General features: G+C 34.0%; 7 protein-coding genes, 3 non-coding genes and 1 pseudogene across 10 annotated transcripts; 3 read left to right on the forward strand and 8 right to left on the reverse strand.

Moving 5' to 3' along the window:
- The first annotated feature begins 839 nt into the window (after window positions 1–839).
- On the forward strand, window positions 840–2,733 carry LOC108468089 (zinc transporter 6, chloroplastic). The gene is made up of 2 exons (XM_017768949.2): window positions 840–1,710; window positions 2,178–2,733. Exons 1-2 carry the CDS (start codon window positions 1,048–1,050, stop codon window positions 2,490–2,492), a joined length of 978 nt encoding a protein of 325 aa, XP_017624438.1. The 5' UTR covers window positions 840–1,047; the 3' UTR covers window positions 2,493–2,733.
- A 520-nt stretch (window positions 2,734–3,253) lies between these two features.
- Window positions 3,254–3,327, forward strand: TRNAI-UAU (transfer RNA isoleucine (anticodon UAU)). Its single transcript has one exon. It is a non-coding gene; the product is annotated as a tRNA-Ile (tRNA).
- Window positions 3,328–3,873: 546 nt separating this feature from the next.
- On the reverse strand, window positions 3,874–8,181 carry LOC108467713 (potassium transporter 1). The gene is made up of 9 exons (XM_017768455.2): window positions 7,859–8,181; window positions 6,885–7,128; window positions 6,435–6,680; window positions 6,182–6,232; window positions 5,829–6,089; window positions 5,701–5,753; window positions 5,464–5,578; window positions 5,126–5,380; window positions 3,874–5,036 (listed from the first exon to the last, which is right to left on the reverse strand). The coding sequence occupies exons 1-9, from the start codon at window positions 7,901–7,903 to the stop codon at window positions 4,039–4,041; spliced, it is 2,268 nt and encodes a 755-aa protein (XP_017623944.1). The 5' UTR covers window positions 7,904–8,181; the 3' UTR covers window positions 3,874–4,038.
- A 4,140-nt stretch (window positions 8,182–12,321) lies between these two features.
- LOC108470220 (ran-binding protein 1 homolog a-like) lies at window positions 12,322–15,042 on the reverse strand. Its single transcript, XM_017771494.2, has 4 exons — window positions 14,747–15,042; window positions 14,490–14,641; window positions 14,272–14,397; window positions 12,322–12,925 (listed from the first exon to the last, which is right to left on the reverse strand). The coding sequence occupies exons 1-4, from the start codon at window positions 14,899–14,901 to the stop codon at window positions 12,687–12,689; spliced, it is 672 nt and encodes a 223-aa protein (XP_017626983.1). The 5' UTR covers window positions 14,902–15,042; the 3' UTR covers window positions 12,322–12,686.
- Window positions 15,043–18,154: 3,112 nt separating this feature from the next.
- Window positions 18,155–19,738, reverse strand: LOC108468734 (mitogen-activated protein kinase kinase kinase 18-like). The gene has a single exon (XM_017769599.2). The coding sequence runs from the start codon at window positions 19,655–19,657 to the stop codon at window positions 18,170–18,172; it is 1,488 nt and encodes a 495-aa protein (XP_017625088.2). The 5' UTR covers window positions 19,658–19,738; the 3' UTR covers window positions 18,155–18,169.
- Window positions 19,739–24,040: 4,302 nt separating this feature from the next.
- Window positions 24,041–26,317, reverse strand: LOC108467809 (probable protein phosphatase 2C 25). Its single transcript, XM_017768592.2, has 4 exons — window positions 25,648–26,317; window positions 24,947–25,288; window positions 24,652–24,831; window positions 24,041–24,544 (listed from the first exon to the last, which is right to left on the reverse strand). Exons 1-4 carry the CDS (start codon window positions 26,107–26,109, stop codon window positions 24,383–24,385), a joined length of 1,146 nt encoding a protein of 381 aa, XP_017624081.1. The 5' UTR covers window positions 26,110–26,317; the 3' UTR covers window positions 24,041–24,382.
- A 5,435-nt stretch (window positions 26,318–31,752) lies between these two features.
- On the reverse strand, window positions 31,753–31,896 carry LOC128279898 (small nucleolar RNA snoR136). The gene has a single exon (XR_008270089.1). It is a non-coding gene; the product is annotated as a small nucleolar RNA snoR136 (small nucleolar RNA).
- Window positions 31,897–31,948: 52 nt separating this feature from the next.
- On the reverse strand, window positions 31,949–32,035 carry LOC128280026 (small nucleolar RNA SNORD25). The gene has a single exon (XR_008270208.1). It is a non-coding gene; the product is annotated as a small nucleolar RNA SNORD25 (small nucleolar RNA).
- A 12,903-nt stretch (window positions 32,036–44,938) lies between these two features.
- Window positions 44,939–48,467, reverse strand: LOC108469174 (protein SOSEKI 3-like). Its single transcript, XM_017770067.2, has 5 exons — window positions 47,910–48,467; window positions 47,755–47,824; window positions 47,513–47,628; window positions 46,551–47,409; window positions 44,939–45,907 (listed from the first exon to the last, which is right to left on the reverse strand). The coding sequence occupies exons 1-5, from the start codon at window positions 48,100–48,102 to the stop codon at window positions 45,604–45,606; spliced, it is 1,542 nt and encodes a 513-aa protein (XP_017625556.1). The 5' UTR covers window positions 48,103–48,467; the 3' UTR covers window positions 44,939–45,603.
- Window positions 48,468–49,623: 1,156 nt separating this feature from the next.
- Window positions 49,624–56,063, forward strand: LOC108468735 (DNA ligase 1-like; annotated as a pseudogene).
- A 760-nt stretch (window positions 56,064–56,823) lies between these two features.
- Window positions 56,824–58,195, reverse strand: LOC108469133 (uncharacterized). The gene is made up of 2 exons (XM_017770021.2): window positions 57,946–58,195; window positions 56,824–57,855 (listed from the first exon to the last, which is right to left on the reverse strand). The coding sequence occupies exons 1-2, from the start codon at window positions 57,997–57,999 to the stop codon at window positions 57,145–57,147; spliced, it is 765 nt and encodes a 254-aa protein (XP_017625510.1). The 5' UTR covers window positions 58,000–58,195; the 3' UTR covers window positions 56,824–57,144.
- Window positions 58,196–71,062: the final 12,867 nt, after the last annotated feature.

Below are 71,062 nucleotides of genomic sequence, written 5' to 3' on the forward strand. Positions count from 1 at the left end.
TGATGTGGAAGTTGGGCCTACTGTTTTAGTCTTGTAATTGGGTTTTGTAATTGTTTTATTTGGTTGTTATATTTTATCTGTTTATTGGCCCGGGCAATATTGGGCTTGTACAATATGCTTATTTAATTTGAAAATTAAAATATAAATATAATCTAAATCTCAAATGTTGATATAAGTGTATAACAATCACATTTTTGTAACATCCAAAATTTTGATAGATAAATGTGTTGTTATAAAGGGAGTTGCCTGTAATAGATACATACATGTTTATCACTTGATTTGCACACTTTGAACATACTCTACATCATATTTGAGGGGCATTTAAAACCAAAACTAGTAGCTAAACTGATGGAATGATTTGATTAATACGATGTTGATATTTTAATAACTTAATAAATACAATTTTTAAGTTTAGAGATGAATTTAAAATCTAAGCTATAATTAATAGATATAGGTGAAATTCCTACAAGAAAATTAAAAGATAAAAAGCCGTAATGCATCATTTATTTATTCTTTAAAGTTTTCTCCACTTTGATTTTTAAAGGGTTTTTTTCGTTGATTAAGACCTCAAGCTTTTTGTCATTCACGAGTTTAGTCCATTAGAAATGACGGTTAAGGCTTTCAGCCCACTTGTTATCTGCAAAATTTTTAAAAATAGGAAAAATTATATGAGATATATTTATTACCCTAGTCATCTTTTATATAATTATATTATAAAAATTATAATAAAAATAGTATATTCAAACTTTTTTTTATTTCCACTGTTTAATTAGATAAAAAACTATTAACTTTATTTTGCTAAATATAATAATATGAAATAATTTCCTTTCTTAAACCTCTTTCTCTTTTCCATAACCATTATTAGTCCAAAGTGTAAGTCTTCATAGTTGACAAGAAACAAGAAGAAAACGTCCGTCGTTAAATTCCACCCTCTAATTAAGTTATCAAATTTTTATTATTGAATTCCCCGCCAGACACTATCAGTCCCCCTTCCCTTCCTTTCCTCGTTGCTCTCTCTTTCTTCTTAATTTCCTCGAGGGTGCAACCATGGCATCGTGCGTGAGCGACACGGCTCGAGCCCTCGGCTGTAGGGACGGTGCAGCCGCCACGCACCTCAAGTTCATCTCTCTTTTCGTAATCTTCTTCACCAGCGTCATCGGCATAACTACCCCGGTCCTCCTGGCCCGTTTTTTCCAAGGAAAACCCGTGTACGACAAGGCAATTCTAATAATCAAGTGCTTCGCTGCCGGAGTCATCCTTTCAACCTCCTTGGTCCACGTCCTCCCCGACGCCTTCGCCGCCCTATCCGACTGCCAGGTCGCTTCTCGCCATCCCTGGAAAGATTTCCCCTTCGCCGGCCTTGTCACTCTAATCGGGGCTCTGCTCGCTCTTTTTGTGGACTTAACGGCTAGCTCACATGTGGAGCATGGTCATAAACCCAGTGGAGACTATTTACCGGTGGGAACGCATGATGTAACGGTGGGAAAAAAAGTGGGCAACACCCATAGTGATTTGTCGAACGAGGAATTAGTGAAGCTTAAGCAGAGACTGGTTTCCCAGGTTTTGGAGATTGGGATAATTTTCCATTCGGTGATAATCGGGGTGACGATGGGGATGTCCCAAAATCAGTGTACCATCCGACCTCTGGTCGCTGCTCTCGCCTTTCATCAGATCTTCGAAGGCATGGGCCTCGGTGGCTGCATTGCACAGGTATCAGTTTAACTAATTTAATGTTTGATTTTAATTTTTGATGCAGTGGACCAGAAATATAGCTGTTTTGATTTAGACCCATCCCTTTCTCCTGTTTTATAAAATTCAATTTAATTCTTAATTTTTTTTCAATACCAAGTCTTCAACTTAAATTTACTTCAAACTTATGTTTAAGACAAATATTTTCAGTAGATTGCTGGCCTTAGAGCTAACTGTTAAGTGTTAGTTTCATACTGATCTTTTGTGCCTAACAACTGTTATGAGTACAATAACTACTCCTATAAATGACATTGTTATGAGTTAAAACTTTAAAGCATTAATTAACAAAACCCTTTATCATGCAGCTTCTGATACTTGTACTTAATGTGTTTCTCTGTCCTACCTTTCTTTTAAGATTACAAAGTATATGAATATTAATTCGAATTGGATGAAGTGATGACGAATGTGGTTTGTGAATGATTTTTCAGGCAGGTTTCAGAATGGGGACAGTGGCGTACATGTGCTTAATGTTTTCGGCGACGACCCCGATGGGAATATTGTTGGGAATGATGGTGTTTTCGGTGACGGGATACGATGACAGTAGCCCTAATGCATTAATAATGGAAGGTATATTGGGTTCATTGTCGTCGGGTATTCTCATCTATATGGCTTTGGTCGATCTCATTGCTGCCGATTTCTTCCATAACAAGTTGATGGGTTCACATACGTGGTTGAAAAAGGGTTCATTCATTGCCCTTGCTCTTGGCTCCACCTCTATGTCTATCCTTGCAATTTGGGCTTGAAAATTAAAACGATTACAAATTTCATTTCATCAAATATGGCAATGGCATGGAGTAGATTAATCAGTAGTTGAAATATCATATATATATATATATATATTGTTACTTAATAATCAAGTTACAAGTTTTCGGCAACCATAAATATATATCATAGAGAGAGAGAGAGAGACAGTGCGATTTGTAATCGTGTAAATACCTCAGTGTGCGTGTGTATATATATATATCAATCAATTCAAAGTTAAAACTCCATATGAAATGGATGGTGAGAATGGGTATTAAAAGGTGGGGGGAGAGACGTGTAAATGTAATCCAAAATGCACATTTGTCTAACTTTGTTTGATATGCGAGCCTAGCCATGATTCCATTAAGTAAAGTGAAGATGTCATAGGTGAGAAAATGGATGAGGGTGCAACTCAATTCATGCATGAACAGAGATTTCTTCAACTTTCTAACCATTTAACAAATTTTAATGATTTGTCTTTTTTCCTAGGTAATGCAAATATAAAATTCCATTTCAATCCTACAAGTTTAGAATATGATGTCATACATTTCATAATTTTTAAATCAATTCACTTGTTTTCTTTTTTCATATTTTAGGATATATATGTTTTTTATATAAATATTGGAATTTTTTATTAAAATCTATCATTTCATTAGAAGTTTCAGCGAAACCACTCTCATTTTCTTAAACGTCATCATTCTACGCATTTTATAAAAACTTATTTAACTTTACATATAGGATTAAATGCATGACTACATCGTGTGGTCCCGTAGCTCAGTTGGTTAGAGCGTTGGTCTTATGAGCCGAAGGTCGCGAGTTCGAGCCTCGCCGGGACCAACTTATATTTTTGTCTTTCCGGTCCCTGTCCTACATTCTGGATAGTTTCTAATGGAAAATGCCGGAAACTCGAAAAATAAATTATTTCCTGATTTGATCCCCTTGAATTAGATTTTTGGTTCCACAACTTGTTAAATAAGATTCTCTTTTTCTCTCCAATGCAGCAGCTTGAATCCCTTGCTCTTAATTTCCTTATTCAAACCACAATATTCTGATGTATTCCACTCTTTCACCATCCCAAGTCTAAGATTACATCAAATGTCTTTTTTAATTATTTTATTATATCACTTAGTTTTTTTTATTCCACTTATAGGGTATGGGACAATAATCCATTTATTTTTTATTAGTATTTTGTTGTTTATTGTCTTTTAGTATTTATTAATATTAATATTATATTAAAATCCAACAAGAAACACTTCACACCGAAACTAGTAGACATGTATATATATATATATATATATATATTCACCTTGTGATTTTGATTTGGAATATGATGATATCAGATCATTGCTAACATAGCAAGAAAATAAAAAACCATTGAAGGGATTTTCATGTCAAGTGGTTCTTAACGTGTAGGACAGCCTCCTGTTAGAATTAGAATTTATTTTGTGCCCCGTCTCTTTGTATACACATCATATGTAAATTTAAGGGACCCTATTTCCCTTTGTATAATTTACATTTCTCTTATGATTGAGATAAATGGAGTTAGAGTTAGACATGATAGATCATACCTACTTCTAGCAAAGAAGTATGAGGCACATTCAATACCACATCAGGTTCCCTGCAATTCTTGCTCAGAAAAGAGTATACCACATTTATGGCAAATTTCTTCACTATGGAAGATGATTTCTTTGCCTTTGCATATGAATGGCCTAGTATAAATGCAACCCCTGATTCTTTGGCTCTCAGTATCTGCAGTGACTCATCTTTAAGGGGAGCCCCTCCTCCATGCCCCTTCCTGATTTTTGTCTCCAAAATATCACTTGACTTTGAATTTGTGAAACTATGATCCTGGTTTTGTGCATCAAATTTTTCAATATCCATGTTCCCTACCTCTCTTCCACATGATGATATAAAAGTTGTTTTCAAAGTAGTATCTTCTTCTGCTTCCACAAACTGTACTATTCCCGACACCAATCGGTTCTCAAAATCGTAGTTTTCTTGCTGCAGATCTTTGTAACCGTACCTGACGATGCACCGGAACATGCAGTACTCCTTTGGACCTACCCTACCAATCATCAACCGGTCTTTTTCGCTAATGTATGGAACTTGTACAGATTTGACACAAACAAAAACCAGCACCTGATGGAATGCAGGTAAGTTTGTGACAAAGTGTCCAAAAACTGCAGGGACCCCGGATACCAGATTAGTGTAAATAAGACCGATCCCAGGGACCCTTACCATGCCAAGGCTAGGGCCTAAACACACGATCCTATTCATCGATACCTTGTTCTCCACATCAAATTCGTGCTTCTTAGTTGTTCCATAGTTCCATATATACATTATAGCCATAAAAATGAAAGAAAGTGCTAGAGGAATCCAACCCCCTTCCGGGATCTTGTAAACAGATGCCGAGATGTAAAGCAGTTCCATCGATCCAAAAATCACTAAGAATGCAACTGCAATAGCTATCCTTTGCTTCCAAACGATTATCATCACCAATGCCATTAAGCAGGTTGTCACAAACATAACTGTAGTGACTGCCAGACCTACACACCGATCAAAACAATCCAAGTTCATTTGTGCACAATGATCTAAGATGAATGAACAATATTGTATGCATATAATCTGTGAATACCATATGCATGACCCATCATGTTGGTGTCTCTCAATCCTATTGTCACAGCTAAACAAAGACACATTAATATCCAATTGACCTCTGGGATATAAATCTGCCCATATATTTTACTCGAAGTATGAATGATTTTCACAAAGGGGAAGCAATTCAATGCACAACACTGGCTTATAATGGAGAACGTAGCTGATATTACAGCTTGACTTCCAACAACAGCAGCAAAAGTTGCCACAATGAACACTGGCCAAAAAACAGCTTCTGCATGGAAAATAGAATTAAAAGACATTATTATGGCAAGCAAAGCATGATGGTCTCAATTGCATACTTGTCTTAGCTCTTGCCTGGTATGGCTTTATAAAAGCTTCTCTGGATATCTTCATGGTGTTTAGAGAGGAAAGCAGCCTCTCCCATATATGCAAGAACCAGGCAGGGATATACCAAAAAAGAGAAAGCTACCTGGGATGTTAATTATATCGGTGCTAGATCTCATTAGATTAATTTTGAAGGAAGCTAGAACAAGGCATGCTGATTAACTAACAGTTAGAGCCTGGTTTATCAACTAAAAGTTTAGAGTTTACCCTTATTGACAGTGAAGAGAAATGGCCCAAATCAGCAAACATTGTCTCCACACCTGAGCCAATTCGAATAGATGTTTGTTACAGCTTTCAAGGATTCGGTTTTGAAGTAAGTAAACCATAGTAATTACCTGTGATTGAGAGAACCACTCCTCCTAATGAGATCCATCCTTCTATGCCTGTCCTCTTAAGGAACTTCAACATGTAAACTGGAGAAAGTGCATGAAATATGTGTGGATTCCATCTAAATATGTTATATATACCAATACTGCTAATGCACAGAAGCCATGCTGCGACAATCGGAGCAAACATGAAAGCAACTCTGTTCGTTCCGTGATGCTGAAGTGAGAACAGCCCCACAATGATGACGCATGAGATCAAAACAACATAATCTGGAAGAAAAGCGAATAACATGAACATTAAGAGATTGTAATCGTTTTTACAAAATAAAAAACTTTTAAACAAAGTAAGAGGCAGGACGTACTCTCATGCAGTGCTGTGATCTTAAGTCTGACTCCTGAAACTGCTGAAAGAACTGAAAGAAGGAATGCAAACAAATCCATGTAAGAGTATCCATATAAGAAGTCAGAAATGATAAGAGTGAAATTTCAAATAATTTGGTAGAATACAGTATGCTGCTGCAGAAGTTGGAATCACAGATTCAGGTTTTAGAAGGTGCAAGACTGATGAAGTAGATTTATAGTTGAGATAAAGTGGCTAAACAACACCTCGGCTACCTGATATTGTAGGTGTAAGTACTCCATCGCCTATTGCCATACAGGTCCCAAGAAGAACCAAAATGAACAAGCCAGTACGAAATCTAGGGTGTTTCTCAAAGAACGACTTGAGAGCAGAGCTCTGCCATGTCTCCACGGATCCATGTGTTGCATATGCAGACAACTTTTCATCTGTGGCTTGTTGATTAGGTAGAATGCTTAGCCTCGCATGTCGGCACAGCAGAGAATACAACGCAAATGTACCACCTAAGTAGCAAATGAAACCTTGAAAATATGATAGCAGCCTTACTTTTGTTGTTTCTAATGGAGTAAAATTTATCTGTAGCATTCTATAGGTAGCATTAAAATCTACATGGAATCTATATTATCACTTGCGAAACTTGAGGGACAAAACTCAATCATTTCCATTGGTAATCAATTATTCAAATTGTAAGAAAGAAGAAAGCTGACCTTCACCATTATCATCAGCAGACATGACAATCAAAGTATATTTAAAGAGAGCAATGAGAGTAAAAGTCCAGAAGATGAAGGAAAAGACGCCATAAATCTCTTCATCATTCTCATGAAGGCTCAGCTTCCCTGAGAAGGTGGTCTTGTAAACATAGAGAGGAGAGGTGCTGAGGTCACCATATACAACCCCAAGACTTTGATAAGCTAAAGTTGCCACCGTCATGCAAGATGCCTTCCTCAAGTTCTGACCCACAAAACCAAAACTATATATCAATGTTTCAACATATTCAATGGTGTGATAATAACGCACCAAAATGAGTAGGAAAGATAAAGTGAGATAAGCAGGGTTATTGAAACTGGGGGACTCTATAAAGTTCAAAACTTTATTCTACCTACGCAGCTTAGTTTAATAATCAATAGCAGTCTTTTTTGAGGTTAAGTTTCTCTACCTTGTATCCGCCATATTCAATCTATGAAGCTGAATGCTAAATGCATAAATTTCAGGACAAGGTTCACTCTTCCCTGTTCTCATTTGATTGGAAGGCTGACATAAAACATCCCAGAGAGCTACTCAAGTCTCTGCTTGAAAACCAAAATTTCACTCAAAGCTTAGGGACAAATTTTAACCAGAAACCATTAAAGAGCCTGTTAATGGATAAATAACTGTTGTTCTTCCATTACATGTCCTAATTTCAAAGAGCCTGTTAATGGATAAATAACTGTTGTTCTTCCATTACATGTCCTAATTTCAAAACCCACACTTATCTTATAATAAACATTTTACTCATCAATAAAAGGAAATTTTAAAAAATCTCATCCATTAGAAATTAACAGCAGAACACAGGGAGAGAGGCACAAGAAACTGAATAGAAAATGACTGCATCACATTTTCTTATCCAATTTTGGATAAGAAAAAGACTTATGGGTGAACTATGAATGGCAGTAAGCCATGGTGTACAGAAAGAAGGTTCTACCTGTTGAGATATTCCTTGTTCTAAAAACTCTTCTGAAGGATTCATGACTATGGTAAGATTAAGTGAATGAAGAGGAGAAGAAAATGGGAATTGGAAGACAAGCAAATCCTTTGAGAAAGAGAGAATTTAAAGGGGAAGAGAATTAGAGAGAATGTAGGAAGTAAGCAGTAAGTAATGAAAGAGGCAAGTGCTGTGTGCGTCCAAAGAAGTTGCAAAATGCATTCAATGCTCTTTTATCTCACTTACTATTTTATAGGACTACTAGTTGCAGTCTAAGCTTTGAAATTTGTACTAATAATAATCACAAAAAATAATAGATAATATATACAATTATATACCAGAATCTTAAGATATAATATCACACTCCCTATATCTTTTACAGGGAATCATTGACAGTTTCCTGCAATTGTTTTTTCCTTACTATCTCATCAATTTACTGTTTGGCTAAATTCTTTTTGGCATAGTTTTAACTTTTTAAACAATCAAGAAATGACCCCCCAACATGAAATTTATAGAATAAACAACTAATATTTTTTTTAGTACAAGATTCTTTGTTCATGCTGATAACTGGCTTCATTTATTTCAAAGCTGTCTCCAACACCAACCAATCATAATTAAAAGTAAACATTAGAGAGAAAAAAGTGAAAATTTACTGCTCTCAAATTTGGTTTTAAATTTTGTGGTCCACCAATAAATGATAGAATATAATTAGACCTTAAATAGCATGTTTAACACCATCTCTTTGCTCATGAGGATATAATATATTGCTTAAACTAAGTAATCAAATTCCCAGATTCGGAAAAAAAATCATGATATTCTTTTTTTATCTGTTTTTTTTTTCACATGTTTAGTTTCAGCATCTTTTTGGAATAGCATTACCCTTAGATAAGCATAAATCTTAGGGCCAGTTCTTTATTGCTTTTAAAAAGTGCTGTGGAAAAGTATTTTTGAGAAGTACTGTTGAGAAGTGCTTTAGAAAAATTTAAGTGTTTGATATTGCTGTCAAAAAGTATTTTTGAAAAGTAAAATGTCCATTTTAGACATGATATTATAAAGTAATAAATATGTATTTAAATAATGTTCAAATTAGTTAATATTATAATATTTTAGTAAAAATATAAAAAATAATTTATTATAACTTATTGTTAATATTTTAATATATAATATTAATTTTAAATATTTCTAAGTAATTAATATTAATTATTTATTAAATTTAATTAGAATATATAAACTATATTTAAATATTTAAATATAATAATTAAATATTTGTAATTAGATATTGACACAATTATATTATTTTAAAAATATTTTTATTTTTAATTAATGCTTTTAACACATTTGTAAAAATTATATTAAATAACTAAGAAAGAGAACACAAAATAATAGCATCAAACACATTTTAAGTCAAAAAGTAAGGTTAAAAAGGTAAAATAACAGCAAAAAGTGCTTTTTGGCTGAAAAAGCTAAAATTTACTGTTTTTTCATCTCTAAAAAAGTTCATCCCAAAAGTTAAAAAAGTTGCCCCAATGATATATGTTATTCATTGCTTTTAAGAGAAAAGTACTTTTTTTTTTTAAAAAATTCATCCCAAAAGCAACGGAGAATACACCCTAAAAAAGTACCTAGTCAAGTTGTCATGAAATTTTCATGTATCAAATATTAGCCTCCAGTTAAACTAAAACGATGGACACAAACATATTGCTTGCTACTGGATTTAATTTTGGTTAAGAATAGGTTAAAAATGTTAAAACTAAAAGGTCACTCAAGTCAAACCTTAAGAAACTTGTGAATATTTTAACAAATATTATTTTAAGTTCAAAAATCTGAAAACTGCACAACAGTGGAAAAGTTGGCTAAGGAAAGAACTTGATTGTGTCATGATCAGAAAAAAAATGCTGATTCCAATTATCCATAACAGTGTTTTTCAGTCTTCTCAATTTGGCCAATGAAAAAAAAAGTACATATAAATAAAATAATAGATGGACCAATGGGAAATTTTTTGTTTGTTTTACATAGTAACAGGTGCAAATGCTAATCAGATGTCAGAATCCAAAGATTATAAACATGGTGAAGTAACCATCAAAACTGTCCCCTATGGCTATGTTTATTGACAAAATAGCCAGCTGATTTGATTCAGACTAGCAGGGCAGGCGATATTTTTTTCAATAAATTCAGGGTATTCAAGAGATAATCAAATATTAGGTGAAATAGTAAGAAATTTGGTTATCCTTTTATTGAAGTTTCAAGTTCAAAATTGTAGATAAAGAAAATAATAATACTGTAACTTTATCTTTTGTTTAGAAATTTAACTTGATTTAACTCTGTATTTAATCAAGACCTAATGTAATTATCAGATACAAGATAACATTAAAAAAAAAGTAATCAAGTAGGTGAGGAAATATGAGCTGCTATCTATTAAATTGATCAAGTGTAGCGAATGTTAAAGGACTATTTGGAGTATTTGTTTGTTTGCTTTAGCTTATGGGGTCCCCTCTTCCCCTTGGGTTACTTTGAATCTTTCTAGACACAAACACGATGTTTCCTTTCCCCTTCAAAACTTAGATAATTTGTCTTTTTTTTTTTTTCTTTCCTTTAGTTTCTTCATTTAGTAATTAGAAATTGAAAAGCCATCTGAAACTGACACAAAAGCTATTTGGGCAGCCTTTGCATTTTCTGCAAGATGCCAAAACACCACTAATTTTAAACATTCTTTATCAACTAATGGGATGGGAGTGAACCCAAAGTGGAGTGTTTTTTGTATGTGAAGAGAAAATACACATGGGTTGATTGAAGAGAAAATGGTATAAAAGTTGGTGAGTTGGAGGAGGGAATTCAATGGCCGACCTCCCTGTTTTGGTGGTTCAATTATGATTTTATGAGAGAGCGAGTTTCAAACAAGTTGCAAACTGATAAGACCATAGGCTGCTGATTGAGTACAAGATGACCATGTATAGGACTTATCATAACACTTATTTTTCTCTTTCTTTCGTGCCAAAGCCAAAGGTCATAGCTTTGTTGAAGTTTCCATTTCCATGATGGGCGAAATAATTGGATAATGATTCACACTAACAGCTGCATTATTAGTTAGGAACTAAGAAATTAGATACATCCATCACAACAACCAAATGCCCCATCTGTCCATTCTCATGAAAATCATTAGCTTACACTAAAACATTAAAATGATTGGTTTTGAAAATAGTAACTGAGGCACAAAGACAAGAAAAATTAGAAAATTGGATGATTAAAGGACTAAGATAGATATTGTATGTATGGTTTATCAACCTTAACAACCAAATCATTCTACCCTTTGATTCTATTGCTACATATCCAGCACAGAATATAAAATTATATTATCCAAGACCAAGTCCAGCACCCGCCGTACACTGAATGATTGTCAAGTTCAGTTTTAGTACATTGCACGAGGGGAGGAGAAATTGGAATTTTATAAGGTAGAATAGCAGGAGATGTTGGTATGTGAGGGAGAGAGGATAGAAATAGATGTGTTAGGTCTGACATCCATATCACTCATTTAATGTGACCTAGCTCTTTCATTTTTGTCCCCCCCACCCTTCATTTCTTTAAGAGAACTCCAAAGCCATTTCCAATTTCCAATATGATTATGGGTTTGGACCCTTTTTTTTTTGCCATAAAAAAAATTGGGTTTAGGTCTGACCATTGCCAATGCCCATACCAAAAATCCTGTACAATCAAACTTCAAGTGCTAAACAAGGCAGATGGCATATATATATGGTCAAATTCTTGTATTAGACCATGTAATTTTCATAAAGTTAATGGATTTAGTATCTATATTTTGATTTTTGATTTTTTTATTTTCAATCCTGTATTTTTAGATATTGAAAATTTAATATGTCAATATATTATCACATCTGTAATGCTATGTCTATTTGTTATTCACATATTATTCACAAAAATCAACTAATGAATTTAACAACTATCATTCACATTAAGGCTAAAATTTTGAAATTAAAAAATATAACCACTAAAAATGATTCTAGACTAAACCTATAACTTTACGCATAATACATAACTAATGACATAATTTAATCAAAATGATTTAAGTTTTAGAATTAGGTCAACACTAAAATTTCAAAATATGAAAAGTACAAAGACAAGAGGATCAAATTAAAATATAATTAAATCTACAATTTACACAAAATACGTTAGATGTGGGGATAGAAAGTATTAACCGAAGGGTGAACTCAAAACTAGTGAATAATCTATTGTCACTCCGTCCATATGTAAAATATTTATGCCTTAATACTTACTACCACCCAGTAGACATGATATAGAGCCAGAAGGATCACACTCAGCTTAAAAGATCTCATCGTAGTATACGGGTCACCTAAACTTACATCCGACATTTAGCCAATTCTTTCTGGGTCAGGCAATCCAAATTTCTTGCGCACAAACAAGGTTACGAATTTCATATAAAGAAATCTAAATTTAAAAAATAAAGAAAAACTTGTCTATCAATAATAAGTAATTTAGACAATTTGGAGATAATAATAATACTGGGAAAAACCCGGTTGAATACAACCCTCCCTCACAATACTCAAAACCGCGAAAAAAAACTCTCAACATGCAATGTATGTAAACATGACTCGGTGTTTGAACAAACCTCAACACTCACAAACACTCATACCTAATGACACGCAAAGGACCTCAAACCATTCCAGCTTATAAACATACTGACCCATCTAGTTTCCTCTGCAGGAGATGAATATGCAAGACATGGGAGGTGACTAATCTCACCATATAGCCCAAAAAGCATATGGCACAGAAAACAAACACAACCCAACCCCCTTTTTTAAGTTGATTCTGGCTCCCCATCTTTCTTCTCACTATCATCTACTTTTTTTGTATCCTCCTTTGTTTCCGTTTCTTCCTTTGCTTTAACATCCTTCTCTTCCACTTTATCCTTGGCTTCCTTTTCCTCAACACTCAACTTCTCAAGTAGACCAGCTGCAGCAGATGCCTCTTTATTTTCCTCTGTTGATTTTTGTGATTCAGCAACTTCTCGGACCGTTTCCATGAAGCTTTTGCAATCTAATTTAAGAATGAAAACAAAAACATTCAGTAAGGACCAAAAGGATCTTGTTACCAAAGACACAAGAATTGTCAATAAAGGGAAATAACAAACAAATGCAGCCAACTACAACCCAAACCAATCTATAAGTTTAACTGTTCCTGTTACTCTCGTAAAACACATTTTTATTGTTGCTAAAAGGGAAGAAAAAATAAAGCCAACTACGCTTCTCTAATCATTTATCACCACATATCAAACTCTCAAGTATGGCTATTATATCCAGATCTCAAATCATACATGTAACCATTTCTATAACCTGTCTACTTAAGGATCAGCTCAAGGAAACAAATATTCATGAATAAACAAAGTATTCAGGAATAGAAATTAAAACAACAAATACTTAGAGAACATTTCTTTTACACAAGCATCAACACTTAATTTTGAAGTTCATCAACTGGAAATCCAAGGGAACCTATCTTATTTAAATGACACATTATAATCATTATAAAAGAATGCAATGTCGCACCACCTTATTAGTTTCCAAGTAAAGAAATACCATACACACACACAGATACTACTAACTCAATCCAAAAATTCCTTTTAAGGCATAATTCAAGTCAACTTCAGCCACCTCAGCAAAAGGTGAAAAACTGAAGTTCACTTAAACTTTAAGAAACAGACCTATAAGATACTCTACATATAGGTGTCAAGTTATCTTATTATTACTGATATTTCTTACTTCTCCGCACATTCTATCAACTGCACTTTTTCCACTAACCACTAAAGACGGAGAAGTGCCCATAAAGAAACAAAAGGTAAATTTCAATAAATTATTGCAGCCATTAATAAGCACAAAAAAACCATATACAATAGCTTCTTTTAAATATCATAAGTTCCTAACACAGATGCATGGTGTTATTAGATGCAAAATCAACAACAATCTGCCTCCTATGTTTTGACTGTCTTAATAAAAGGTGAAAGCAGTATGCCAATTCTTACCAGAAATTCGTAATGCAGTCTTTTTTTTACAGTAAATGCTTATTTTAAACCGATACAAGGTCAAGTAGAATGATCACAATTTTGATCCCAATAGCTTAGAATTAAACCATAAACCTTTGAACTGTGTTCAATCAAGAATTAACACAGTTAAGAACAAAACAAAAATTAGGTAAAATATTAGAAGTCACAATGAAACTGCTAGTAGAAAAGCTCAAAGCTCAACTCTATACCATTATGTTAATTGAAGTATTAAACCCTAATGTGCAGGACCAGATCTTAGTCTAAATAAAGAATTGAAACAACATTGATCCAATTTCAATTTAGCAGATACATGACAGAAAAGTTAATTAATAATTTTTTTACTTACTTTCCACTGATGCAAAACGAATGCAGAAAAGTTCATCTTTCAGTTCATCATCAGCAAAGTCAGAAGCGTGCCATAGGCACGATTTGTCGTTCCCTGCGTGCTCCTGCACCGTCATCGTTGCCAACACTGCAGAATATTGTTTACTTTCGTAAAATCACGAATCTAAAAAAAAAAAAAAAAAAGAATTGAGGGTGAGAAAAAGAAAGAAGATAACGAACCATAATGATTGGCGCAGATCTTGAGAGTCTTAGATTGCCTCATAACAAGGCGAACTTTTCCGGTCTTTTTGTGCTTCAACAGCTTCACAGTACCAGCGCCTCTCTCTTTCCATTGATTCCCGTCTTTATCAAATCGGTACAGTTTCGACTTCCTGATAAAAATATAATATACAATTCAAACCATTCGAATTCCAAGATTATTCCAAAATAGAAAAATAAAATGAATGGGGAAAATAAACAAGAAAAAGTATACATACAGATCGAGTATGGCATCTTCTTCTTCCTCGCCGGTGGTAACGGCGACTTCCTCAAGCCTGACGATAGGGGCAACTTGAGCACCGGTGTCTTCATCATCGGCGGCGGGGGCGTCATCGTCTTCTCTGTGCTCGTGATCGGGCTCTTTGCTTGCCATATTTGATTTGTGGAGAGTGAGGCGTTTGGATGGTTCGGCAGGAGAAGATGTATTGGGGTTTAGGGTTTTCTTATACAATGAGGGAGGAGGCGTGAGGTTAACGCAGAGCAGAGAGTCAAGGTTTACAGTAGTAGTAACTGTCACGTGTAGGCTAGTTTTTAGTTTCTTTTGAGAAATTGGGCTTGGGTTGAATCAGGTGGAGCCCTAATTTTAAAGTGAAAATCTCAACCCAAAGGCAAATGGCCCAAGTTTTTAGTCTTATCAATGAAGTCTTCTCTGGGTCTAAAGGCTTGCAAATAGCCCAATTTTTAGACTGATGAATTAAAATAATTGGGTCCAATTACATTTGTGAATTCCCGTAAACAGTTCCATTTACAACTTATACCAAAATTTCTCTCTTTGTTTTGGTACGCACAAGCGATTTAGTAGAACACATGCATCTTAAAATGTTTTTTTTTTTTTTTAATTAGAAGAAAGAACAAACTCTAGTAGGAACGTAATTAGCATAAATCATTTGATTGAAAAGTTTTCGAAATTTCAATTATGTCCTTACTCTATTTTACGCTTAATTGCACCTTTTTAACCTATGGAAAATACACCTCACTAATCTTTTCATTGATTTTTTGTTGGTTTTTTCTTCATGTGTTAGGTTAGAATTATGCGACGTGACATATATGATATTTTTTCTTTTAAATTTTTTTAAAAACAACAAAATTTTATAAGAATTGTAAAATAATATTACAGAGTTATAAAATTATTAATGTTTCATAATGTTTGATAATTTTTTAACATTCTAATAACTTTTTTTTAACAAGGAATTTAAAGAGAAAAATGTTATAATGCCACGTGGTGCAACCTAAACATGACACATGACAAAAACAACCTACAAAAAAAGTCAACTATTATCGTTAATAGTTAAAGGGATTTAATTGTAATTTTCCAAGTGAATGGTAGAATAGGTGAAAAAATGGTAAATTGATTTTTTTTTGAAAAAGATTGAAGAATTTTAAATCTTTAAAGCTAATATTATAGAGGGATGAATATTAAAATTACAAATGAATTTTGTTTTCAACGTGCAATTCAATATATGAACTTTGATTTAATGTAATTATACACATGAAACTTTACTTTTGGTTCAAATGTACACATTAAACTTTGATTTTGATTCAGTTGTACATATTTAAAGAAATAAATATATCTATTTATTTTCATAGTAAATTAATATAATTGTTTGTGTGTGTAATATATAAATATAAACTAGTGCTACATAGATAATGTTGCTAGAGGTTTGTAAAAATTAATTCAAAATAAAATTTTATGTATAAAATTGCATAAAATAAAATTTCAAATATAGTGTTACACAACAAATCAAAGTTCATGTGTAGTTTTGATATTTATCCATTTGATATTTGAGAAAAGCAATATAATTTTCAATATTTCCATATGGGAAAAAATACATATTATATATAAAATGTGTTAATATCTAATTGGTTGAGGGTGACAAACCAACTTTTTAGATTATATGAAATCAGGATACCAAATCAGCTCGTATCCCTTGCAAATTATTAATACCGTCTTATCTTTTTTTATTTTCATGTCATTAACACACCTTAACGATATGATAAAATTTTAGAAAAATAAATTTAGAGAATCCCAACATTGGAGTGAATTGTAGTCTTGGTGATTAGTGTTGAATAAGATACACAATTTTCAATTAGGATAGGGATGTGGCGGGAAAATTTTAGTTAATTATACAAATTTTGTATTAAAAATTTCAATAAAATGATATGTCGATGACATGAAAAAAAAAAAGATGAAATGGCATTAAATGATTGGTAAAAGATACAAGCTAACTTGGTATCTTAGTTTCATGTACTTTCTCTTCTTGTCACAATGTTAATACTTCGGCGTTTGAGCTTATATATTTAACAATTTTCTTAGTTATAGATAAAAAGTTACATTAATCTTATTTTTTTTTCTTCTAGATACGATTTTATTTTTCTTTTAAATATGAGAAATATAATACAAATACATATATTTTTACAAATACAAATTTGAAAAAGGGGTCACTAGGACTTAAAACGTTTGATCTTTTTGTGAATATATAATAATTTTGTCATTTCAGTTATGACTATGTTTGTTGGTTTAAGTTTTTATTTTAATTTTATATTATATATAAATATTATAAATATAATTAAAGAAATTAAAAATAATATACAATATAAATGATTAAGACTTAATTTCATAACTATCGTAATTAATTTGATGAATCAAATAAGTCAATTTGATTAGACTTTTGTCCACCCCAAATTGTCATCCATTAAATATAAAATATAGAACTCAACCCTAGAATAAGGTCACATTGAATGTTTGTGGAGAACATATAGTCATTGGAAGTAATGTACGTCTAAACGTGAATGTGGTAAACTTAGACAACCACATCCGTCTATTTAAGAAGGTTCCTTAGTTCATACACTAATTTGTCACAAAATGTTACCACTTTCTTCTTCACATGGAAAACAGTTGTAGCATCTTATTGCCATTTTTCTTCATCCAAATGCGTGTAAGCAAACATGTAATGTGAATGTGCCCCTTTTTTAACTTTACAACCACACTGAAGCTTCCAATACTGGACCACGCGGCCGAAGGAAAGTCACAGAGCAGCAAATTCGTGGGAAGCTTCAAAAATGGACAGCGAACCAAATCTAACATCGTACTTTACAATGGAGACAGATGAATTTGTTGGCATTTCTTGTTTGAAGTTTTCCATTACATTTGTTGACAAAAGCATGATATTCTAAGAGACCAAACATCTTGACTTCCAGAAACTGCTGCAATAACTTGGTAGCTATCCACCTGGAATTTACGAGACAATCATCACCCTCGTGTTCAATTTCCAACTACTTCTGGCTGTTTCCTCTGCTTTTTGTTAATTTCAACCATATATTATTAGAATGGTTTCCTGTGAACCAAATCTTAGCGTGTAAAATGGAAATGATATTTAAGCTGATTTTGCACTTTGATAAATAGAAAGATCATCCCGCAACGCAATTTGTGTGTTCAACTCTATTATCCAGTCCGCGCATTTTTCCACCCTATTAAACCAACTGTTTGCGCCACCCTTTAAATTGCTCAAAAAGTTGGTGCCATTATTCTCGTTAGTGGCAAACAGCTAAATCCTTATATTTTAACTTTATTTATTTTTTAACACAAATTTTTAGTTAAAAAATTGAACTTAATGATTTTTTTTAATTTCCAGAATGTTTCATTAATAACCATGTATATTCTTGTGATGACTGGGGAAATTTTGAGGCTGAGAAGAAAAGGTTAAGAATATAGTAAATAAAAAAGAGTAATTGAAAAACACCAATAAAATATATTTGAATATTCTTAAATTACAGAAAAATAGTTTTAATAATAAATTATAAAACATGTAGATTCTCAACTGTCCTTTCCCCACTGCTAACTCCATCTTTTGTGACCCATACAGACAGCTCGAACCAGTCGAGCACTCGCATCTCCACCCACCGCACCGTAACTCACCACTCGACCATTTTGACCTTTTCGATTGCTTGTAATTACTACACTGCCACTCCACTGAATGAGTGCCATCAGAGCAATCGGCAGTTTCCAAATTTGTCCCTTCAATCATTTCCTTCATTGTTCTCATAAACTCTGGATATTCCGTACTTGTCCCTTCCTCACAATTCACGCCTGATTCACGCGCGTAACTTCTTACCGCCACCCATCCATCCGATTCCCAAACTACCCCTTCTTCTGTAGCTAATTTACTTATCCTCTCCCTCGCCCAAGTTTCGAAATTCCCCGTATTTTCATCCTCTTCGAAATCCGAGCTGCTGAAATCGAGCACGCAACGTGGAGATGATTCTCCGATTTCACTCGGTGCTGAAGCCGATGCTACAAATGGATGTTGTAGCAGCTGATCGCAGCTCCATCTTTGTGTTCGATCCCTTATCAAACACTTCTCAACGAAATCCTGACCGAGTTCAGATAATTCAGCCGGTAACCGAGGCAATTCGTCCGAGTTGGCGATTCGAGTCAATGACTTGAGACCCTGATCCTCCCAAGCTGGCTTTCCGGTTACCATCTCGATGACGGTGCAGCCTAGGGACCAAACATCACTCTCCGGTCCTTGATACTCGCCGCGAATAACCTCCGGAGCCATCCAGAGAGGACTTCCACGTGGCATGATCACGGTCCCACACCTGTCACCCCTGCTTTCCTTTACAATTTCAATAGCCGAACCGAAATCCGCGAGCTTTATGGAGCTGAAATCCTGTCCAACCAAAACATTTTTCCCTTTCACATCGCAGTGTACAATGCCTTGGCCGTGCATGTACTTCAGAGCCGATAACAAGCACCGCGTGTGCCACCGCAAAATCCTCTCGTCCAAGTCAGCCAACCGTTGTTTGACTATCGCCACGTCAGAAACGGTGCCACCTTGCATGTACTCCATGTGAAGATTCCGAAAAGACGCCGCCGAGGATTCATTCTTAGTCACATCATCGCCGAGATACTCAACAACGTAAGGAGAGGTTAGGGAACGGAGGATTCTAATTTCATTCTCCAAAGACTCCAATTGGCTGGGAACACCCGTTGCTAAATCCACAGACTTAACAGCGAAAACAGCACCATCTGATTGGTGGATCGCCAAACTGACAGTACCAAAGGCACCTTTGCCTAAGCACTTCCCCCTAACCCAAGAAGGTTTCTTGGAGTTGCTCTGTTTCTCCATCTCTGAAACTTAAAACAAAAAAAAAAAAAAAACTGTTTTTCTTTTTCCTGTACGTTTTTAGGTGTGTGTTTTTCGAGGGCCCAAATGAGTATTTAAAGATGCGTAAGAAGGTATATATTTTAATAATTATATTTAATATTACGTGGAATTTAGAAATGGATAATACGGAAAACAGTTTAATAATTATGTCACGAGTTTTATTTTTATTTTTTTTATTGACGTAAAAGGGAGTGGGAAGGTGGAGGCAGGAGGGAGGGTGATTTTATATGGGAGAGGCCATGTGGAATAGATCGCAGCCGTTGATTTAGGGTATGTTACTTGCAAGGTTTGTTCTGGGCATTGATTGGTTGATGTTAGTTTGGTGTTATGAAACATGTGGTTGACATGTCATGGTAATAGCGTAGAGGGTTCGTGGAAAAGCAAAAATTTTGATGAGCTAAATAGAATATTTCCAAAACCACTCATTCACTAGAACGTGTCCCAAATAGTTCCCTCCCTCCCTCTCCTCTCTTATCTTTACTTCTAGAATATTAGGTTTAGACATCTGTTATTGAGTATCTTAAATTAAAAGGGATTTTCTTAGATTTAAAAATTTTGTACTTGATTAATCACATGATATGAAATAAGGTACGGTAAATAATGTTATGAATTATTTCATATTTATACAAAATCTGATGCATTGTTAATTCATATCTTGTTTTATTTTATTTCACGTGATTAAATTGCTGACATTATTTTGGCAAAAGAAAATTGCCAATATTGTTAATACAGAAAATTTTATAATGTAGAATATAAGAGTGTTGCCCTCGTTGGATTCACCTCTAGACATGAATTTTTTAAAAAAATTATGAAAATTTTAAACTTTTTATAATCTTATCTTTTGTATTTTTTATGAAGAACATATAAAATGTTTGTTAGATTAATGTTGATAAATTATTAAAAAACCAATTTGATTAAAATTTAAAGTAGGTAACCAAAGTAATAAAGAGTAATTGAAACCAAAGCGATAAAAAAATTAAAAAGCCAAAATGAAAATTGTCTGAAAAAAAAAAAGGTATAGTTTAGTAAGCACAAAGCTGACGATATCCCATGATCACCTTACTCCCAAAATGATTAAAGAGGATGGATGAAGCAACACGTGGTTGTGATGTAGGTGATTAAAAAATAGTGAAGAGGTGCCAAGTTGGTGGCCTAAAGGCAAAGTCCACTAAATTAAGATGGAGTCAAACAAAAGGACAAGAGGGTTGAGTTCGGTTTGGAGACTGGTGTTTCAATCCGGGGCGTAACCATTATTAGCATACCTGGCGGGAAATGGTAGGTCCACGTCTCAAACACCAAAGAACTTAAGGCTGTGTTTTGGCAAGGCAGATCCGATCCCATCTACAGCTGTCTAAATCTCTCACTCCACGTTGCTTGTGTGCTGTGTTTGTCTGGCCTTGGCAGTGAAGAGTTTTTGAGTTTGAAAGTTTGTTGACGTGCACCACCACCCTCCCTTTAAATAACAATTAATTATAAAAATAAATTTAAAAAATGATTGTAATGACAACTTTATGTATGGAGGCAACATCCATTCGAATCTTATGAAAGATACGTATTTTGGTGGACACCCTTCCATGTACTCAAAGAGTACCGATGTTTGACACTCCCTAACTTCCTTAAATTACAAATTGCAGCATTTTAATAAGAGGGGGTCCTTGAAGTCGATGAGAGCTTTTTGGACCGTAGCTACTTGGTTTTATTTCTTGGATTGATCAAGTTTCAAGTTGGATTAGGATAAGATTTTATGATTTCCCATTAAATTTCAAGTATTTGTAACAAAAACTGAAGGCTAATCATGGTTAGACACATGGTCTCTTAGGACTAAATACAGGGGTATAGCCCCTTTCACACCCTACTTGAATGGTACAATTATAACTTCTGTCCCTTCCAAATGTTAATCTTGTTTTGCTCACTTTTCCACGTTACTGAAAGGCCATGCATGAATTGATTTATATTTGAAAGACTATTACAAATCATGGATGAGGATTGTGGAAGTGAGTGGGCCTAAGGATATGCCCGAATGCAATGCTTTTGCTTATTAAAATACAAAGGGAGCAGCAAAGCAATATTCCCACTATAATCACCTTAACAAGGTCTTGGAATTGGATAAGCTACAACAATTTCCTTACTACAAGGGAAAGATGGGAAAAAGAAACGAAACATATTGTTGTCCACTAAACCTTGAATGGGCTAAAACGAAGGAATGGAAGCAAATTGTGTTTAATGCTTTTATGGAAAAAGAGAAAGGAGAGAACATTTCCACTTGGCTCGCAAAGAAAGACAGCCTTTGTGGTTGAAATATTTGGGGGAATTTGCCAAGTGTGGGTGCTGTCGTGTTTGTATTTGAAAGTTCCATCTTTAATCTTAAATGCTAATTAATGAAGGGAAAAGCAATTGTCAAAATGAATATACATAGTTGTCATCAGGTAAACAGGGTATTGTTCACTGAACCCATATCCATGTAGATTCATCTCGCAAATCTTCGTAAGCTATGACGTTTTATATTGTTCTACTGCTTATTTGTGGGCGCGCGCCTGCTACTTGTCCCACACCACAATCAACTGGGTGGTCATTGTTGTCAACCACCGTTATTATGAGCTGACCAAACGACTCGATAACTTCATTTCACATGTGTAACGGTCGTGGCAATCTCATTATGCTGTTGAACTTGATTAAGAACCTTCCATTTTATTCAACATGGATATCGATTACTCTCTGTTAAAACCAAACCATGTTCTAGATAAGTTTTCATGTTAAAGGGCTTTCCTATAATTATACTAAGTTTTACAATCTCTCACCCTTCTCTGATATTACCATGATGGTAAGCACACACATCACAATTTTAGGCTTGAAATAAATCATTATAAAGACAAAAATTATTCTTTTGAAATTTAAAATATTATAAGTATTTTAATTTTGAGACATTGAATCAAGTATTAATACTAGTTTCTAATATTAGATGTGTTGCATGTGATTTTAAGTGTTTAATATTTAATTAATATTTAATTAATGGATTTTCATTATCTTAATTTCTCAAATGTTAGAAAAATATAAAATATATTACCTTCAACTTAAACATATAAAATATCACATGCGTCATTATTAAACAATTTATTCTAATTTGTAAATTGATTTATTTGGGTTTTACTAATAATAGTAAATTTATTATTTTAAATGAGTGCATTTTTAATGGTGGGACTATTTTGATTCACATTTTTATTCTATGGAAAATGTTTTATTTTTATTTTTAATGTTTGGTTGAGGAAAATAAATTTGGTCAAATATAAAATGTTGAGTTGGTCAATAGAAAATGGTAACATTTTTATGTAAAATAACTTAAGCGTTAAAAGTTAGTAAGTCATTTTACAACTTTTCTTGTTTTCTCTACAAATTTTTCTCTCTTTCAATATTTCTCTACAACTGCTAACATTCCCATCATTATACAATTAATTCTCTCTATAATAGCTCCATTTATTTATCAAGATTTGACCTGTTATAGAGAAGTGATTATTATATGCCTATAAACAACATTTGAGCTTGCTAAAGATAATGGAGGATTAAACCTGAAATTTATGTTTACCATACATTTACTATGTACCTCTTCCTAAAGATTAGCTTCAATTGCGATGGCTCAACATCGCCATAAACAAGCAATCAATAGCTCAAATGTTGAGCACTTACGAAGGCATTCCGGCACGAGTTTGCGAAGTGTTGAGACTTCCATTGGGCTGAAGAAAAAGGATCGATGGACCGTGTCATCCATTGGGGACAATGGTTCCCTCTACTTCGCCGTACTCCCAGTGTTTACATGTGACTCTTTTAATAATAATAATAATAATAATTGAAGATGAAATCACAAGCATGAACAAGGACAAGAAGTAGAGTCCCGGCTTAGGAAGTAGGGTCTTCTTGCCTTAATGGTAGCAAGCTTGACCATCAATCTTCTTATAAGCTTGAAATTTTGATATGCCTCTTAGAAAGGAGTAAGTCTCTAGCCAGGCGGCTATCAGACTTGAATAGGCTTGTGTGTTCTCAATGCATACGGCATGGTTATTTTTTGACACCATTGTAGATAAAAATACAACATAATTACAATAAAACTTGGTCCTAATTGGTTCTTATTTGACCACTTCCAAAAAAAAAATGTACTTGTTTTAACCTCTTTCAAAGGTTTAGAACCAAAATCACTGCTCCTGAAACTCTTTGACATTGAACTGAATATCCAATTTCAATATGCATAGTATCCCCACAGCATGCATGAACAAAATACACGACTTATCAGGGAATGCATATAGAACAGAGTGCATGATTCATAAATGCTTGAATCTCTTTGAAACGCTCAGATTTCCCATAAATCTGGTTAATGCATGAACTAGTTCTTATTCATTGAAAAGACTGATCCGAAAATGGCCTCTATAAAAAGAATATATCCTGATTTACAGCTCTTAAGGTTAAAGAATGAATGTCAAATATATAAACAAGTTTACAACTGAGTCTCTGGTTCGGCCGTGGGTATAAAATTCCCCACAAAGAATGGTCAATAAATACTAAATCCTGCTGCCTACCAAAATAAACCAAACCAATTTCCACCAACTAGCTCTCTAAATGGTTTATTGTATAAGGATTCTATCTTCCCCTATGAGTTAATTGGCCGCCTACTTTTTTTTTCTTTTATAAATTAGGTAATTAAATATAGCGGCCCAGTTGAATCAGCATCACACTAACATCGTCCGACGAGCCTCGCGAAACTGAAAGCTCAACAAGCTTTTTACAGGCACCCAATGGATTCACTTTATTGATGCCTAGACATGATGGACGAGCAATGTCAACTGCTTCTTGGTTAGAAACCTGGACAACAAACAAACTAGGAGATTAATATGCAAAATCATATGCTGTAAAGATAGCAAAGATATGAAATAATTTGAAAGAAAATAAATAAATCTTCAATACCATACCTTATCCCATAAGCCATCTGAAGCTAATATCAAGAACTCGCATTCAGGTTTGATGCCAATTATCTTTGTCTCCGGCTCGGATATTACCCACTGTTTAAGATGCTGATCTCCAATCCCTCTGGAGACAGCAAGAGAACCCTGAATTCTCCAAACACCACGGCATAAGTCCACATAGCCACCCTGCAGAAAACAAATTTCACACAACACATCAGATCAAGTTTGTTCCGAGATGCACACATGAATTACTGATTGTGAACAAATGCAAAGGTTGTTGATTTATTGAGAAACCGCTTACCGAAGTCTCGATTCTGCTCTTTTCATCCTCCCTTGAAGGTCGGTGATCAGAGGTAAGAGGTTCAGCAACACCACCTCTGCTCATAACAGCACGACAATCACCCGCGTTGGATACAATAAGGTTCCCATTCTGGATCAAAGCTGTCACACAACATGTGCCGCCAGAGACGTCTTCCTTAAGAAACTCAGCATCTGTTTTCAAATAACCATCTTTAACAGCTTCCCTTACTCCACTCCTGTCTCCTCTTCTAACTACTTCATCTACGATGTTCTTCTCCAACTTTTGTGCTGCAAACTCTGCAGCTTTAGCACCTCCATGTCCATCAAAAACCCCAAAAAATGCCTGCAATCATCACGTCAAATCATGAGCCTCAACAACATAAAATTCATGATTCCAGGCCAAATCATTGCTTGATCCAAAATCAATTAAACTATCCATCTCCACTACTTGTTCAGTTCAATAACATCTAATTCTAATGGAACCTAGAAGAATTAACAAACATGACAAATCTTTTCCTTCTTCCTCTTAAAGCACTATTCCCCCCCCCCCCTTCAAAAGATGCCCTTTTTCCCTCTAATTCTAGTCGAAGACTAAGTTTTCTGCAGAATTTCAAAGTTCTACAAAAGCATACTTTTGTTCTTTCTAAAATCCTATATTAACGTGCTATCAAACAAAATCATAAGGGAAGAAAAAATAATTACCTGCTTTGAATCTCCTTGGAGTTCAACAGAAGCTGAAAACCTATCTTCCATAGCTTCTCTCCTCCCTCTTTTACAATAAACAGAATAACCATCTCCTTCTCTCTCTACCTCTCTCTCCACTTCACAGGGAGTCGCCGAAACCCCAAAACACAAGGCCGACGTGGACACCGGTATATCCAGCCTGGATGGCCTCTTCCTCTTCAATATGGTCGAACCTGAAACCGAAGAAGACGATGGCGTTGACAAAAGAGACCCAGACGTGGGCTTTTGTAGCCGAAGCCGAAAAGGCGAAGACGGCGAGGAAGGAGACGGAGAAGCAGGAGAAGAAGAGGAAGGCTTGAGGTGAGTCAAAGACAAGTTCAACGCTTCCGGCGACTGAGAGATGATCGAAGTTTTGCCACAGAAAAGAGACGACGACGGAGAAAACACAGGGGAGTTACATACAGCGACCGAACACGACATCGCGCTCTCTTTCTTCTTTCCTTTATTTTTCTGTTGAGATTTTCGCTTGATTTTTAGTTCTTCGCTTGTTTTTTTCTTTTTATCAACGTTCGAATTAGGGTTTGCTTTGTTTTCTTCCTTGGGGTAAGAGAGAGAGAGAGGAGAATATATATAAATAAAAGCGTAAGGGAAGCTGGTCTATGCTTTGCGTGTTAATGGCGGAGTGGTTATAGTTTAGAGATGTTGACCACTGACTTTTAGCTTTTGGGGCACTCCTTGTGTGGTGGAATGTCAAAGTTACCCCTCATCTTCATCTTCTACGCAAAATTGGTATTTATTTTTTTAGTTAATTTTGTGAAATTAGAATTTAAAAAAAATAATGACAAAATGTTAAAAAAGGAATTAACATACTTGAATTATTGATTGGGATACTAATAAATATGAAAATAAATTCAAAGGTTTGAATCATTCTCATCTATTAACATAACATTAATGGTAAACAGATTAGTAAAGAAGGCAAAATTAACTGAGGTAGGTTGCAACGAAAGGAAGAGAAAGTAGGAGTAGTAGGCAAAAGGAGGAAAAGGAGTGGAGAATATAGAACCGAGTAGCCGACGGAAAGAGTGCCCTATGAATGAAGTTAATGGAAAAAGGTCAAACACGTAAGTAGCTGTAACCATACGTACATTATTAGAGCACAGCTACAAGTTTATGTTTGACTCCTTTGTCTCCCACTTAATCAAAAAGTAGTTGATAAGATTGGAATTAAAAGGTGGGTCCCACTCCCCCCTCTGTGACCGTTTTGTTTTGCTTTGGAGCCATCTATCTAAGGTTACCGTTGCATTGACAGTCCACTAACGACCGTTGCTTCTCCTACTGCCAACTGCTCACCTCATCTTTCTACAACTAACATAATATATGGTGTAATTAAATTAATATTTAATATTTCTAAACAGTGTCAAATTCAGGGAAGCTCGCATGGGCCCGCCCTTAAAATGAAAATTTTTTCGTTAGAACCCTTTAAATTTAAATGTATAATTACCTTCCTTAAAAATGATAAAATTTTATTTTAATAAAATTTTATTTTAATCCTTTAAAATTATAAATATATAAATTATTAAAATAATATAATTATATTTTATTATTGTAAAAAATACAATTTAATTTTCACCTTTTAAGGCTTGGCTCCTATTTTGAAAATAAATTCTTTTATAATTTATATTTTATTAATACTTTCCCTCTTTCTATTTTTTTTCCCTTCTTCATTATTCTTTTCGAGACAAGATTGTCCACGAATCGCAAAGTCTCTTGTTCAGCCGCAGCAATTGTGGTGGATGTTTGAATAGTGGAACAGCAGGTGTATCAAGTAATATAATGCTTGCCATAAAAGCTTCAAGTTTGTTGGACTCTGGTCTCCATTGAAATGCTACAACCTAGCTTCCCATTATTTTGAGCAAACCATATGAATGTGCTGGATTCCTCTCTCATGCTGATTATGCGGTAGCTTAATGAGCATCAAGTTGTGGCTTTCAGCTTCCACTTTCTTATAATCCCAAATCCCATCATGCGTTCAAGCCCTCAAACATCGACCAAGCCTCACGTTGCATCTCTCCTCATCCTCGCCAGCAACTGCCATGCCATGCCCCCATCCCTCACTCACCCATCAGATCTAACATTGCATCGCTTTATTCCATCTACAATGCCGTAACATTCTCGATGGAGTTTGCAAATTAGTAGGAATCCAATCCTCTAGTGGAAGAGAAAAGAATTTTACCTCACTATTAAGCGGTCAACTTGATTTCACAAAATAAACATCGCGGATTTTAGAGCTTACATTCCGCAACATCCGACATCCTTCCCCATTTGTTAATAGCTGCAACAACCAAAGGAATTGCTATTGGAAAATATAGATCACATCATGATAGGTTAGCCCAAATTAAAAGTAATCTGGTTAAAATTTTATTTGACTTTAATTATTAGATAAAGTATGAGTCAAATAAGTGTAGATATTCTAATAATTGAGTTTTAATCAAATTCTAGTTAATGATGGGCTAATTAAGAATTAGAACTAATATGCCAATGTTGTAAATATTAGGCTTATGATCCCAAATTACACAACAAAATATCCTTTTCTAATATCCTATCCTTAAAACAGAGAGACTAAACATTCTTTGAAACCACCAACCAATATATATGTAGCCTTCACCTTGCAATCATGGTACCACTTAGAAAGTGATGTTTGTAGGTACTCAAAATAGGAGTTGCGCCCCATCCGTGAACCATACTCCATCCCTATCTAAACCAATACAGTCGATCAGTTGGTTTCTGCACTAATAGTAGTAGTTGTTCATGGCCCCACAATGGCGAGTGGTTCCCTATTGTTCGAGGGAATGATAAGTAAAGAATGATGCATGCTCTCCGTGATCTCCACTTGCATTCCATACATTTTACAAACGCTACAATATAATCCCAAGGCTCCTCCATTAGCCTACAAAGAATCAGAGCCACCTAGTCCTCCGTGTTAAGGGCCACAACTAGTCACAGGCTTCCATGACCCATCCTTCACGAAGCCTTGTACAAAATCATATTATGTATACTCGTTCTCGTCGTGAATAGGATTGGCACAGATCTGAAAATTGGGTTGCCTCAAACTGATTTCCTTACACAGATTTAACCTTATGTAGCATTTGATTTGACATTTAACCATTGATTGATGCTTACTGAGACCTAGCTTGATCTATTTATTGTTATTGACATTGGTCACATTTTTTTTTGTATTTTTGCTAAAAAAGTTCTTTTGTGATTATTTTTTTGTCCTAAAAAAGTTTTTTTCGACGAAAAGCTCCAATTTGTCAAAATTAGCAAACCTGGTAGAATGGTTTTAACAGAATGAACCTCAGCCTTGAAGGACATGGCAAAGAGAATATGATTTGTTTCCTTCAACACCACTATTCTCCTCTCCTGTTCGAAAGTAATGCATAGAGGATATTTTGTATGTAACAACGATGAAATCTACTTCTACTTCTTGATATTTTAGAAAATTTTAATATATTAAACATCAGAACATATATTAGGTTTAGAAATTACCTTTTTTTTATTTTTTTATTTTTATATCTAATTCTTTTGTTTGCTCTCTACCACCATGGTTATCTCAATTTATTCTTTGTAATCCACTTTTATTCATATTTTTTTTTCTTTATTCGTACAATCATACGGATTTTTGTTCACAATTACAAACATTTAAATCATTATAAGCTCAATTAATAATTACAAAACAGATCATAATCACTTGAAACCAGACATGCAAATTTAATTAATTAATACAGAATAGAAATAAAATGCAAGCAAAATCATAATTAGTGGTGGTAAACGGGCTCCTTCCAACTGATTTCAATTAGCTTGTCTTTGAAATTGAATTATTTCAGTTTGGTTTAGCTTGAATTTGAATTTAATTTTTTTCAAATTTGAATTTTCTCATATTCGGATCAATCGAATTTAGATTAATTTAAATAATTTCAATGTTTTATCAATTTTAAATGTTTTTATTTCCAATGTAATAATTAATTTTGATTTTATATAATTGTAACTATTGAGGCAAGATGAGGTTAGAGTTGTTAAGCGGCACTGTTACATATTGCCACTGAAATGAAGAAAATCTTTATAACTATTAATGCGTTGTGTTATTGAAGATACTTTGGTCTATCTATGGAAACCAGTTTTTGACATTTCAAGATTGTATTAGATTCGTATGGATCAATTAAGTCCTTAAACTGTGGAGATTATAGAGATATTGTTACTAATTTTGGAGAACATATATTTGATTGATTGTATTTTGATAATTGAGATTGTAATAACTTTTTTCAACGAGTTACTTTATATTCAATTAGATTCTATCTTAGCCACTAAAATTGATATATGTTTTAAGGCTTATCTATGTGATATATTGGAGTTTATTGGTGCATTCTAATATGTTCATTGAGTAACTGCTTTTGTGACAGAGTAAAACTAAATTGTAAACATTATTTAATGTCTACTATCCAAGTTCTCAGGGGGGATTTGGAAGACAGTGTTCTAATTTTTAAGTACAAAGGTCTCTATACTTGTTATATTGTGAATTAAAGATAATAAAATTATTCACCGAATTAAGCTCTGCAGACATAAAAAAATCAAACTACATAAACAAACTTTGTGGACACTATGATATAACAACAATAGCATAATACAAATTTTAATGTTAAAATTTGTAATACAACTCAATGATATAAGAAATTCCTCAAAATGTTCCTAAAAAATCTATTAGGGCCTTTAAATATTTTTGTATCTAATTCAGCTCTTGCAAAACTCATCAATTAATCCTTTTAGTTAACTATTAACTCCTAACAATTTTATATGTGAATGTAATATTCATATAAAATGAATATTATATCAATAATTATATTAATAATTTAAAAACATTAATTAAATAAAAATTTTATTTATAAAATTAAAATTTAAAACTCTAAATTAAGTCATTTTTTATACAGTAATCTAATGAAACTTAAACTCCAAATTTTTTCATATAAATTCTAAATCAATTAATTTTTATATGAATTTTAACCACGGCAAAGAATATTAATAAAACCCATTATGAATGTTATCAAAAAATAAATCAACCTTTCCTTTCTGAAAAATATTCAAATTGTTCATAATCGGTATGAATTACGAATTTTAAACTTATTTTATTTAAATAATATTTATCTCATTTTAATACATAATTTGATAAATTTTAATTTGTTTTATAAAGATTTTTATAAATAAAATAAATAGAATATAACTCTTAGTTAATAATAGCTTTAAAAATAAGACTTTTAAAATTAAAATTAATTATGATTACATAGATGTGTTTATGGGCTGGGGTATCTAGCCCGGCCCGAATACCCGTTCAAAATGTTGGAGAGTTTGGACAAAAATATAAACTCAAAAAATAAGCTTAGATAAAAAAAAACCCATTTAAAAAAATAAACTGAGCCTTAAATAAGGTATTTTAGCCCGAGCATAACCGAGTCAAGCCTAATTCACTAAAAAACAAAAAATTTGTATTTTTTATTTTTAAATGTTATTTTCTTATTATTTTCTTCCTATTTTACTATCATTTTAATATTATATTACTATTATTTTATTATTATTGTTTCGATATTGTATAAATCTCATTTTATTGTTCATTTTGTTTTTAAAGTATTTATTAACTTTTTATTATTTTAAAAATATTTACTTGTTAAATTACATCAATCTTAGTGTTATTTAAATCTATATATTTTTTAAAATTTATTTTAATTTATTAAAAATATTTATTTTAATATTTTTAATATATTATATATTTAAAAATAATATAAAATTAATATAGATTAACCAGGCCGGACTCAAATTTTAGTATTTTTTCCAGATAAAATATTAACAAAATTTGGAGCTCATTTTAGAATCAAACCGACCCATAAACACTAGTAATTATAAAATAAAAATAAATTCAAATTTGAAATAAGATGGAAGATGGTATTGTTAGTCAGTGTACTGACTGTTCTTATCCAGTCTACAATGTATCTAGGATTTGATTTTTCACCTACATGATTCTCTTTTATTTAGGCCTTCAAAATTGGTAAAACCAATCATTTTAAGAGGAAAAAGAAAAGATGTGGTTCCCCGACGTCCAAATGCCACATAAAATTTGAAGCACCGGATAGCGAGGAGAACAATTCTGTTTAGGCTTCTTTCCATCACGAAAATATTTTATTAAAATTTTCGGATTTTAAAAAGATAAATTAAAGAAGCCACAAGAATTACTTAAATAAGTACAAATGGAAACTAGAAATTGAGGGGATGATAGAAGAACTCAGTCCCTTAGATGTTCATAATAAACTGCGATCATATCCGCAATTCATTACAGGTCTGTTAATAACTCATCACCGTTCTTCCTCAAAAAAGAGTCAGATCTTCATAAAAAAGAAAGAAATAAAGAAATATAGTTGCCCAAGTGTTCTCCCGAAAGAATCAAAGCTAAAATGATTAGGGAGAGAGAAGACCAAAGCAACACAATGAATGTCGCTTCAAGGGAACGAGTCATGTGGGAACGGATTCTATCCGCACTGACCAGATTGCGAAGCTTCAATCTCTATCCAATAAACACACACATATTTGCTCATCAAAAACAATAAAGAGCTTTTTCCTTTTGTTTGAATGAATCTGAAACCCTAAATCTTTACAAAGACAGTACCCAAAGATTGAAAGGCTACAGGCAGGGGTGCGGTGAGTTGGATTGAGAGGAAGAAGTTATGATGGAAATATATATAGAGCAGCAGGGTTGAAACCCTAATTGCGACACTTGGAGGGGAAATTACGAAACTGACCTCAATGGAATGGATTTTTTTATTTATAGGGTTGATCGCCTAGCCCAGATTCGATTGACAAGTGTAGGGAAATGGGCCATTTGGCCATTGGGCCACTAATCGATTAAAGAATTAAAATAGAGTTGTTTATTAAGATGTAATCGAATCTAACCTCCAATAATTCATCTTGAAATTTTCATATAAGTTAAAATAAGGAGTGAAATTTATGTTGTAACATTTTCGTTTAAGTTATAAATAATTAAAAGTTGTATTAATTGATTATTAATAATGAATCATGATTATTTAATGATATATTTATTGAATAATTAAGTTTATTGCTAAAGATATGAATATCTATTTTGATAGTTATATCCCTATGAAAAGACATGAAATTTCCTATAAATAGGAGTGAAATTTTATTTGTATGATACACAAAAAAAAAAACGCCGTAGAAACAAAGTTTCTTTCTCTTCCCCTACCAGTTTTTATATTTCTAAATTGTTCTATAAAAAATTACTGAAATTGATATTCTTGCTACGCTTCGCTCAATGTTCAGTGAACTGTTTTTGTCAGTGCAAAATGTTAATAGTCATTGGGTTTCATTGTATTCTCGAGTTTTATTTGTCACTAAATCTTTTACAAACCATAATGTAGGTAACCTTAAAGAAAATGGCATTGACACACATCTTGAAGCCTTCGTTTATTTCTCATAAGTTTAAATTTATCCCTATGCACCAACAATTTTAAGGTTCTAATTTCGTAATTTATGAGAAATTAAAGAAGGTGTGTCTATTCACCGTGCATTCGCATGTCACTACAATCATGGTAATATGAGGATGACTATTAGTAATGGGATAACATCGATGTTAGTGATCTAACTATTGATTTAGAAGAAATCTTTGTAACAATAAGAGGTATGTCAAATTTTTTGTTGATTATTGTTACATGAATTGAATATAATGGTTATGTTTTGTTAAGATTTGTTATATTATGCAAAATGTATAAGTGTCCTAGATTAATTTTTGATAAAGTCGAATAATAATTGATTATATACATGATATTTACATGCATAGTTATGATTGGTATTTAATTACATAAGCAATAATAAAAAAGATGGATGAAATGCATGGTTGAAAAACGATCTATTAATGGATTGAAACAATATTTTTGTTTTGAATGGCAATGGCATGATTCAAACATAAGTTGACCATTTGGGAAAACCTTCTTAAGCTAAAAGGTTGTGTTAAGTTACTTTTAAAAGGTTGGGTTAAAATCATTTTAAAGAGTCACTTATTAGTGCATTATAAATAAATAATAAGTTTGAAGAATTAAAATTTAGTTCATTTCATCCAATTTGTGAGTGAAATTTTTAGTACAAAATATTCTTTTTTATGATATATATTTAATTTGAGATATAAAATTATTTGTTTATTTAAATCATGATTTAGTAGCTAGCATTTGGATGATATTGATAAAACTTTATTTTCATTGCTAAAATGAAAGTTTGTATATGATTATATAATATAAATAATTTTGGTTGTTGTTTTGTTAAATAATCATAAGCTAAATGGGTTTTATATATGATTGCACATTTTTTATTCTATGTTATAAGGTTTATTATGCATATTAATAGTTAATTTTCTAGTTAATCTAGAATAGTGGAAAACGTTAGCTTATATAATAAGATCACTATTCTGACATGAAATCTTCTAGTGAGAATATATAATACGATAATCATATATTTGAAATCGAGATCATACTCTACATATTTATGATTATGCATATATGGCTTAGATATAATCTATAATCTCGTGGTTTTATTATTGAAGTCATGAATCAAAGATCTCGTAAGTATGAAAATAGAAATATGAATGCTATTTGACCTATTTAGATGATGGACATGATTTTGATCATAGCCAACAAATAATTGATAATATCCAAGGTGAAGGGTGAATAAGTGTGTGATTTTATAGTCACTTGATTGGATAATTGATGGTCCTGTAATATGTTAAGATATGTTTTATGACTTGATGAGTTGAGATTGATAGAATGTTCTATTAACTGTTTGAGAAGAATCGAATATAGTTGGCATGCCATAGAATAGATTGAGAACAGGTTACTTCGACTATATGTCAATGAGTGTTGGACGCATTTTCCTTCAGATGTTCCAATGAGCGCCGGGTACAATCTATTTACTTTGAACTTTTCGGTGAAGCACTGCGTACTAACGTTTCAATGAGGCACTGGGTGCCAAATTGATTTGTTGGTTGGGATTCGTGTATCCTTTCAAATCAAAGTCATGTTAATATGTAATATAATTTGTGAATTGACTGATGATATTTGAAAATGATTAAATATAACAAAATTGTACTACATGTATTTATATACGATATTTGATTATCGAGAACATGTGAAAGATCATGCGAATCGATTAACAAGTTGAAAGGTTGATTCTGTAAGATAAGGAATGAATTGTTTGATTTGACAATGAATCAAATGTTACAAATTGAGTACATATGCAAATAATAATTGGCATTGTAATATTGGTATGAAATGTTCATATAGATAACCAGTTCAAGTAATGTATAAGTAATTCATTTAAAGTATTGGTATAATGGTGACATACGCATATATAGATGTGTTGAATGAGACTTGATATATGGTGTATTTGTATTGGTTGACATTATAAACATGGAAATTACATGCAATTGATTACTTCATATGTTATATTGATTTATATTGATTTGAATAATGGAAGTACCATTGAGTTTTTACTCGGTGCGAGATATCACATTGTTCGAGGAACGTTAGATGCTGTCGGAGTAAAGGATCATCAACAAGGGCATTCTAGTGTCATGGGTTGCGAAGGAAAACTTGCAACCATGACGGACTTGTATGATTTATCGCTTTTTAGGAAGGTCATTTGGCCCAATCAGACCGACCTACTGCTTGAAGAGATTAAAGGCCCATCTACAAGTTAGACAAATATAGAAACATGATCTTTTAAGATATTATTTTATATTCTTAAAGATTTGGTGGTAGGTGGCCTTTAATCTTAGCCATTGATATACTTGATTTTGTACCGTTGGATTTGGAGAGGCTCAACTATAAATAAGAGACCTCTTCCCTCATTGTAAATCACTGGAGTTTAGAGAAATAAGAATTCTTGAGAGCATTCACTTAAATCTCTCTCTCTCTCTTGTGTTCTTATTTTCTTTGGCTTGTTCTTGTCTCGTTCTTTTTTCATATTGTTTGGCTTTGAGTTGCCTTCGCTTGAGTTGTGTTTTGGGAAGAATTCTGTTGAATCCTTCTTTTGTGGAAGTTAGGCTGACTTAGGCGTTTTTGGAGTAAGAAACTGCCTAAGGCCGCACGGATTGTGAGGCAAGAATCCTAAGTCCGTGACAGTTGGTATCAGAGCCAGGTTCGGAGGCACCGTTGAACGATGTCAAAAGAAGCTACTGAGAATATTGATAGAATGGAGACTCGTGGGAGGGCTAGGAAAGCTAGTCGTTCGAGGGACATACTGTCGGCTTTGGAAGATCGAGTTGTCACTCTTGAAGCATCCATGGGGGATGTCAAGGAGAGGGTTGATGATATCGATGATAAAGTCCATGATGGGTTGCAGTCTATGCAAGAGCAACTCAAAGAGTATGTGTTGGACAACATTGAGAAGATGACGAGTAGGGATGATGCCATCGAGACTATGATGGTTGATAAGACCGATGCCATGGAGGCTATGTTGACTGCCTTGAAAGAGGAGATTATGGAGCTCAAGGGTGAACTCACAATCTACAAGGTGCTTTGGGCAATGGAGGGTTGGTCTTGTCCACCCAAGCCCAGCGTGGATGTTCCCAAGCCAAAGGAGTTTAAGGGAACAAGGTCCAAGAGAAGTGGACAATTTCTGGGGAGTCGAGCAATACTTTCGTGCCAAGGGCATTCTTGATGATGCTACTAAGGTAATTATCTGCTATGTATCTTCTATCGACATTGCCTTATTGTGGTGGCGTCGTAGGTCCACCGATGTGAGACGCGGTGGGGATGAAATTGGAACTTGGAAGGAGTTTCAATATGAGTTCAAAGCACGTTTACCTCGAGTATGCCGAGGATGAAGTTTCGGGTAAAGTTGCGTCGACTTTCGCAACAAGGCTTTGTGAGGGAGTATGTGCGGGAGTTTAGCGAACTCATGCTTCAAATTTCGATATGGGTGAGAAAGAGGCATTCTTTTCCTTCATGGATGGGTTGAAACCATGGGCGAAGCAAGAGTTGCAACGTCGAGAGTCCAAGAACTTACCAAGGCCATGTCAGAAGCAGTAATCGTTATTGAATTTGGTGGGAAAAAGACAGGCATGAGTCTTTAAGCCCAAGTCCCACCAAGGGGAATAGTGGGGAGATAAAGAAAGGCCCCCTAGAAATGACGATGCAAGAAGCCTTGGGACAAAAGGAAGAGTGGGCCTATAAGGTGCTTTCATTGTGATAGACCACACATGATTAAGGATTGTCCAAAGAAGGCGCGCTCTCATTGTGGAAGCAAAAGCGAGTTTGATGAGGAGGATAACAATCTTGGTTCAATACTAGGGGTGTTGAAGACAAGATGTGTCGTAATGATGTTTGCGAAAATCATTGTAGCTGGCAAAAAGTTGAATGCACTTGTCGACACAGGCGTCTGATTTATTCATGTCCGAAGGGGCTGCGCATAAACTTGGCCTCAAGATTGAAAATGAGCCAGGTCAAATTAAGACGGTAAATTCGGAAAGTGTTCCAATAAGGGGGTTGCAAAAGGAGTAAAACTTCAATTCGGCTATTGGACCGGTACGGCACCAATCAAGGTAATACCACTTGATGACTATGATTTTGTAGTTGGATTGAGTTTTCTTGATCAGGTTAATGCGATGATCTTTCCTTCTGGTAATTTCATGGTGATTTCGGATTCGAACCATCAATGTATGGTGAGATTGACAAGAAAGGGGAGCCTGGAGGAGAAAACATTGTCCGCAATCCAATTTGCTAAGGGAGTACGTATAGATGAAGTCTCCTACTTAGCCACTTTGAAGATTAAGGAAACCGGCAAGACCGTGGGTGAGATCCCTAAGGAAGTGGGCCAAGTATTACAATCCTTTCGAGACGTGATGCCTACAAAGTTGCCAAAGAATTTGCCACCCAAGAGGGAGGTGGATCATAAGATCGAATTGGTGTCCAATATGGTGCCGCCAGCTAGGGCCCCATACCGTATGTCCTCACCGGAATTGGAGGAATTACGTAATGTTAAAGGAGCTTTTAGATGCGGATTTATTAGGCCATCTAAATCTCCGTATGGCGCACCAAATGCTATTTCAAAAGAAACATGATGGGTCATTACGGATGTGTATTGATTATCGGGCCTTAAACAAGATCATTTGTGAGGAATAGGTACCTATTCCCTCATTGCGCACTTGTTCGACCAGCTTGGTAGTGCGAGATGGTTTTCCAAGTTAGACTTGAGATCGGGGTACCATCAAGTTCGGATAGCCGAAGGAGACGAGCCAAAGACAGCTTGTGTGACGCGGTATGGCTCATATGAGTTTTTAGTGATGCCATTCGGACTCACGAATGCCCCAGCTACATTCTGCACCTTGATGAATAAGGTACTTCAACCTTTCCTTGATCGTTTCGTGGTTGTTTACCTTGACGATATTGTGGTGTACAGTAAATCACTCAATGAACATGTGGAACATTTGAGGGAGGTGTTCCAAACTTTGAGGGAAAATGAGTTGTTCGTCAAAGAGGAGAAATGTACCTTTGCTCAACGAGAGGTGCCATTTTTAGGCCATATTGTGGGAGGTGGCATGATTCGGATGGATGAAAGCAAGGTTCGAGCCGTTGCCGAATGGGAGGCTCCAACCAAGGTGACAGAGTTGAGATCTTTCCTTGGGTTGACAAACTACTATAGACGCTTTATCGAAGGCTACTCTAGAATTACCGCACCCTTGACAGACATGTTGAAAAAGGGTAAGGTATGGGATTGGAACCCACAGTGTGAGAGGGCCTTCAATCAATTGAAGCAAGTAATGACAAGTGAGCCAAGACTTGCATTACCAGATTTTCGAAGCCTTATGAAATACGCATGATCGCAGATTATGCCATTGGGGAGTCTTGATGCAAGAGGTCATCCCATTGCTTTCGAAAGTCGAAAGCTTAATGAGACAGAGCGGAGATATACTGATCCAAGAGAAGGAAATGACCGCCGTGGTACATTGCTGCGCACATGGAGGCATTACTTATCGGGTTCCGTGTTCGTGGTCCTTACCGATAATGTTGCATGATTATTTTCTAACCCGAAAAAGTTGTCTCCCAAACAGCCGTTGGCGTGTTTTTCTTGGAGTTCGATTTCACAATGGAATACAAGCGGAAGTGCCAACATGGTGGCTGATGCACTTAGTCGAAAGATGGAATTCGCGGCCATCAGTCAACCCGACGGGTCCCTATTGGAACGCATTCGAGAAGGGTTGTCCCATGACCCCACAGCCAAAAACTTGATTGAGCTGGCTAATGAGGGGAAAACAAGGAGATTTTGGCTTGATGGGGAATTACTATACACCCATGGGCACCGCCTATATGTGCCTCTTTATGGGAAATTGCGCAAGGAAGTCCTGAAAGAATGCCATGACTCACGATGGGCGGGCCATCCAGGAATGCACCGTACCTTGGCCCTTTTGGAGGATCGATACTATTGGCCTCACATGGGTGAGGATGTGGAGACTTATGTGAAGACTTGTCTAGTGTGCCAACAAGACAAGGTTGAGTTAAAGAGTCCCGCCGGCTTGCTGCAACCCTTGCCCATTCCAGAAAGGCCATGGGAGAGTGTATCCATGGATTTTATTGTGGGTTTGCCTAAGTCGATTTGATTTGCAAGTATTCTTGTTGTGGTAGACGGTGTTTTCAAAGTATCGACGTTTATTCTCGCTACCAAGGAGTGCCATACCGAGGAGGCACTCGCTTATTTCTTAGACATGTGGTAAAATATTGGGAGTGCCACCGCTCATCATCGATGATCGAGATGGGAGATTTACTGCAGATTTTGGATGAGTATGTTCAAGTCAATGGGCTCGACTTGAACTTCTCCACAAGCATGCATCCACAAACCGATGGGCAAACCGAACGAGTGAATGCATTGTTGGAGACATATCTTCGACACTATGTGAGTGCCACATAAAGGATTGGCCCAAGTTGTTGGATGTTGCCCAATTTTCATACAACTTGCAACGAAGTGGGGTAACGAACCAAAGTCCGTTCGAGATAGTGACGGGCCAACAGCCACTCACACCCAACGCGGTTGCGACCCGTTATACAGGGCCAAATCCTGCTGCGTATCGATTTGCGAAGGATTGGCAAGAAAAGAATGACTTGGCTAGGGCTTGTTTACACAAAGCAAGTAAGCGCAACAAGAAGTGGGCCGATCAGAATCGAAGGGATGTGCAGTTTCAGGTGGGGGACTCAGTCCTTACCAAACTACACTTGATGTTGCGATATACGGGTTTGCACAAGGGGCTGGTGCGAAGGTATGAGGGGGTTTAAAGTCTTGAAGAGGGTAGGCAAGGTGGCCTACAAACTTGAGTTACCCCAAAGTTGAAGCTCCACCCGGTGTTCCATGTAAGTATGCTCAAGCCATACCATAGGGATCAAGAGGATCCAAATCGAGGCAAGTCAAACGAGCACCAATGGGGTAAAAGTCTCTTATGATCGAGAAGTGAAAACATTGAGGCAGATCGTGTGGTGAGACAAAGGTATCATCGGCCACGACATGAATACTTGGTACGATGGAAAGGACTACCTGACAGTGAAGCAAGTTGGGAACCTGCTGAGGCATTGTGGCAATTTCAAGAGAAGATAGCCCAGTTCCACGAGGGGGACGCGACGAGGGCGTCGCTAGAACAAGTGGGGGAGAATGTCATGGGTTGCGAAGGAAAACTTGCAACCATGACGGACTTGTATGATTTATCGCTTTTTAGGAAGGTCATTTGGCCCAATCAGACCGGCCTGCTGCTTGAAGAGATTAAAGGCCCATCTACAAGTTAGACAAATATAGAAACATGATCTTTTAAGATATTATTTTATATTCTTAAAGATTTGGTGGTAGGTGGCCTTTAATCTTAGCCATTGATATACTTGATTTTGTACCGTTGGATTTGGAGAGGCTCAACTATAAATAAGAGACCTCTTCCTCATTGTAAATCATCGGAGTTTAGAGAAATAAGAATTCTTGAGAGCATTCACTCAAATCTCTCTCTCTCTCTTGTGTTCTTATTTTCTTTGGCTTGTTCTTGTCTCGTTCTTTTTTCATATTGTTTGGCTTTGAGTTGCCTTCGCTTGAGTTGTGTTTTAGGAAGAATTCTGTTGAATCCTTCTTTTGTGGAAGTTAGGCTGACTTAGGCGTTTTTGGAGTAAGAAACTGCCTAAGGCCGCACGGATTGTGAGGCAAGAATCCTAAGTCCGTGACACTAGTACGTTGTAGATTCTTATCCAAGACTTGTATCATTTGCTGATGCCATGTGAATAGCTAGAAACATGTGAAGTATATGGCTAACCTAATAACGAAAGTTTCGTAAGGGGACTAGAGCAGGCTACCATGAGACAAAAGTTCTTCTTTCTAAAGAGATTCGATTCAAAACTATTATATGTCTAAGGTCTAATATTGAAATAATTTCAGAGGTTTTCCCTGACCTTTTCCATGTCAACAAAAAATTCGAAATGCCTTGACTCTTTTAGAACAGGTCTGAGTCAAATAGTAATGATTCGAAGCACTTCTTTTTACACTATTTCGAAAACTCAAGGACTCAATCGTATGAATATGTAAAATATAGGATTTCCAATCCTAGTAGGAAAGGGAGGAAAATGAATAGTTAATTTAAAGTGAGTAAACAGAATTCCATACTCAATCTCATAGATACATATAGAATTCTGTGGAAAACTTTATTCGATGAAAGTCATATGTACTGCTTAGAGGAAGATCTTTCATATCTTTCGAGATCCACCCTACAATATGGGGTCAAAAAACCAAAATAAATGATTTTAGCGCTTATAAAAAGAAAATGGATTCTTGAATCCTTTTCATGCTCATGTCACACCGAGGTACTGCAGAAGAAAAAACTATAAATTCCGATTCAATTTATCGTAATCGATTAGTTAACATGTTGGTTAATCGTATTCTAAAACACGAAAAAAAATCATTGGCTTATCAAATTATCTATCGAGCCTTAAAAAAGATTCAACAAAAGACAAAAAAAAAATCCACTATCTATTTTACGTCAAGCAATACGTGGAGTAACTCCCGATATAGCAGTAAAAGCAAAATGCGTAGGTGGATCAACTCATCAAGTTCCCGTTGAAATAAGATCCACACAAGGAAAGGCAGTTGCCATTCATTGGTTATTAGGGGCATCCCAAAAACGTCAGGGTGGAAATATGACTTTCAAATTAAGTTCCGAATTAGTGGATGCTGTTAAAGAGAGTGGCGATGTAATACACAAAAAGGAAGAGACTCATAGAATGGCAGAGGCAAATAGAGCTTTTGCAATTTTTTGTTAATCCATGAATAGGATCGATATAAACACATAGATTCAGGGATCCATACATCTCAATCGGAAAATAATCAATAGAAAAAGAAAGAATTGGAATTGATCAATATATTGCTCAAAATAAACAAAAAGAAAATGAAAGCTGAAACATAAATCATGGATCAATTAAGCCCTCTCGGGGACTTGCATAAGAATAAGAAAGAGGAATCTCATGTAACCATGGAATACGGTTTGATCTTATTCATGGGGATTCTGTAAATATTCCCATTCCAAAAATAGAAGGTTCGAAACAATTGGGATTTCTTTGGGAGATTGGATGCAGTTACTAATTCATGATCTGGCATGTACAGAATGAAAACTTCACTCTCGATTCGATGAGAATTTTTATGAAAGGGATGGTGAAGGGAAGGCTCCAATTAGTTAAAAAAAAACCTGCAACCCCTTGGGGTTATCCTGCACTTGGAAGAAGAAGTAGAAAAATGAATAAATATAGTGATAATTTGATTCTTCGTCAACGAAGTAAATAGGAAAGATTATTTCTTTCTTCATCTTTACAAAAAAAAATATACGATTTGCTTTTCGTGCGCAAGTTAAGTTCATATCGAGGTCTTGAAGATCAACTTCAACATCCAGACAAAGATCAAGACTCAACAATGTTTGTATAGTTTCATTTATTAGTTATACGACATGTACCTAGGTTAAGTCAATTTTGGTATATACTATGTTATTTAGAACATTGAATTGAAAATTTGCTAAATGGATTTAGTCATATGGATGCATAATGTATAGATGTTTATTATAGAATTTAGAAAGGTATAAAAGATGTAATTACCTATGGTACTAGTGGATAAGTATGTATGTTTGAGATATTGTGAATTGGACTAGTTAGTGAACTTATAAGTAATTTGACATTGGTGTATAGCTGATTAAGGTATTATGATTCATATTATTTGCATAATTTGGCTATAAGTATGGTATAAATATGTACATTAGTTTATTGGAAATTGCAGGTTGATGTTTCACTTAGAAAATTTGCACAAATAGTATGTCACATTGCGACATTGAACGTTTGTCGTCGTGACGAGACCAAGTTGCTATGCCGCGACGTGACTCCGAGTATTGAACGTTGTGAGGAGGCCTACTCAATATGTTGCATTGCGACAGAGGAACCCCCTAACATCGCGACATCAATTCGATAGTTTTGAAATTTTTACAATTTATTCCTATTTCGACCTCGGGTTAGCTTTAGAATTTTCGTAAGCTCGTATAAAATCTAAAAACAGTTGTATATTATATTATATGCATGATTGGGTTGAAATTAATCATTTAATGGTTAATCGTAATTACTCTAGCAATGAATATAACACCTTATAATTCGGACCCAATAATCGAGTCGAGTATCATGTTATTACAACCCCACTATAGATTTCATAGAAATTTTGTTTTTAAACATTCAATAATTAACTAATTAATTATCCATTTATGAAGAATCAAAGGGAATTGTTTTGTTTGTTTATATTGTTTGACCTGCCTTCTGTTTTTTGTCACTATTTTCTACTGAAACTAGTAAAAGAAAGGCACGCTAGCCTATGCCTCCTCTGCTCAACTCAACTTCCAACTCCAACCCATTAAAGTATACAAAAACAAAGGAAACAATGCAAGCAAGAAACAAACAAACAAACAAATTCTCTTCCATTATTGAACCAATACAAAACAAACTATGACCAGCTTTTGTTACAAATAATATTGACGATCAAGTGTCTCTGTCTTCGTTCTGGGTTGGAGATTTCTATTTTATTTTACATTGTTACTATTTACGTTGTCAGATAGATTTTTCCAACAAGCATTAATGATTAGAGTCATCAGGCAACTCATACCTCTGACACCTCCCTTTTCTAAGCTTCTAAAGTCTTTCCCTTGTTAATCACCCTTGTTGATGCTATTTATTTATCCGTAAACAATCTTGTCACCTCTAGTTAAGCTTGGCACAGTACCAATTTCAGTATGAAACTAAAAAAAATTGCATCCAATCAAATATAAAAAATTACTTGATTCTCGCAATGACTATAGATATAGTGTCAAAAAATTTAATTTACTATAGCACCATTTCTTTAGCAATGGGATTTGTTTGTAAATGTTGGTATTATGATTTTAAGTGCCAGCTTCCTCTAAAGTCTAAATAATTCAAAGTCCAATGCTTACTTTACAGGTGGTAGTACAATAATTGGACCATTAATAGTAGCTGTACCATACTCGATAACAATGTGATGCCCACATTATGAAGAACACTTCGTAGAAATAGTGTAGTCTAAGGTATGTATTTGTCTTTTAGGGCTTTGAGTAAAGCACAAAGAATCAGATTGTATTTCAATACATGCATGCATTATTATATCCAAACAAAAGAAGCAACAGTCTCAGTCCCCAATGCTTTTCCTTTCCCTCACTCCTATCAAAAAAAAAAAAAAGAAAAGAGAAAGAGTAAAGTAATTACAGCTACAACATCTGAAGAAGAAAGGAAAAAGCTTTTTGCTTTCGAGACAACTCATTAATGGCCACCCCCCATTTTCCTTTCTTGTCTCTCTCCCTATGATATGAGGTTAACCTTCGTGCTCATGGGGCAGGCCCCCCCCCCCCCTTCCATGCTCAGTTTGTTCTAAACAGAATCCAATCTGTCGGATTTTAAAATTTAAAGAAAAAAAAAGGTAAAAAAAGAAAAGTGTCAGCTAGTGTTTCTTTTTTCTTTGAACAATTAGTGTCATGTTACCCACATTGTCTTGCCTGTCTCCTCCCACTTACAATAGTGGCACATTTTCATCAACGAATGTTGTTATAACTGTTACATTTTGCTTAAACATAATGACTTTATAATTTTAATAGTATATGTCAGCTTTTTTTTTTGTATTTTTAATTGTTCATATAAAACTATCAATCCAAATACAATTTTTACCATATCTCTATCTCATATTCATATTATAAAAATTTTGAAACTAATACAGTAATTAAAAAAGTTAAGTTAGCCCTACTAATCCTAGCTAACATTGCCAATTGTAGATGACTTGTTTTTCAAGGAAGCATGAAACTGTTTTAGGGGTACAAAATAAAAAAGAAAGCAAAAAAGGATGATATTGCAACTGTAGTTTACATGAAAAGCAGAATGTCAATGTATAAGAAAGCTGAAACCAAAAATGCTCAACTCCAAGCATCAGGAGGAGTGAATGTGATATCTATCTTTCTCTTTTTGTTCCCCTTTTTAGCTTTCCAGATTTACATAATCATCACTTTGGACCCGCCAGTAGATCCAAACATTCATTTGAAATTCAAATCAGATTTGAAAAACACGAAGTTTTACATTGAACAAACTTTCCCAAAAGAATCCGAGAAGGTATCCATTTGCCTGAGCTTACCTTTAACATGCTTCCCTAGAACTAGGAGCAACTCACAATGGTATCACAAGGTGCCTTGGATTGGATTATAACCCGAGCTCCTGAAGCAAGCCTGAAGAGGGAAACCACATCAATTCGTCAATGAACATGAAACAATATTATATCATAAGCAACAATAATTTTTTCCATCTATCTTGAAAGTGCTAATGCAGGAGTTTACACTCAACTTTCTTCAATTTTGATCAACTTCTCGTCTTCTCTTAATGAATCCAATGTTTTTGATTGCTTTTTACTACAAATAGACTCTGTGGTTCTTCTACTATCACCATTGGATATGCTACTCAATACAAAGCCCAAGTTATTGATCCCATCAGAGGAGTTTCTTGGGTTTTCAGAAACAGGGGATCTCATAGACTCACTTCTTGGTTGTTTGCTTAGTGAAGCCTTAACAGAGCGGAGGATGCATTTTGTACGTCCTGAATTCAACTCTTCTTTCTCTTCAGTTGAAGCCAGCTCCTTACAAGTCCTGCAATACCACTTAGTTTCATAGATTTAGCATGAGATACAAAACAAATTCAGCTGAAGAAGTTACATTACTCTGATAAATATTAAAAACTAAAGATAACACGCTTCATTTTGAAAAGAAGTCTATCAATCTAAGAGGCTCGACTCTAGCCATCATTATGACCTCCACTAAGAAATGCTTTTGATGTTGGTGAATGTGCAGGTTCTTTATGCTTTCAAATATCACATAAAGGAAGCTCTTTATATATATGAGGAATCCTATATAAAACACAAAGAACTTGTTTCCATGAGAAATATCACCAAATAACTAAAAGAAAAAAACAATTATAGTAATGAATCTTTGCCAAACTCGGGCATTCTAGACTCTCCAATATAAAAAAGGATCTAACCAGAAGCAATGGCTTGAATTTGCTCATATTTACTTTTAACTAAGTTCACATTCCCCTACTCTACGCCTGGTTTGGTCACAAGTGTAACAAAATACGAGCACATTTTGGAATTCTTTGCTATGCAACTAATAATGTGTAATCTGCACTTTTGACGGTTAAATGCCTTTCTATTCAGTATCAAGACAGTTTATTTGTTTAATTCAAAGAGCATAGCAATAATCCAATAAGAAAAAAGATCCAAAAAAACAAACTTACCTATCAGCACTATAAGAAGAAGAACGTTTCAGAGTGGTATGTCCATGTCCTTCTTTGAGCATTTTTGTCTCAATCAAGCTACCACTGAAACATTCTTTGTCTTCCAATCTCAGGCTAATCAGTTTTGGATTCTCTGATAAGCAATCAAGCTCACCCAGCATGATTGAAGTAGAGAACAATGGCACTGAATTCTTTGAATGTGAAAACCTAGGCTTGTAGGATGGAACAAGGCCAAAACTATGGCCTTTCACAGATATTGATCCACACGAGATCAATTGCATCAACATGTTTGTTGCCTTGAGCCTCGGATTGGTTGGTGTTCGAATTTCTTCCTCTTCAAGAATCCTAAAACTGTTGATTTTACTTGCATCAGCGCGAATCAGAGATTCCAAGGTTTCAGTTTTCCCTCCTGAAGATGATGCACTAGACGTGGACGGAGGAGAACCTGAATTCCTGCATATCTCAGAACAATCTTTCACATTAGGGACTTGGTTTTGGAAATTAGCATTGCATTCCGGTTCTAGTGACCCATCATCTGTTGAAACGCCCCTTGTACAAGTTTCCCGTGTCTTCAGTCGGCTTCTGTTTTCTTCGGTCTGTGTCGAAGCATCTGCCAACCCTTCACCGTTATAAACCTTATACTCTGTCAAACTAAGTGACTCCGGTGACTCACCAGAGGAGCCAGGAGTCGGACGATTAGCTGGAGAAGAGAGTTCATCATCCTGAGAATGCTTTGTTCTATTTCCATTTAAACTGGAAGATTGAGAAGAATCATCTTGACTTCTAGAGGAAGATGGTGGTTCAGGTAACTGCTTCAGATTTTGAAATCTAATGCTAGTCCCAACAGGACTAAAACGATCTGAACACAAAAAATGGATACCATCATTAAACTTTAGTACTATATTTCCTTTTCTTCTCCCCCTGTGAAATGAACTATTGGTGTATTATATGGTAATATTAACCTGGAGAGGATTCTTCAAATAATTCGGAGCCTTTGAGAACGTATTCATTTGCATGGGCGGGAAGAATTAAATCATCTTCAGAAAGATCATGCCAAACAAATCCATTCCTATAGCTTCTGCAATAATTAATACTCCGAAAAGTAAGGTGCCAACAAAAGGGAAAAAAAAACGAATTTCCGTTAGTTTCTCAGCTACCAAACAGCACTTAAGAATAATATTAAACAAAGAGGAAAATGTTTTACCTCTTGCAAGACCAAGAATACGAGGAAGCCATTCCTCTGCCTCTAAGAATATTAAGCCGCTCAATTACATCTACACAACAAGAAAAATTTTAAAAAAATCAATAAAAAAATTTATCGAACAAGATTTATAAAGAGTAATTAATAATAAATAATACCTTTCAAATAGAGACCATCAGGAGAAGAGAGAGGGACTTCGATGAAATGAGGATGTTCAAGCTGGCGATTTCTACAGAGATAATAAACAACCGGAACTCTCCGGTTATGCTGATGATACTTGGGAGATTTCTCGGTCCAAACTTTAGCTCTCTCAGGACTCACCTGGCTGTATTTCTTCATTCTCATCTCCATTTCCGATCCAAAAATCAGTTAAAAGCTCTAGCCAAACAGCTGAAAAACTCGTAAATCAATGAATATCATGGAGGTTTGTTCTTTTACGAAGTAAATCAGATCTGTGAAGCTTCCAAAGGAAAAAAACAAAGGAAGAGAGAAAGACAAACGGTTGGTAACTGAAAAACGGAGAGAAAAGAGAACGTGAGTTCATGGATAATGAAGGGTGGAGTTTATTTTCTTAAAATGAACCCAGGGAAACTTTTTCTTTCTTTTTTTTTTTTTAATTACTTTTTCTGAGGTAAAAAGCGACACAAGAGAATGCTGCTAATTAATGCCTAAAGCTAATGTACTGATTGGTTCCAGAGAAAAAGAGAGCGAAAATGCACCCCGCTAATATTGAAATTACAAATTATAACATATTGACTAAAAGGGTAAATTCCATCAAAGATCACTAAACTATTAATAAGTTTACATTTTAGTCACTTAACTTCAAAAAGTTACAAAATGGTTATTGAACTATTCAAAAATTATAATTCAAATCATTAAACTATTCGAAAATTTTTATTTAAGTCATTAGGCTAATAATTTTTTTTTTAAAAAATCCGGCGAGTGATCTCTAAGCGACAATTCAATGATTAGTGTAGTGAATTAGTATCCATTAACAAGTAGAAAAATATACTTTAGATTCAAGTTGATTTAACGGTTAATATCAGATATCAAAGAAGAAAGTTATTTGTATTTTAGTTCGTAGATTCGTGATGTTTAAACCCATTTCATTAAAAATAAATAAATTATAGAAGAGAAGAACATACCTCTCCTATGTGTGTGTTTTTTGATTCATGGGAGGGGCCGTGTGAAAGAGACGAGGGTTGATGGCGATGGCATAGGATGGCTGGTGGCAGTGAGGGAGTGGCCATGGCAGAGGTAGGGGATGTGTGACACTGAAACTAATCAACATGTGAAGGGCTTTAAGGACTAAAATACAAAATTGTAAAAATTGAAGGACCTTTTTGTAAAATTCTATTTCACAAAAAAAAGTTTTGGGCATTATTTCGATTCCCTTTTTTGAAATTCATTTTATTGTTGGTATCTAATTTATTTTGGTACAATTGTGTTGGATTTCAATGCTTAGACCATCAAACAGTGGATCTTTAATGAAAAATTAGAAATCTTAGTTGATTCTGCGTTTAATTAGTAATTACTCGCAAGGCGGTTGCATTATCATGCTAATATGAAATTTGAAAAGGAAAAATAAAAGCTGGAATATATGGTTAAAGTATTTACCATTTATATTAATTACATTAAAAAAAAATTAAGATTTATATTTTATTAATTAATTTAAATATTTTAATTTCCTAATATATATTATATTTACAAAAAAAAGAAGTTAAACAAAGACTAACAGTAGAATTTAGTTAAAAAAAAAGCAGTAGAATTTAACCATATTTTTTTTCATATAAAATAAAATACCCTAGCTTTTTAAAAAGCACTTGTTCGACTGCAACCGCTAGCGATCCTTTGGCGGGAACTTTGTCCAACATGACTTCTCGGCCCTCCGCCTTCGATGCTCTCATGTCAAATGCACGCCTCTTAGCCGCCAAGAACAACCCTTCCGCTCCTTCTCCCACCAAGAAACGCAAGTCCCTCCTCTCCTCGCCGCCGCCGGCCAAATACCAAGGGAACGCTATTGATGGACTTGAAAACTCCATTGAAGATTCCCCCAAAACCCAATTCGAATGAGACGCAGAAACCCCCGGATTCGAAGAAAACAAAGGTGGTTGGTATCTCTGAGAGAACTGCTGAACTGAAGGCGAAAATTGGGTTTTTGAAAAAGAAGCCGGCGGATTTTGATCCTAAAACGGTGGCGTGTTGGGAGAAAGGAGAGAGGGTTCCGTTTTTGTTTCTTCGTTTGGCATCTGATTTAATGTCAAACGAGACAAGTCAGATTCTAATAACCGGTATCGGTTGTAATATGTTGAGGACTGTTATTTATACCAAACCGGATGACTTGCTGGCCATGGCTTACTTAGCAGCAAATAAGCTTGCTCCGACACATGAGGGGTTAGACCTGGGAATTGGAGAAGCCTCGATTATCAAGTTCCTGGCAGACGCATATGGGAGGATTGAACCACATATTAAGAGTCAGTTAGTGATATGTAGTTTTATTTTTGTTAACCTTTAATTTCTGGTTTGATTACGCATCAGAAGCTCGTTTTAAGAATCCACAAGCCATTGAAAGCATGTGCCTAGATGTGCATGGAATGACATACCATTGGTTCCTAGAGTTTGGCAGCTTGTAGTGAGCTGATATTTCATCACTGTTGTTTGGATGTGAGCTGTTGTTTGTTGAGGCTTGCTAGATCTACAGATAACATCTAATAAAGACCTTTGTAGATGGATAATGGTGAAGGAGCAAGGGAAAGTGAATGTTGAAGAGGTCAACAGCCAACATCTAGAATGGCCTTTGAATGGTTGACATTTTGAAATTTGGGTTTTCATTGCTCAGAAATTGTTCTTTTTGGTCTTTACCTTAAATTGCTGCTTGATAGCTTATATCTTGTATGATTGCATGTCGAGAAATGACCTTTTCCTCTCCCACATTGACCTTTAGCTAATATACTGATATTGATTTTTGATAACTCTCATGTAGGCTGCTAAGATTGTCAAGCAAGTTTTTTCGGTCCTTCTAGTCTATGATAAAGTGGTTCCTGCTCTTTTGACTAGTGGTAAATGGAATCTTCGAAAGACTTGTAGCTTTACAGTGGGTGTCCCTGTTGAACCTATGAAAGCAAAATCAACCAATTCTGTTGCCAAAATTGTGAATAAATTCCAGGATGCCGACTTTGTTTGTGAATATAAATACGATGGCGAGCGTGCACAGGTAATTATAGAATATATTATGCTATTTCTGGTTTCTTTTGTTCCTGTTGTTAGCAATTTATTATGCAAAACCAAAAAAAATCCATTTGCATGATATAGATACATTATTTGGAGAATGGTTCAGTCTAGATATAAAGTCGAAATGCTGAGCGGAACACTGAAAAGCTTCTGGATGTTGTTGCTGCAATTTCTAGGTAGGCTTCAATTACTATTTTGACTTGTTTTGTTGATGTGCTGTATAATTATTTATTCTATGTGTGCGTGTTGAATAAACGATTCTTCATCTCCCCCACCAAATAGAGTATGTTGGTAAAACTTTCTCTTCAGAGGGTTTTCTTACAATGCACATCAAATAAACTTGTAGTTAATCGAGATCCATTTAATATTGTAGCAATCACCATTAAGTTTGTTTCCTCATCTTATATCCGGGCTTAACTGGTCAATACATGTTGGAAGTCAAAAGTTGTAGTAATGGTTAAGTTGTAGCCATTTGTTCCCTCTGTTATTGTCAAGGTAGTGCTAGATGGCGTTTCGACATTCATGTATTAGTTTTAACTTTTAATTGATTCATGTTTTCCTTGTTATCTACTAGTCCAAGTCCCATTCCTTCTTTTTTGCAAAACATCATAGCCTGCTAGTTATCTAGAGAAAGCCTTGTGAAAACTTAAATGACTTGTGTTGAATTATATGTGAAAACTTATATATAGGGTATTTGTTTAAGGTGCTGGATCTTTGAAATGGAGATTTTAGAACACTCATACGTTTATAGTCGTTTGAAGTCTCTCTTGAGGGTATTTGTTGGTTGCTAAAATTTTTAGGGTGCATTCTCAAACGTGGTTTAAAAACACTTTTGGGGTTAAAAGTGCTTTTCCATATAAAAAATAATAAAAAACACTTGAAGCTTTGAAGTCAAAAGCGCGAAAAAGTATTTTTACACCCAAATATAAAAGTTGGAATTTAAGTGCTTTTAGCTTTTGTGTTTGAAAGTAAAACTGATCAAAATATTCTTATTTATATTAACTATTTAAAATGTACATAAAAATTAGATTGATTTATATTTTATATATTATTATATTAAATATTTAAATATTATTTATTATATTTAAAATTTTAACAATATTTTTATATTATTAATTTTACAAATAATTTATATTAATTATTTAAAAGGTATTTAAATTTATGTTTCATATATATATATTTTAAATTATTTAAATATTATATAATTTAACTAATTTTTTACTTTCTACTATTATGTCTAAAAAATATTTTAACTTCCATAAGCAGTAATAAAGAACACTAAAAACTAACAAACACACCTTTACACAACACTTTTTTACCGCACTTTCCAAATACACTTTTCAACTATAACAATTATGGACAACTAGCCCTTACAACCTTTTACAAGCTTCAGCCATTATTTCTTTAAACATGGCAGGTTGCTGCTTCTGCATTTGTTGATTTTTTTACTAAAATTTTCTTTCTTATACGGATTCAAGGAGTCCTCTGTAAAATCATTTGTTTTGGATTGTGAGCTTGTAGCTTATGATCGGGTTCAATAGAAAATTTTATCTTTTCAGGTATCGTTTTGCAGCTTTACATTACAATTTACGGTGCAATGCTAGGTTCTATTTCATGTAGAAAATTGTTCATCTTTGAAAATACCATTCTTTATGTATTAGTTGGCTGATCACTTAACAATAAAAAAATATCTTGTACAAACCAAGAGGAATTCAATACTATCAAGAATTTCAGTATTATAAAATTTCTGAAATGTTTGCATTTGTTTTATATTATGAAAATGGTCGTATATTTGTCATGGTTAATAATTGACTGATTCCTTTTTGGGTTTTAGAGAATATGCATTCTGAAGTAGTACGAGTCCAAGCTTTCTTAAGTTGCTCTTGTTGATGACATGTTCTCTTAGTTGATTTATGCAGATCCTTAGTACAAGAGCTCGAAAAAATGTTTTGCTGAGTGACATCAAAGTTGATGTGTGCATATTTGCTTTTGACGTATCTTAATGGGCAAGCACTTCTTCAGGAACAACTGGGAATTCGTAAAGAGGTATCTCTAATTCTGTGACACATTGTTCTGGAATTTTTAGTAATAAATTTTATTTTTATCAGGAATTATTAAGTGGTTTTGTCTGAGAATGTACGTCTTGGATATGCAGCTTGCTTCATTATTTTTTTAATGTAAAATGCAAAATGTAATTATTATCAGTAGTAATAGAATTAAAAAATGAAAATTTATGTTATGTTAATTATAAGGAGATGCTGTTGGTGTGCATGGTTAATTAATTGATTTGGAGAGTTATTTCTGTTGAGAGTAAGTGCTTATCTTGTGCGCGACATATGATATGCCCTATTTAATTGACTAGGGACTTGGCCTTTGCAGAGGCTTTATGACTCATTTGAAAAAGAAACTGGGTTTTTTCAGTTTGCGACAGCTTTAACGTCAAATGATCTTGAGGAAATACAATCATTCCTTAATTCTTCTGTTTCTTCAAGGTAATTCTTCTAGTAATCTTTTGCAGGTAGCTAGAATGAGCCGAAAGAGGATCAGAAATAAATTCTGGGAAATAATTAAACTTTGCACAAAGTGCTTCGGATTTCTGTGATGATAATAATACGTCTTAAATTTTCAGTTGCGGGGGCTTAATTATCAAGACATTGGATAGAAATGCTAAATATGAGCCATCAAGGCTATCACTTAACTGGCTAAAATTGAAGAAAGACTACTTGGAAAGTTAATGTCTAAGAAATGTATACTTATCTGTGCGAATTACGGTCAGTTGCTATTTTTCTCATGTGTAACTTCTTGTGTTCCTTGTTATACTCAGATTGAAGATACATTAGATCTAGTACCTGTTGCTGCTTTCCATGGGAAACGGACAGGTAAGAACCATTTCTGTTTATTTAGCGTATCAGATAACAAGAGTTCATGTAGAGTTTATTATGTGTTGTTTGTTCCAGTTCTCAACTTAGTGCTTACAGGATTCTGTCCTTAACTGATGCCTAAAATATGCCAATGTTGCAATAATGTTCATTCTTAGGAGTATGTGGTTCCTTTCTCTTGGCTTGTTATGATGACAACAACGAAGAATGCCAGGGTATCTGTAAAATAGGTTAGTTAAATCTGAGTTGCTAATGATCGACACATTGCTTGTCTTTCCTGTTTACTATTTGCTGACCTCCCGTCCCTTTTCCTTCTCTCTTTGATGCTCAATAGGTATAGGTTTTACTGAAGCAGTTTGCGAAGAATGTTCAGCCAGTCTCCGGTCTAAAGTGATTCCTGAACCAAAGGTTTGTCTCTTGATATTATCTTCTGTAGGAGGAAAGAAAATTGTGTTCAAATAGGGTCAATTCATTATAACGTACAAATTCTAATGTTCTTGTTGATAGCAGTCATACTATCACTACACAGGGGAAATGCCAGATGTATGGTTTGAGGCTGCCGAGGTAAAATTACACTGCTTTCTAAAACCTTTACTCTGCTTTCAGAAATCTATCTTTGGGTGATTGTGAATTTTTTAATTGCTTGTCTCTTGATGTCTATGTTTCCAAAGCGGACAACGTTATTTAGTTGAAAGAGTAAACTTCTGTGGTGCATGTAATCAAGTGAGGAATGGTTTGGTTGTCAGCTTGCCATGACTCTAGTTAGAAGGCTATCGAGCTTCTTCCATAATAAGGTGGGCTGGGATGTATGTGCCCCTACTCTCCGTCATGATAGGGAAAAGCACCGTTCCTTTACAGGTGATATGATACAAAAAGTGATAATGAATTCTCAGTTCTTTTGATCAGAATCACAATCTTATCTGTCTATGTCCGCTGTCTGACTCTGATGGGATTTTACACAGTGTGCCCCTTTTCCCCTACCTTATCCATTTGAGGATTAACTAAATTATAGTGATTGTCTATATGCTCTTCTCACTGTGTGCTTGCTACTGTTTGTTGAAATCTGGGTTGCCGAATTTTATATAAAGTATATCAGCTGTTTTCGTCTCACAACCAAACATTTAAATGGTTCCTAGGACTGAATGGATATACTTGTTGTTGCATCCTACAAAAAATGTAAGCCATTTGTTGGATCTTAAAAGGATTGTGAATTCCAATTTCTGTTTAGAGTTGTAATAGCTGTGGTTAGAAGGCCCTAGGGCAGCTCATCTCTTCGCATTCAATAATGCGATGAGTTTAGCTTTAGGCTATTTCTAATAATGTTTTCAGGAGTTTGTATATTTATGAATATACACATATTGTTTAATTCTTGCAGATCTGGGAGGTAAAAGGTGCATGCTTGACCATTAGCCCTAAGTACCATGCAGCAATTGGGGTTATGGATCCTGATACACTGGGACAAGTTTTTTCATGTTGAATTCTTTCTGTTTTGTTTTGTTTTCCCCTTCAATTCTCCCATTTTCAGTTCCCTTTTATTCCACGAAAGTATTGCGTGCTGACTCAGTTCTATGGGTGACTTTAGTTTGGATACTGCAACTGTTGTTTCTCTATAAATTGAAAATGACTCATCTAATTCCTCTGCATGCTTGGTACCGATTTGCACGTATAGTTCGTATTCGAGAAGGTAAGACTCCGGAGCAAGCTACATGAACTGAGCAGGTGAAGAACAATTGAGTTGTCTGATAATTCATTCATTCACATTTTTATGAAGAAACATTACCATAGTGGATGCGCGGCAAATTTGTTTAGGTTTTATTTAGAGGTCGTCCATGATTTGTCTGCAAACCGGAAAAATGAATATATGCAAATTATTCACATTATCAAAAAAGGAAGAGCAACTATCCACATATGGCTTAATTTCCTTTCTCTTAATTGGTTTTCTTGATTATTTGCAGATTGCTGAGATGTATAATGATCAGAACAACAACGAAATTGCCAAGAAAGATGATTGTGAGGACGATCCAGGAATTCGACTACGTATATCAGACTGTTTTTCAAGGGTGAAGGGGACGTATAATTTGTTATCAATTGTCTTAAAGCTAAAAGCTGTCAAAATTTTCATTGCTTTAGACTTCAATTTGTAACAATGTTCAAACCTACGTATTAGCCAGCCTTATAAATTCTTCCTTTGAGTTCCTATTAGCTTGGAACATGTTGGGCCTCAATTCTCTAACCCTATTTATACTGCAGAAAAAACAGTTTGGGGCAAACAAATTAAATGTGTATAAGTATATTTGCATGTGAGAAATATTTAAAAAACTATGAATAAATATGAAAGGATACATCATAACAAGTTGATTGCAGATTCAGTTGGGTTGAGGCTCATATCCAATCCTGAATTTAAGGCCCAGCAGAAAACACCCTTCTAACATCGTCTAGTAATAAAAAGCAAATAGAAAATGTTTTCCCAGATCCCCTTGTATTGTAAAAGGAAAGAAAATCCCAGCATTACTTTTTGCTTTAGTTTACTTTTGTAGTTGAAGTGGGAGCAGATATTAATACTAACAGTAAACTGAGAAGAGGGAAAAGCTTGATTTCCAGAAACACAAAAGATTAAACTAGACGACTTACATATATAAATTACTAATAATTATCATAGTTCCCTCCAATTCCCTTAACCAAAATATAATCATACATCACAGTCTCTCTCTCAGTAACAAATCCTGGCTGTGATTTGTGGGATCCATTAATCCGACACACCCATCTTGTTGGTTGTTGTTGGCCTTGACCCTTTCAACAACCCCCCTCCCCCATTCCTAATTTCCTACCCTTCTTTTTCTACTTTTTTTTTTTAATTGTAATTTTCTCATTTTTCAAACACTCTTAATAAACTAAAAGACTTGCATACAAAAAAACAAAGCTTAAGTGATGATACTAATTTTGCATGGCAGCCACAACAAAATTTTGGAGAAATCAAACCTCCCCTTTCACATCATGGAGCAAAGAAAGATAGCAGGAAAAAGAAAAGGGTGAAATAAGGACAAAAAATCTTCACCGAAAAACATTGGCAAAATGCCAACAAAATTAAACCTCTCTCTTTCTTACTCTCACTAGCAAACCCCTGTACAAGAATGCTTGATCAGTCTCCATATCCTGATAGGCTGATTCCCATCCTAAATTTTCACCCTAAACTACTCTATAAATTTAATACTGAAAACCGGTAAGTTTTGTAAAAATCAATACTAGTTTTTAGGCTACGCTTCTTTTGTTACAGTAGCAGCGGTCAGGGGAGAAGTAATCTTTGGTACTTGGTCTCTGTAGGAGAACCACAGCCATCATATTCATTCAGACCCCTTTTCCTGTTAACTTTCCCACAGTTGTTTAAGGTGTTAATGTTGATCAAGGAGTCCTGGTGGAGGAGTTGCGGTGGTGGTGGTGCTGCTGAAGAGATGGTTACAGGTGGGATCTCAAATGACTCCAATGGTGGTGGTGGGTGTCTCCATTGAGGCAGCGGTCCTGCTAAGAGAAGGGTTTGCAAGAGTGGACCAGCTTTCATTACTGCTTGTAAAAGCTTCCCTTTCTCAGGTAATGGCTTTTCAGGCACTACCTCCATGGTTGCTGGTGGTGGTGGTGGTGGCATTGGGTCAAGGATAGGGGATGAAACGATGCTTTCCTCACAATCAGAAGATGAGAAGCCATTGTTGGAATCGATTCCTCTCCTTGGTTCATCTTCAATGCTGGAAACTCCGGAGAGGGGAGCAGCAGCAGCAGCAGCAGCAACTTGCTGTTGCTGTTGGTGAAGAAGAAGCTTCTCAAGGAAAAGCTTCTGAAATTTCTCCAGTGCTTCATCCCTCTCCTTCATTGCCTTGCTCAGCAAGGATTTGAGTTGAATCAATTGGTCATCTCTCCTTCTCAGCTCCTCCTCAACTGCCATTCTTGTCTGCTCCAGCTCCAGAGTAGTATACAAAAGATGCTGCCTTAACTCTTCCATTGTCTGCTTCATCAGAACACTCAAAAATTCAGAAAAAAAGTTCAAACTAAAACCAAATCAAAAGACGAAACAATTAAAATGTGTGTTGTTTACCTTTCCTTGACAGAAGTATGCCAAGCTTAAAAGAGGACCTCTCTGAGTATCCATAGAATTGCAACACTCAAAAGAACTAAACTAAACTGAACTGAACTTGAAAGTGAATTTTTCTTTTTCCTGTTAAAATGTGAAAATGAGAAACAGAAAAAGAGAAGATAAACAAAGGTGGGGTTTATGAGTGGATTCTTCCGAGTCTTATAAGAAGGGGCAGCCACTGCTACAGAAGCTTACTATTTTCCCCTTTTGTTTTTTTTTCAAGCTGGGGGTTGGACAAAAGCACAAAAGGCCAAAAGCCTAGCCAATTGGGCACATCTAATAATATCCAGGGTTGGATTGAGTGAGCCCATGGCCAACACCAAGCAGTGTGAAGAATCAGATACCAGCGCAAAAAGCGGGAGTTAGAAACAACCAGTCCTTTTCTCTTATTTTTTTACTGAAACCTTATACCACTGATCTTCTAGTTCTTTGGTCCTATGGCCATTTGTAATGTTCCTTTTCGCATCTTTTAGACACCTATATACATGAATATGTTTCCTTAAAATATGTAAAGAAAGCAACCTCTGCAAAATAAAACGACACTTGTTTATTTACCTATCGTTACATTTGGACCTTGATTTTCACAAATCAGTTTCATGCCAATGGCAGATTCACTGTTTTGTCTTACTGGTGAAAGACTTCTGTTTTCCTTCCGCTATCCACTGCTGTTCAATTTTTTTTACTTGGGGTATTTATAACTGTAAATTAGAATTGTTTAGTTTTTATTTATCAAGTTAAAATAATGAACATAAATAAAATTTCGAGACTGGTTTATTAAACCAACCAAATATAAATGCGGTTTCAAACCAGCAAGCACTTCAATCAAAATTTTCTTCTTGAAATTTGTCCATAAAACATCAGTAATCAGCAATATTTTTCCATGGCTAAGCTGCCTTGCTGAATAAATTGAAACCGTGTTGTCTTTTTTTCCCCTCTCATTTTCTCTTACCATAAAGTTTGATTTTCCAACTTTGTATGCTAGCCCAAGACAACTGCATGGCTAAAGCATCAATCCAAAAAAAAAAAAAAAACCTGATGAAGAAGAATTGTAATTAAGATGCCAATGGCCCTTTGTTTAACAATATTTTGCAATCTTATAGCAAATGCAAGGGCTCTGTCTGTCTAAACAGTCAATGCTCAATAATCTCGAACAAGACAATGTTTTCAATCATATGTTGTTTTTTTATATACATATTGTAGCCCTAAGTCGTAGTAAATGTAAAGTATCCTTCAACTTTCACTTGGAAATTGGAAAGGAATTTTTGTTTTATTGGGGCTCTAACATTAGCTTTTCATCCCACTAACTCTTCTACATATGTTTATTACCTTGTCTTTTGTTTGTGGAATAATTCCTTGGCCTCCCTTTGAGGTGGAGGTACTTGTTACCAAAATAATAATAATCTACACTTACAAAAATAAAATTTATTTGAAACTATAAATTATTAGATAAAAATAAGTAGAATTGTATCCACATATTTTAATAATAAATTTATTTTATAAAAAAGATTTTTTAAAAGCAAAATTAAATTCAAATTAAAAATTAAAATAAAGAAAACAACAATTAAAAGTGTCGGAAAATTGACGAAGAAAAGTTCTAACCAAAAGTAAAATCTCCATGTGATTCATAGATTTGATAATCAACAAAAATATAATCTGGATTCCTTTAATAAATTAGTTCTAGTTATTGACTCAACACTAGACAACAAATTTCTCCTTCTTCAATAATCAATAGGTAACTTGTTTGAAATTACTTCCCTAACCAATAAATAATCTTGTAACTCAATGCTCAATATTTAACTTACTGACAGCATTAAAAACTAGAGAGACCTCAAGCTCATCTTAACAGGGTTCATTTAAGTTAGATCATACATCCACACCACACAATCGCAAACTACAACATAAATAAGTTATACAGTTCATCACTATCATTCGAATGAATTAAATAGTTATAGATTTAATTATTCTAATTGAAAAGGCAACCATTCTAAACTTTCAAATACCGGTCAAATATTTAATAAACTTGAACAATTATAATTAAAACTGAAGATGCGTGAATACCAATAAACAAAGAAGAATTAAAACATAAATAAGTCTCACACGAATTTGTTAAATCAAACTTCAATAAAAGCTTTGACTAAAAAAATGGAGTTTAGAAACTTATAAAGAAAATAAAATGCAAAACAAAATAAAACTAAGAGCGGCTATATCTTTGTCTCCTCCATTAATATTAACCTAATAATATCTATTTATAGTGCAAAAATAATATAATAGAGAAAATACAAAAGTGCCATTAATTACATATAAAGTAGAATTTTTAATATATTTTGGCAATTTTCGCATCAAACTTCTAGGCCATTTTGGGTGCCTTCTTGATGTTTTTGGACTTGATTCGTGAAATAACTTTAGTTAGATCTTTCAATTTCCTCCGAATCAATATATTATGGCCCCAAAATCGAAGTCTGTAGCTTAAGTTACCGAAATGTTGAAGTTGCACTATCTTAAAAGTCCAATACGCAAAAACTTGTCAAAAATAAACTTTAAGTTCTTTTTCTCCAATTATTCCCTAAATCAATAATAAATAAAATATGAATATAAATAATATAATTGAGAACATAAATAGTATAATTTCAATGGAAGAAATATCATAAATAATTAGAGAAGTGATATATTTTAGCACAATTTTCTTAAGAATCCCATTGATTGATATTTATAGTTACAAGTAAAAATAAAAAAATATAAGCTAAGAATTATTTTATTATAATTTTAGGAATTTATTTTACTTTTAATACATTACTCTTAATTTAAAATATAGTAATACATTACATAAATAAATACAATCAACTTTATTTGTAATTATCTCTTCAATGTCACGTCACTATAGGATTGAATATCAATATTATGTCAGCACAAATTAACGGTGTTAATGTGAAGACATTAACCTAAATGATAAAGTACAAATTCAAGTACCAATTAAATATTTTTAAATAAGTTCAACAGGCAACTAGATATTAACCCTTTTTAATACTATCTTGAAGCATTTTGTTTGGTTTTTACTTTGTCCTACAAAACTTTTTTTTTTTTGTCTTAAGATTTTCTTTTAATATTTTTTTTTTCTGAATTTAGGAAAGAAAAACCAGCATGCCATTTTTGACAAACAAAAGAAAAAAAATTGTCGGAAACAAACACAATCAAATTTACAACTGAATGGAACTCGTTGTTGACTTAAGGAATGTTTGCATGTGCAAAATTAATATTATTTCTTCATGGGAATAGATTATAATATTTTAGAACCCTACAATGTAAACAATTCCCACACCAAAACCCTCTGTTTTCTTTGTGTGTCTTTGTCTCTCAATCATGTTCATATGTTGGGGGAGGGTCAATGGTTCATTGTTTCATTGGTCTAAAAAAGGAGCTGGTAACCAAACTTTCCCACCAATATTTTTCCCAAAGAAAGCTAACGGACCCAATTTTGAAAAAACATAAAAAATAAAGTCCTCAATGTAGGAAAGTTAAAGGCTTCCATTAGACTAAATTAAGACCCTTTGCTATGAAAACAAAGCTTAATGAATTTAATTATTATTAGGGGTTTAGTACACTAATAGTTTTGACTCCACTAAAGAGGTTTAAAAATTATAAGCAAAGACAAAATTAAATTTGTTGGTAAAGAGTCGAGATATTTATATAAAATATATATTCAGGCCTACTTTTAATAATATGTTTTTAAATTTAAGATAATTTTAATCACCAAAATGTAAGAAAAATAAATTAAATTAAATACTCAATTTATATTAAAAATTATAATTATATAATTAGATTTTATCAAAACTATGGCAACCTTTGTTAAATTTAAAAAAAATCACTAATGTAGTGGATATAATAATTCAATTATGAGTTACAAAAACCACTCTTAATTTAGAACACGTATTGGGTAGAAAGTCCAAAATAATGCAAGCAGAAAATGGTTAATGTTTGAGGGTTAGAGTAGTAGTATTTTTTACCAATGCAGGCAGGAGTATAAGGGAAATGGGGGCTGAGGGAAGCTTTATGTCCCATCCAAAGGTGAGTGATTATGATGAATGGGCATTATTGAATCATTTCTTTGATTTAGCTTTTTATCAAAACTAACCCGCCTATGTATTAGTAGATTAGGAAACGGCAATCTCAAGCATCGTGTCACACTCACTCATTTCACTCATCCCCCACTGCCTCCTAATTTCCCCACCTCAATTTCTAAACTTTGAAAATTTCCCGGTAATCTTAAAATAATTATGAATTATGTTTTAAAAAAGTTTGACTACTTGAAAGATAATACGGTTGTAAGATATATATATATATATATATATATATATATATATGAGACTAATAAGAATGTATAATTCAATTAGTGTAATGTATAATGGAAGAAGAATAAAATAAAAATTTAAAAGAATCGAATAAACTTTATATAAAGCATATGTATAAGGTGAGAGGAAAATTCACATATCATAATTGTAGTTAATGGGACTCGAATTTGGGCCTTCAAAATTTGAAGCCTTAGCTTTTATTAATAGTGCCAAGGCCTTATTGACAAAAATTGTTAGATATTAAAATGGCAGTGAAAATATAATTAAAATTCATTATCTTTTAAAAGATTTAAACGGCTTGTTTTTTCTCACGCCATTTTGAAAATCTTATCAGTCATATCTTATAAGTTTAAATATGGTTAATGTCTCTGTACTCTTTTAAAATTTGAAATTTAATCTTTGTTAAATATGACTCCTATTTTCAGTCAAATTTGAGAAATAATCTTTCAGTTAAACTCTGTTTACTTGTTTCAATAAAACACTGATTAGTTTAGATTATTTTATTATTATTTCACCTATGAATTTAGCCTATAAATAGGCTCTTTTACAACATTAGAAAAATATACCCATTAGATATTAGAACTCATAACACATTTAGAGAATTTTGTGTTTACGTTTTGTGGGTTCTTTGGTTTCGGGTTTTCGGGGTTTAGTTTTTATCTCCATCTTCTGTACTCTTCGTTCTTTTGCCATTATAGTAAAATTATCTTTGCCCGTGATTTTTTATCCTCTTTGAAGGGGTTTTTCCACGTTAAATTTGTGTGTTCAATTTCTCAATTTATTCCGCTATTTTCTTGTTCGTTGCTTAATCGGGTCAAAATCCTAACAATCTTTATACTTTAATTTTGAAACATTGAACCCTATACTGTTTTGGATTTGAAAATGTTAGTCCAATCACTAACCTTGTTTATTTTTCCAGTAATATTGTTGAGTTGGAATTTAGGTGTCTTGACACCAACAACACATGTAGTTGGAGGTTCCATCTTGTCAAAATTGAGTGCCACGCCTTCTCATTTATGAACTCAATGAGACTCCTCATTCTAGCTTTCCAATAAGCATAGTTGGAGTTGTCTAGCATGAGGGATCTAGTCACTAAAAGGCCTTCCATCTCAAGAAAAAACCAATAGTAGGATCATCACTTTATGCATCAAGTGTAAAACTCTGATACCAATTAAAAAGTAGTATTGATTTTTGCTTAGAAGATATAAGTTATAATTGGACTAAGTGACTATTGCAGGAAAAATAGATATAGATACCAAAATATAGTTCATGCAGTTTGAACTTCCTATGTTTGTTGGACCTTGTCTTAGAGGGTTAATTTGCTATATTTTGACAAGTATAAGCTGTGCTTTAAGTCTCACTCATTCACCAAATAGAAACGTCAATCCTATACTCTAAACAAGATCATTCTCCCTATAAGACTTTCCCCTTTAAAGCTTAGATGTAAATTAAATGACTCGCATTAGCTTACTTACAATATGCACTCAAAATAATAATTCCTATTTGAACAAATAAAGTGCACTCTCAATGCATAAACTAACCTAAACAAGCTGAGCATATATACAATAATTGTATGACTTATTAAGTTACAATCAATTTACAATCGCTTTTCTACATAAATAGCCACATATAAAGGTCTTCAATTATCTTCATAATAACTGAGATCTCCTCGATATTAAACACTCATCATGATTCGATCTTTTAATTATGTAAAGGAAACCTGGATTATATTGAAAGTATTTTAATATGACCTTGCTTCATTCTTTTCTAATTCGTCTTTCCATAAAAAATGGGTCATAATCACTTATCGATATCCATCAAACAAAGCTTCATAGAGCTTGGGTAATTTCCAGTTATACCTCAAATTGTAACTCACATTGTAACTAAAAGACAAAACTGAAACCAACAGAAATTATACATCTACCGGTACAATAGTGATGGAATTCAAAACATTTAGTGTTGGAGTCAATTCTTATATCACTAAGCGGTTTCATTGGTATAATTTCATGCGAACCTCAACAATGTTTAGTGGGTTTCAGATGATGAATTTAGCTTTTAAGATAATATAATCAAGTAGAGTTGAAATTGGAGGTGATCTTGTGATGATTCATTATGGAAAAGAAACCTGCCTCCAAACATACTTTCATCTCCCACCATTGCAATGAATATCTTCCAAAGATCATTTGCCTAAGGCATGTGTTTTGTTATGAGATAATAATAATCATGATGGTCATAACAATTGTAATTATTGTCTTTTTAATAAACCCAACATATAATTTAAAGGCAGATTCCTTGTATATATAAACCCTAGATCCCTATGTACATGATCCTTCTAAGATATGTAGAAAAAGGCCATCCTCAACTAAACAAAGAGGAGACAGGATTTATTATTATAGGATCACCTTTACCAACAAAATACCATGCTTTAAACCAATAATTTTCATACCAAAAAAAGGTAACATATACATAATCAAATATATGGAATTTTGGAGGGACCCATCACCCATATTTTTTACACCATGCCCCCCCCCCCACATTATCGTATTTTGTTGTAGTGCATAAACCATGATCTGGTTGGCCACAGCACAATTCTAAATGAGAAAGAAGTGGTTAAGGAAATGAGTCTGGACCCTAAACAAGGCTACAAATTATATGGCATCGCCATTTGCTTGCCTAAATCCAAACTATGGAAAGAAAACAAACCTTGGTTTATCCATTCGAAATTAATAATTTAGTGTGCTTCGGCTTTACAAAATATTTGGTCGGCTAAATATTAGAGTAATACTCAATTGTATTTTTTTATGATTTATATTTGATTTATTGTTAATTATAATTTTATGCATGGTTAATTTAAAAATTTTTAGGTGATGTGTGGTTTATTGATCATGATAAAATAAGGATTAATATTTGATATACCGCCGATGTAAAGGTCTCATGCACCATTAACTATATAATAATATGATACATCATTACTGATATAAAATAATAAATATCAAAGAACTTGAAAATAAATACAATTACTTTTATTTAAATAAAATAAAATAGTAATTGTAACTATTTTGTTTCTCTTTCATTTTTGGGTTTTAAGTTTTGAATTTTGGTTTTTGGGTTTTGAATTTCGTTGGATTTTGAGTTTTGAATCTCAAATTTAATGTTATTTATTTATTTATGTTTAATAAATACAAATAATGTTTATTTTTGAATAAAATTATTTATATTTATTTTAAACCTTTAATATTTTTTATTTTATACCAATAATGATATGCCATTTTATAATTAATTTATGGTACACAAGATTTATTTACTAATAATACATCGAATATTCTTCCGACAAAATTGTATATTACTAATATTATTTATATATAATTATGTTGAAAAAGGTGAATTGTTAATGGTTAGTGAAGACATGGGCAATTATTTGTGAAGTGATTTCACCGCCATTTGTGGTGTGGTAACTAAATATTACATAAATTGGTTGGAATCAAAACGTGCATTTTACTAATTAATCAAGATGACCACAAAGTTATAATTAACACAAGGTAGATTGATTTTTAATTGAATAAAAAAAGGGGTTAACTAATTTCTTTTGAGACGGTTAACGGAATCAATCCTATGAAAAGTTGGACAGTAACTTGTTAATATACGTTATTCCTTTCACTATTAACAAAAAGTTACTTATGTTGTTTTCACGGTCACTTTTGGGTGTAAGTTTTACATGGTAATAGAATAATTGCAAAATTAAAAAAAAAATAAAAATATATAAATTTTACTTAGAAATTCTTTCGAGAAAAAAATTACAGGCAGAGGAAAATAAATTCACTAATGTTAAAAAACAAATTATATAAGTGGAGTTTCGACTATATCTGTTTAAGAGTTAAAACCCCTGTTCTAATCAAAATTAAATAGAAGAAATGTAATTCTACGGCCCTTAGCCTCTCGTCCCTATAAATCCCCTTATTTCATCGCTGTTTTTATTCCTTCAATAAGTAATGAGATTTAAATCACTACAAACTCTAAAAATTAGAAATGATAAAATTCTAAACTCAAGAGAGTGGCGTAACTGCTCAACTACACATCATCCACAACCACAATGTGGTACTTATAGTTTTACTATGCTAACCTAGATTTTTATGGTAATGGAATCAATTTTTTTCAATCGGACCAATTTTGACAACAGTACAATATATACCATATTTTACAGTTGATTGTACGAACAAAATAGATTAAGCTTCAAAATTTATTTTATAAGTAAGGTTATGAATATCGTATTAGTAAAAATATTAATATTTTAAAATATATTTCCTAATTATTAGTTTTTAATAAAGCGGTTTTAGTTTTATGAAAATGGTACTAATGAAGTGAGTAGACTAAAGTACTACTAATGTATGCCAACTGTTAGGGTTTCAACTACCAAATCCATTTTGCTGTATCTTTGTTGATACTATGCTGTCTGCATGTGACACTAGATTTTGTTCCTGCCTAAAAAATATTCACGAAAACAAAATTTTTGAAGATATGACGGCAAAGCTCCGATTTAACATATCACCTATAGAATTTTTACTATCAAATCAACTCTATATATCATTTGAAATACATAATTTTATAATATCATTACTATATAAAATTACGTAAAATATTATTTTGCACCGAAACAAAATTTCCCAAACAAATCTTTTTTCCTTTAGGGTTACATCAAAAGGATGAAATATACCTATAAATACCTAGATATTTGAGTTTTTGTAATGGAAGAACCAAGTTCAAAGTTGTACCAAAGTGGGGTCCCAATGGCTAATACCTGTCGGTTGGGAAAATCATGGTTGCCAACCCCTTTTTTTATTGGGTCCAATCACAAAAACTAAAAATAAAATAAAATAGGGATTTAACAACTTTAGTCTTTAGGTGGGTCGTCAAATCATATCATATTGTTTTTGGATCTTTGGAATCCCAAGCGGTCGTTATGCAAAAGCTAAAGCCCCCTCCAAGTCTAACCTAAGTTTGGGTTATATAATTATTATGCCTAATGTAATCAATGTGCTTTCCATTTTCTATTCTTCCTTTAACATTGCTATTTTATATTCTTAGTTTCTCATTACCTTTGAATTTAGAAATATGTTCCTTTTTTCTCTTTATGTGGTTATATATTTTATAGAATATGCTTTTAACCCTTTTGCTTAATTTCATGGTTACATATTTTTATTTGTGTGCTATATTTAAATTAGACTATCCATGGCCCGCCGTGAAAATCTGATCAAAAAGTAAGAGAATTTGAGTAAAAATATAGGCCCGAAAAATAGGCTTAAACAAATTTTAGGCCAATTTTTCAAACTGGACCGGACTCGAACCTAACAAACAGATCTCAAATTTTATATGGCCCGGCGTGAATCCGACTTTACCCATATACACTTCTAATCTAAACTTACAATTATATTACAAAGTATTTTCAAATGTGTTTTCTTTATATAACGTTAGTTTTGACTTTAGAAGTGGAAATGGATTTGGATATGAAAATATATTCATATTGTTGAGAAGAAAGTAGACAGTTAGCTGGGTAGTTAGACTCAATTAGTATAAGTTAGTTTGTTAGTCAATTAGCAGATAATCTATAAAACTAATGAGTTTATAATTAAAGATAGACTAATAGTTTTTCTTATTAAATGTACTGTTAGTTTTTTCCATACATCAATAAATTCTTGATTAGTTTTTTCAACATGATATCAAAGCTCTGGTGATCGTTGTCTTTTCAGTTGTTCACGATTGTTCAGTACTACTTTCGGTCATTCCAGTTTGCTCAGTATTGCTGGTTGGTCTTATTTTGTTTTGGGTTCTATAGGTTGGTTGATAGACAAGCCCATTTTCTGTTGGTTTCTACTGGCACAAATACGATTGTTGAGCAAAGTCTGGTTGTTAATTTAGGGTTCTTTTCATTTGTGGTGTTTATTCCTGTCCTTGCTCGTCGACGTTTTTTGTTTTCAACATTGGAGTTTTTTTGAATCATGGTGACTCCTTCTGAATCGGTTATTGATTTTAATAATCCCCTTTACCTGCATCCATTTGATACTTCAGGTACCTTGTTGGTGTCTCACCAGTTGCTTAGAGTTGAGAATTATAAAGTTTGGAGCCGGACCATGAAAATCACGTTGTTGGCCAAAAACAAATTAGGGTTTGTAGACGGTACTTGTTCTAATGATTCATTACCAAATAAGATGGGCTATCAATGGAAGTGGTGTAATGCCATTGTCTTGTCTTGGATTTTGAATATAGTTAGCAGAGAGCTCTCGGAAGGGAATGTTTTTGCATTTAGCGCAGCAGCGGTGTGGAACGATCTTGGTGAACGGTTCCACAAAGTTGATGGTTCTAGAATTTATTTTTTGCATCGTGAAATCACCTCGCATCTTCAAGATACTGCTTCTATCTCTGTGTATTTTACTAAGTTACGACTGTCCTGGGATGAATATGATGCTCTTGTGCCATTTTCTTCATGTGGATGTGTTCAGTCAAGACAGAATGTTGAGCATGTTTTACAACAACGTCTATTCCAATTTCTAATGGGATTGAATGAAACATATAATGCGGTGCATAGTCAAATTTTGTTAATGAAACCATTGCCATCTGTCAATCAAGCGTACTCTATGCTCGTGCAAGAGGAATCACAGAGGCAACATAGCTCTAGTGTTGTTGGGTTTGATCCAGTCTCTTTTCACTCAGCACATATGGTACAAAAAAAATGTTTTACTGTAACATATGATCATTGCAAGATTAAAGGGCATAAAAGGGAAAGTTGCTATAGGATAATTGGTTACACTGCAGATTTTAAGTTCATTAAGAAGAAGGCAACCAATGTTTCTGGATCCGTACTGAACAATATTTCAGTTAATGATCCTGCTAGTGGCAGTGAATTGACTAATGATGTTGGTATGTCTAGTCTACAAGCATCTGTGTTTACTCAGACACAGTATCAACAACTCTTGAGTTTGTTGAACAAGGAAGCTGTAGTTGAAGCTGTTGCAAACCTAACAGGTATGGTTGATGTAGGTCAAGATTGGATTATAGATACTGGAGCTACTGACCACATGCTTTCTGATTTCTAATTATTAGAATCTCCTATTTCATGTGCATCGCATTCACTCTATGTTCGACTCTCAAATGGCTCTTCTGTTTCAATTACTCATGTTGGCACATGTACTATTCAACCTGATCTTCAGCTTACCAAAGTTCTCTATGTTCCAAATTTTCATTATAACATTCTTTCCATTTCTAAACTTATTAATGATATCAATTATGTTGTTTCGTTTTATCCTTATTTTTGCCTCATACAAGATCTCTCAAGTGGAAAGATGAGGCGGAATGGTAGGGAGCGAAGTGGTCTTTACATCCTAGAACCTTTTTGATAGATTAGTGTAGCTATCACTCCGTCTGTTGCATCTATTACATCCGTTGAACCATCATTTCTTTGGCATACTAGACTTGGTCATGCTTCTGTTTCAAGATTGAATAAGGTACTTAATCTTCCCTGCACATTTTCGAATAATGATAGCATACAACAATGTTTTGTATATTCTCTTGCTAAACAAACTAAACTTCCATTTCCTATAAGTACATCTCGTGTCGATACTATATTTTCTCTTATTCATATAGATTTGTGGGGGCCCTATCGAGTTATACTCATAGTGGTCATAGGTATTTTTTATCCATTGTTGATGATTATTCAAGAATGACATGGGTGTATTTGTTACGATATAAAAGTGATGCTCTTGTATATCTCAAGCAGTTCTTTGCCTTGGTTAAGAATCAAATTTCCACTAGCATCAAATTTGTTCGTAGTGATAATGGGTATGAATTTTTTAAGACTGAGTGCAACAAATTTTTTACTATGTTAGGCGTTGTACATCAAAGCTCGTGTGTTCACACTCCTCAGTAAAATAGAGTTGCTAAGTGTAAACATAGACATTTGTTTGACGTTGCTAGGTCTCTCACATTTCAGTCTCATATGCCTAGTAAATTTTGGGGTGAGTGTGTATTAACTGCATGTTTTTTGAAAAATTGACTACCTACTCCTCTCTTGCATTGGAAAAGTCCTTTTGAACTTTTTTATATCGTAAACCTCCTGATGTTTCTTGTTTAAAAGTGTTTGGATGTCTTTGTTATGCTACTACACCCAATTATCATAATAAAATTTTCTCCTAAGGCTATTCCTTCTGTGTTTATGGGATATTCTACTGTTCAGAAAGGTTATTTGTTATTCAATCTTGAAACCAAAAATTTCTTTTTTAATCGTGATGTTGTATTTCATGATACCGTGATTCCTTTTACTTTTTCTACAAAATATTTTTTTCTTTTTTCCTATAACTGATAGCTCTACTTTTCTTAATCTAGAGCAATTATCTTCCATTCCTATTCTTTCCCCATCACCTATTTTGCTAGCACCTTCTTTTTCCCAAACCTTACCAACTGAGACTGAACCAATTTCTCTCCCGTTAAACCCCTTACAATGCACCACACGGTCTGTCAAGCCACCTGCCAGGATGAGAAATTACGTATGTTCCAACCAATCTTCCGCTTCCCTTGTTACAGGTTCATATCCTATTTCTCATGTTTATTCCTTGTTGGATTTACCTATTCACATTCAGTTGTTTGCAGCCCATATTTCTTCATTCACTGAACCCCAAACATATGTTGAGGCCATCTCGGATCCAATATGGGTCGATGCTATGCAACAAGAAATTTGAGCTTTG

This window comes from Gossypium arboreum, chromosome 8 (genome assembly GCF_025698485.1).
Source record: "Gossypium arboreum isolate Shixiya-1 chromosome 8, ASM2569848v2, whole genome shotgun sequence".
NCBI classification, from domain to species: Eukaryota; Viridiplantae; Streptophyta; class Magnoliopsida; order Malvales; family Malvaceae; genus Gossypium; species Gossypium arboreum.

Excerpts from the sequence above, each read along its gene's own strand:
- LOC108468089 (XM_017768949.2), top strand. The coding sequence starts at position 1,048 with ATGGCATCGTGCGTGAGCGACACGGCTCGAGCCCTCGGCTGTAGGGAC. Across the intron at positions 1,711-2,177 it reads TCGGTGGCTGCATTGCACAG|GCAGGTTTCAGAATGGGGAC; the intron begins GTATCAGTTTAA and ends ATGATTTTTCAG.
- LOC108467713 (XM_017768455.2), bottom strand. The coding sequence starts at position 7,903 with ATGAATCCTTCAGAAGAGTTTTTAGAACAAGGAATATCTCAACAG. Across the intron at positions 7,129-7,858 it reads AACAAGGAATATCTCAACAG|AACTTGAGGAAGGCATCTTG; the intron begins GTAGAACCTTCT and ends TTTGTGGGTCAG. Across the intron at positions 6,681-6,884 it reads TGCTGATGATAATGGTGAAG|GTGGTACATTTGCGTTGTAT; the intron begins GTCAGCTTTCTT and ends TTTGCTACTTAG.
- LOC108470220 (XM_017771494.2), bottom strand. The coding sequence starts at position 14,901 with ATGGCAAGCAAAGAGCCCGATCACGAGCACAGAGAAGACGATGACGCC. Across the intron at positions 14,642-14,746 it reads GAAGATGCCATACTCGATCT|GAAGTCGAAACTGTACCGAT; the intron begins GTATGTATACTT and ends TATTTTTATCAG. Across the intron at positions 12,926-14,271 it reads TCGTTTTGCATCAGTGGAAA|ATTGCAAAAGCTTCATGGAA; the intron begins GTAAGTAAAAAA and ends TTCTTAAATTAG.
- LOC108468734 (XM_017769599.2), bottom strand. The coding sequence starts at position 19,657 with ATGGAGAAACAGAGCAACTCCAAGAAACCTTCTTGGGTTAGGGGGAAG.
- LOC108467809 (XM_017768592.2), bottom strand. The coding sequence starts at position 26,109 with ATGTCGTGTTCGGTCGCTGTATGTAACTCCCCTGTGTTTTCTCCGTCG. Across the intron at positions 25,289-25,647 it reads TCCAAGGAGATTCAAAGCAG|GCATTTTTTGGGGTTTTTGA; the intron begins GTAATTATTTTT and ends TGATGATTGCAG. Across the intron at positions 24,545-24,651 it reads CAGATGGCTTATGGGATAAG|GTTTCTAACCAAGAAGCAGT; the intron begins GTATGGTATTGA and ends TTTGTTGTCCAG.
- LOC108469174 (XM_017770067.2), bottom strand. The coding sequence starts at position 48,102 with ATGGAGATGAGAATGAAGAAATACAGCCAGGTGAGTCCTGAGAGAGCT. Across the intron at positions 47,629-47,754 it reads TATTCTTGGTCTTGCAAGAG|AAGCTATAGGAATGGATTTG; the intron begins GTAAAACATTTT and ends TAATTATTGCAG. Across the intron at positions 47,410-47,512 it reads ATTTGAAGAATCCTCTCCAG|ATCGTTTTAGTCCTGTTGGG; the intron begins GTTAATATTACC and ends TTTTGTGTTCAG.
- LOC108469133 (XM_017770021.2), bottom strand. The coding sequence starts at position 57,999 with ATGGATACTCAGAGAGGTCCTCTTTTAAGCTTGGCATACTTCTGTCAA. Across the intron at positions 57,856-57,945 it reads CATACTTCTGTCAAGGAAAG|ACAATGGAAGAGTTAAGGCA; the intron begins GTAAACAACACA and ends CTGATGAAGCAG.